Source organism: Panthera onca, chromosome C1 (genome assembly GCF_046562875.1).
Source record: "Panthera onca isolate mPanOnc1 chromosome C1, mPanOnc1 haplotype 2, whole genome shotgun sequence".
NCBI lineage: Eukaryota > Metazoa > Chordata > Mammalia > Carnivora > Felidae > Panthera > Panthera onca.
The window spans coordinates 136727395-136799483 of record NC_138346.1 but is presented as its reverse complement, the minus strand read 5'-3'; the positions used below and the strand labels follow the sequence as shown (position 1 = coordinate 136799483).

At 38.3% G+C, this 72089-nt stretch overlaps 1 long non-coding RNA gene and 1 other non-coding gene across 2 annotated transcripts; both read left to right on the top strand.

Moving 5' to 3' along the window:
• The first annotated feature begins 22104 nt into the window (after positions 1–22104).
• Positions 22105–22181, top strand: TRNAI-UAU (transfer RNA isoleucine (anticodon UAU)). Its single transcript has one exon. It is a non-coding gene; the product is annotated as a tRNA-Ile (tRNA).
• A 14119-nt stretch (positions 22182–36300) lies between these two features.
• On the top strand, positions 36301–44821 carry LOC132673557 (uncharacterized). Its single transcript, XR_009608103.1, has 3 exons — positions 36301–36689; positions 40519–40757; positions 44676–44821. It is a non-coding gene; the product is annotated as an uncharacterized LOC132673557 (long non-coding RNA).
• The last annotated feature ends 27268 nt before the right edge of the window (positions 44822–72089 follow it).

The following is a 72089-nucleotide window of genomic DNA, read 5'->3' as shown; positions in this document are numbered from 1 at the left end:
ATGCCAGGCACTGTGTTAAGTACTTTACAGTTATTCCTTTTACTTCTCACAACAATTGTGAGAGATAGGTATTATTGTTACCATCACTTTACACTGTACTGACCTATTAGTTACATAGTTGTATAGGGAAGGGACCACATCTTTCTTGTGTTCCATTGTGTGCCCAGCACCAGGCACAGTTTCTAACACAACAGATATTTGTGAGCACATTATACTATTGAATAAGGAAGATATGTACCTAGCCCAGGGTTCCATACTTTTTATATAGCAAAGTCAGGACTTAGCATTAGATCACCCAAACTCCAAATTCCATTTGCTTATTGCTCTTTATTTTTTTTAAGTAGGCTCCACACCCAACTTGTGGTTTGAACTCATGAACCTGAGATCAAGAGTCACATGTTCTACCAACTGAGCCAGCCAAGTACCCCTTATTGCTCTTTATTTGTGCCAGTAAAAAGTTAAAAACAACCTAAATGTTCAATGGTATAGGACTAGTTACTTACATTTTGCTCTAGTAACTCTATGCAGTAACATACAGCCATTAACATGTTAATTTAAAAACACTAACTAGCTACATGGGAAAATGCTCATACATTAATGGGGGAAAAGAAAATAAAATTATATCTCTGCTTTCATTACAATTATGTAAAAATGATGCATATATATTAATAAGAACTATAAGGGAGTAAAATATTAAGCCATCTTTTTTACGGCAGTTGGGGATAATGTATTTAATTTTCATTATTGTTATTTAATACAGCCTTCTAAAAACTACTTTAAAGCAGAAGAAAAACAGTAGCATGGAATATGCTTGTATTATGTGGAAACTGCATTTTAACCAGCGTGTTTGCATTTAAACACCACCTCAAACCATTCCCATTTCAAATAAATGTGATATTAGCGTTAAATAAGTAAGAATTCAGTTAAAATCCTGGTAGATGGTTAATGTATAGTTTGGGGCAGGCAGAGACATTATCATACACCTATAGCAGAAAAAAGAAGCTACAAAGCCTTCAGTGCCTTCTCAAGAGGTCACCTTCATAAAAGTCTTCTATTTCTTTGTACAAGATCTAGAAAATCTACAGATCATTAATTATGTTGACAACCCTTTGTAAGATAAGGAATTCTAGTCACCAAATTCCCCGTATGTATCCATCTTCTTCAGCAAATTTAACACCAAAATGATGTTTCCTTCATTAATAATCTTTAGGTAGAAGTATTCAGGCATTCTGGGGGTCATTTCTGCAGCTTTCTTCTACAATTTAAGAGCCTTCACTTCCACTCTAGGCATCAGAGCTGAGATTACCGGATCTTCCAACAGGATAGATCACTGCCAACAGCTACACAGTCGGCATGGGTTACAGCCCCCAATCTAAAGCATTTGAGTCTGAGTTCTACCACTTACCAGCTGGGGACCAGAATTAAGTTGCTTAACTTTTCTGAACTTCAGTGTCCCTGGTTATAAAATGGAAACCATATGGCCCTCAACTCATTGGTTTATAGAAAGGATTAATTGAGATAATATAAATAAGGTGCCTAGTCCATAATTAGTCCTCATTAATATTAAATATTACTATAATAATACCCATTAGTAGTATTGTATTTCCTTAACAAGTACCTGCAGTATTCCTTATCAAATACCTCCAGCAACTTCTGGATGCTTTGCATAGCCCTTCCACTGACTCTTCACCATATCTTCACTGTCTGTCTAACCTCTATTTATATTTTCTGTGTGTGTGTGTGTGTGTGTGTGTGTGTGTGTGTGTTCTAAGGTTACTTCATTTCTCTCTCACCTCTAAGAATCTTGAAATCCTTCACCGAGATTTAATAGGTATACAAAAATTATTTGTTTAATGAATGGATGAATTCAACATCTTTTGCTCAATCTATAAATCTTAATTTAAGATTTCAGTATTTTTCCATTAAATTACAAAGCCTTTCTCTTAGTGTTTGATAACGAAAGCCACTCCAGTTGAGGTAGTAAATCAAAATAACTTCATCTTTTGTGAGGGAGAATGGACTATTGCCACAGTCCAGACTCGAAGGATACAAGAGTGATAGTCCCCCACTTAATTCATTGGTCTGGCCTGTGCATAAACCAGATGGATTTTGATGGATGACAGTGGAATAACACAAACTAACACAAACTAACCAGCACTCGCCCCAGTTACAGCTACTGTCCCAGATCCGGTATCTTTACTAGAGCATATTAATAATGCCCTAGGAATGCCATATGTGCCTTTGATATGGTGAATATGTTCTATTCAACACTCTTCAGGAGATTAGAAGAACTTTGCATTCACTTAACATGAACAATTAAACATTAAAAATCTTGCTGCAGGGCTATGTTAACTCTACTGCCCTCTGTCACAATATAATCTGAAGGGACTTGAACCATCTGAACACTGCAGCACATCACATTAATACCCTATATTGATGACATCACTGTAATCAGACCTGATGAGTAAGAAGTAGCAAGTACTCCAGAAGTCTCAATAGGAAATATGCTCCCCAGAGAGAAAGAGAAACCATACAAAGATATTGGAGCCTACTATGCCCATGAAGTTCTTTGGGGCTCATTGATCTGAGGCATGCCAAAAGATCTTCAAAATAAAGAATGAGTTATTGTATTTCTCATCAACTATTCCTATGAAATTCAGTGTGTAAGAAGGCCTCTTCATGTTTTAGAAGCGGCAAATTCTACATTTGGCAATACTGATCTGTCCCCTTATTAAATGATGAAGAGACTATAATTATTGCAATGAGATGACAGAGGCTAGGTAGCCAGATCATTGTCTTTAAAAAGGAAGTAGGATATAGGAATTAAAAACACACCTTGAAATCACCATATCCATATAGAACACAGCTCTACTGCTCACTAGCAGTGTGACCTTGAGCAAGTTACAATGCCTCTCTGTTCTTCAGCTTTCTCACCTGTGAACTGAGAGTAATAATGGCGCTCACCTCATAGAGCTGTCGTAAGGACTATTATGATTCAATATGTCTGGTGTCTCTAATATAATGGACTGGATAGTCTGAGAAATGGAGGATAAGAAGAAGAAGCCCCAAAAAGGATTATAAACATTTATGATCATGAGCTGTTTTTTTTTTAGTGAATGGGGTAAAGAAAGTTAAGGATTACTTTGACAAAAGAAAAAGTGAAGGGTTAGCTCTTATGCATAATGCACAGAGAAGCAAGGTCAGAGCGTGGTGGGGAAAAAAAAGATGCCTAGAGATGGGGAAGAGGACCCACACAGAGAAGAAGTGAGGGTGACTGGAAGACATGGGATGAGTAACCGCAAAGGACAGACAGAAAGGACAAATTAGACTTTAGAGTTGGAAGGAGTGGGGCACCTGGCTGGCTCAGTCGGTTAAACACCCAACTCGATTTTGACTCAGGTCATGATCTCACGGTTTATGAGTTCGAGCCCCATATTGGGCTCTGTGCTGACAGCATGGAGTCTGCCTGGAATTCTCTCTTCCTCCCCCTCCCCAACTTGTGCTCACTCTCTCTCTCAAAAATAAATAATAAAATAAACTTAAAAAAAATTTAAAGTTGGAAGGAGTTAGGAAATATAATTCAGGTTGTGGAGAGTATGCACCAGTAAAGAATAAATATCAAGGACTTTACAAAAGAGACAGAACAGTTGACAAAAGATTTGAACACTCTCCATGTTGGAAGAATTATAATTGAGAAGAGAAGGTGGGGCATTTCTGTTCTTGCAGATACAACTGTCAGCACTCTGGTAAAATCACCCAAACTGGAGAGGGTGATTAACAAAGAGAGGAGGTAGTCAGAGTTATTGAGAAAATAATTGCAAAAATAGTAGGTGAAATCACACCCATATGATCAAGCAATCAGTGGGAAGCAAATAAAACTAGAGATATTAAAGCCCCAAGCACCTAGTCAATAAATATAATCCTTCTCATGTCATTTGTTTAATGATTCCCACTGGCATGGATTTCATCATCAACAATGTGCCCAAGATTGACAGAGAAGCTTTGAAGGTGCATAGAAAACCGATAGTTGGTTCATATGAACCAGAGAACTGTATCAAAATCTGAGCCCAGCACAATCAAATGAGAGTTTGGGCTCCCTACTAGAAAAAGACTCCTTAGGTTGATATCTCACCTCCAATGATGTGTTGCAAACTTGGACCATGTTTAACTTCTCCAGTCCTCAATTCCTTCATCTATAACATTAGAAGAATAATGTACCTATTTCATATGATTGTTATAAAAATTAGATGAGTAAATACATGTCAAGTTCTTATGCCAGGTACTAACTAAACAGCATGTAAGTGTCCACTAGTATAATCTTTGCAGAGGGTGTCCTTTCCCTTTCAAACTCACTGATAGGATCCATTCTATTAACTCTTTGTTTTGACATAAGATATTTAAAGAAGAAAGATTTAAATTATTTCCAAGTATTTGTTTCTTAAAAACTGTCTTATTTATTTACAAAAATTGGTAAAAATAGGAGAAGAGGAGGCAAAGTACTAAGCCATCATAACTGTCCCCAGCAGTAGCTGGGTGTGGTTGTTACTCCTAAGTCACCAAACAAAAATATTTCAACACACACAGTCATATGCGCCATATTCCCCACGTCAATTATAAAGACCATTAGGTCTCTTCACATAAAAGTCTTTGTTTTGTGTTGGTTCTACAATGGCTAACACATATTAGGGGCAGCTCAGAATTTCATTTTTAATTAGGATGAAATGGGTTTCTGGAAAAGAGAGTCTTGAAAAGCTAAGCTTTCGAACTTTCCAGAAAAGTTATAAACAATGAACTATGGTGTCTCATCAGAGGACCCAACCTCTAGGGCAGTAGAGACTTCCAGAGGCATTTTTTTTTTTCAAAATAGCAAGGACTGTGAAAGCAGAATATACTCTCTGAAAAGGTAGACATGGAGGTCTCTGGGATGGCTGCTCACTTGGGAAAAACCTTCAGCCAAACTTTCTCCCCTGATGAGCACCCACCTCAGGGACATAGCCCTGTGCTACTGCAGCTGAGTAGGGGTTGTGGCTGGAAACATGATATTTCAGTAAAATAAGTTTCTTATCAACAAATACCCTCCAAATCCCAATGGTCATGAGGCAAAGGTACTACATTTCCTCTGAACAAGATAGAAACCCCTGTTCCAAGGATGGAAAATATTCAAGCAAAATTTTCCATGGTTATTTATAACATCAAATGTAAAAAAATTAAAATACTGTTTTGTGTGGCCTAAGTCAGCCTCAATTTTTCTTTCTCTAACATGGCAATTATCATCTCAGAATATTTCTCTGTTAGTTGTATAATCATTAAATAATTAGTGAGGATCTAGCCTTAGAGGAAAAATTCATCTAAATAGATATTTACCCCAAGGACTCAGAAACAATCTAGATGAAGTGCAACAACAGAACTCAATCTAGATGAGACAGGAGCCAGAGTACTGGCTGGTTTCAAAGAAAGTATTTGAAATAGTTTGTGATTGTTGGAGAGACTCTGCTGTTTTCCTTATAGCAAGACCACTTGTCAGAGAAGCACATGATAGGGCAACAAAGCTCCCTGTTAGGTCAAGTAAGTAGTCATTTCATTACATCCTTTTTAAATGTAACACGCCTCAAGAGTTAGAGCCATCCCAGGATAAGAACTACCATGTGTGTCTGCCCACCAATGCTCCACAGCACCCCACCCCCGTCTCTCATCTTTATTCCACCACTTCTCTAATCTCCTGCCTCTCATTTTGCCTCCATACATTGGGTCTGATTCTCCATTAAGTCCCTTGGATTGATGCTCCAGTCACAGACCATCAGTCGATTTCCAGGATGCCACTTCCTGTTTCAGTGCCCTGGCTTCCCACAGCAGCACACCCAGCCAGGCTGTACCTTCCCAGGTTTAGCCTAACACAAGCCTGACCTGCTGGCCAGGAAAGTAAGAAGGAAGTTTCAAACAAACTCCGGAATTACAGCAGGTCAGATATAGTACAGTGCCTGAACAATAGACCCATCTCCAGCCAGATTTTAGACAAATTATCTGTGACCTTCAGCCTTCAGAGATGTTGACCTTTAAACTGCAGCTCACAAGTGTTAGGTAGTGTCAGTCTTTGTGCAGAGGATACTAAGCAATTTGATGAGGGCCAGGGGCAAGGCTTCAGTCTTTTTGGAGAAGGAACAGCCTAGAAAAACAGCCCTAGATCCAAGGAAGTAAGAGACAAGATGATTACAATAACTAACTGGACCACTGGTTTTGAGGCTTTGATCCCAATGAGAATTGAGGCACACAGGCCTGAGGTCATTCGGAGCTAGAGTAAGTCAGCAACCATGGTCCATTACTACATTGAGGAGAGAGCAATCCCGTTGCAGTGGAAGTGATAATAGAGACAGGATGAGCTGTTCCCAAGTCTAACTGTGCCAAGATGCTTTCCCTCCAGCCCCACCCTGCTTCCTCCCACTCTTCATTCTGAGGGTAACATCTAGAGGAGAGAAAGATTTACCGAGCACTGCCATCAAACTCCCACCCAAGCGTAGGCTGCCAGCAGGCAGATAGACTTAGCACTGATACAGTTCCCATGAAAAGAGAAGCCTCTGTCTGTCTTATTGTTTGGTTTATTCAGACAGATAGAAATCTCAGATAATGCTGATATGAGTAATGAAGTAATTTATAAACTGTTTGCCAGCAAATTGATCTTCATGTAATCTGCCACATTACATACATAGACATGCTCTAAGTAATCAGCACACAGATAATAAGCGTCGTGGGGAAAATTCTTCATCTTATATTATCTTTCTTTTTATTTGGTTTTAAACTCTCCATGATGGTGAGTAACACCTCTGGTTTCCCTGGGACCTTCAACTTTGAGCACTGAAAGCCCCACACTCTGGGAGAACGCCCCAGTCTCATGCAGACTGGGATGGTTGGTCACTCTAGTGGGAATTCAAAAAGCCAGACTGGAGCCTTCCCGTACCACAGATTAAATATGTGGTTTGGGGCATATCAGTTGGCATATCCTATCCTCAGATATAATGTAAGGCAACATTAAGACACACACAAAGCATTCCCTTAATCTTTTTATTATATCAGAGGTCCTAAACCAAGGATAGGCATCAACACCAAGTAAAACAAACCCTGAATAGTGTCAAGTTTCCCCTCTCCCTTCTGCCCTTTGTTAAGAACCACAGACAGAAGGTTCCAGATACAGGTGAGTATCTTCAAACATTTCAGTATTTATTAGGCAATGTATTCACTTTTAGTATTAATTTAATATATATTCAAATAATAATCATTTACTTAAAAATATATTTGCCTTCCTGGAGCAAGCATTTCTCTTACTCCAGGCACCTCTAGCCTTTCTGTCTTACTGAAGTGGGGTAAGCAGTAAAAAAGCAAAGGAACACTTAGTAAGTTTACACTTGGTAAGAAACACTTAGCCCAGGAACTCAGGCTCACTAAAAGACTTATATTTATTCATAAAATAATGAAAGATGTCCCTTCCCCGTGCCTTATGTGATGGTTGATTTTATGTGTCAATTTGACCGGGCTCAGGGTCCAGATGGCTGGCAAAACAATACTTCTGAGTATGTCTGTGAGAGTATCTCTGAAAGAGATTAGAATTTAAATCAATTGACTGAATAGCAACTGCTCTCACCAATGTGGTGGGCATCATCCAATTGGTTCAGGTCTTGAACAGAAAAAGGTGAAATTCCTTCTCTCTGCTTGCGTTGAGACATCCAATTGTCTACAATAACCTTGGGACCTGGGTGCTTCTGGTTCTCATGTTTTTGATTCAGAATGGGACTTAAACCAGTGCCCCTTCCCCACGTGACGATGCCTATTTCCTAATAGTCCCTATTTCCAAATAAGATCACATTCACAGGTACCAGGGGTTAGGAGTTGATTTATCTTTTAGAGGAACACAATACAACCCACAAAAGATACTACCAGAAAAAAAAATCCAGTCACAGAGTGAGAACTGTTCTTTTCAACAAAAGTTTACACAAAGTCTCTCCTCTCTCTTTTGCTCCTTTCTCGCTCAGTTCCAGCACTGATAACAGAGTTCTGTTTATCTTGAAAATACATGTTCCAAAAAATAAGTTGCAGTTGTTGAGAAGGACAAAGTTACAGGAACATACAGTTCTGAACATAGCTCTAAAAACTAGCTTAACAGCCGAAAATGTCTGTATTTTCCACTAAAATGTTTTTCAGTTTTTGTAATTTCTGTGATATACTAAAGCAAACTCTTCCCTGCCATCTTATTTACATTGTCATTTTAAAGTATTGTTCTAAAATGTTTTTTTTTCCACCCCCAAAGGGCTGATTTTAAAAATACAGAAAGGGACTGCTCCATTTGGATGTGGCTCACATATGAAGACTAGAGAAAAATAAAAATCAACATATCTGATAAAAATCAAAGCAAGGAAAGGCTGTTGAAGGGGAGGATATCTACCTCAGGGGGAAAAATGTGTGTTATTGTGACAGAGTAATTTTTAAGAAAAAAAAATTATTTATTTGTACTTTCTGTTCTGTGTCTTTTTCTCTTTTTTCCTTCTCTCCTTCTCCTTCTTCTTCCTCTTCCTCCTCCTCCTCCTCTTCTTCTTCTTCATTTTTTTTAATGTTTGTTTAATTTTGAGAGAGAGAAAGAGAGAGCACAAATGGGGTTGGGGCAGAGAGAGAGCGAGCCTGATGCAGGGCTCGAACTCACCAGCTGCAAGATCATGACCTGAGACGAAGTCAGACACTTAGCCAACTGAGCCACCCAGGTGCACCCCCACCGCCTTTTTTTTTGGTGTATTCAACTAGTGAAGATTGTTTAAAGAAAGGGGAAAAGTACCAACTGCCTCTGTTTATACAAAATTTTTTTTTCTGCCTAATATCAAAACTGTGTAAATGTGACTATATAATATAAAATGAGGGACTGTATATTTGAACACTAAAAATATTTATTCATATTATAATTAATAACCATTAAAAATGTGTTGCCTAAATGCTCATACATTACAGAAATTCAAAAACAAAAGTTATTATATGTCAAGGTAAATAGTTAAGTAGTTTAACATAAATAGCTTAAATGTCTTTGACATTTTATGATCTGACTGTTACCTCTAAAAAATCATCTTCTACTTACCATGTTGTTAACTCTATTCCAGCCACATTAGTTCCTTGTTATTTCTCCACTATCACAGACATATTTCTGCTTCAGGACATTTGCATTTTCTGTTTCTGCTATCTGAAAAGCTCAGCCCCAGACATCTACTAACGTTAGGATTTTACTCAAAAGTGGCCTCAGTGAGGCGTTTGCTGTCCTACCTAAAATTCCAGCATCCTATATAATACCTTTGTCCTCTTTTTCTTATTTATTTTTTTAGTTTTAGTTAGAAGTAATGGCTGAAATTTTCTTTCCAGATAATTCTGATCATATTTTTCATATATATAACAGCCAGGCTAGCTTCCCTAAAAGTTTTATATATATGTGTGTGTGTGTATGCACACACACACACACACACACACACACGGTATATATTATGTTTAGTATATATATTTATTTATATTTTTATATATTTATTTATATTATTATGTTATACATAAGTGGAAAAAAATATGAACTATTTTGTGGGAAACTTGCTTACACTGAGCTTTCCCCCATATCATTAAGTTCCTAAAGATATGACATTATGAAAAGTTATCTTTTCACTTAGGCTACTAGGCAACTCAGTGCCAAAATTGTTGTTCAATTATAATTGAATTCATCTATAGGTCCTGAATTTCTTATTAATTTTTCCTAATCTTGATCTCCTATTCAGTCTGTTTCCTTATTCTATTTCTTTTTCATTTTTATTTTAGAGAGAGAAAGAGAGCATGATCAGGTGAGAGGGGCAAAAGGAGAAAGAGAAAATCTCAAGCAGGCTCTACCCTCAGCACAGAGCCCAACCCTGTGCTCCAACAACTCCAGGATCATGACCCGAGCCAAAAGCAAGTCGGTCACTCAACCGACTGGGCCACCCAGGCAGCCCCCTTTATTCTATCTTTGCCTTTTAATCCTATATTACACTATGTATTTTATGTGTTTCCTTAAGTTGTTTCAAATCATTGTGGAGTGTGCTTTGTGTAAGTAAATACCAAATAAGTAAATAACAAATAAAATACTAAGACCTTATATGGAGAGAAGATGAAATAATTCTTAGGTCTTATTCCTTCCAAATAGCATGAGAAAAAGATGGTCTTTGGTAGCTATTGTGGCTTTTTCTCCCCAACAACTCTTCTGCTCCAAAGAGTGTATATAACACGGTGGACCTAGCCTTCACCATGAAAAATAAGAGGGCAGTATGAGTTAGGGGCTTCCATTTGCTTCATTGTTGTTTTCTTTTGAACAGTTAAGGAAAGATACTTCAGGACTAGAATACATACAGTCTAGAACACAGCATATTCCAAACACTTGAAAAATATTTGCTTGGTCAGTAAGTCCATTAATGATTGAATTAATTAGCTGCTAGATGAATATTGTCCTCCTTGATGAACATGTTACTTCCTTTAGGGTAAATTATAATAATTGGTGACAATTCTTTCTTCTTTCTCTGTCATTTCAAGGGTTTGGTGGGCAAATTTTGATAAAGTTATCAAAATTCAAAAACATTTTTATACATATATATGCATTATATTATGCATATATTTAAACAATTAATATACATATTAACTCGATTACACTGTGTGTGTGTGTGTGTGTGTGTGTGTGTGTGTGTGTGTGTGTGTGTGATGAAGCCAGGTTTGCTGCCAAGGGGTTAGAGTCAGGGACAATCTTCAATGACATTAATGCGTGCGTGTGTGTGTGTGTGTGTGTGTGTGTGTGATGAAGCCAGGTTTGCTGCCAAGGGGTTGGAGTCAGGGACAATCTTCAATGACATTAATGCATGGAAGGACCAGACAAACCATGAGGAAAAGACTCTGGAATCTATGAGAATCTACGAGGTTGCTCTCCTCTAAAGAGTTGAACCCTCTTTCTGCATGCTTGTCCCTAAGAACTGAAAACAAAGTGCCCCAAACAACAGAGCCCACTGAGACAGGTCCCTTCATGTCTATCTCTTGGCAGCTGCACCAAGCCCTGAAGGTCTGCATGCTGGGCTCTGTCACAGCTTCCTAAGACCCACTAGGGAAGGAGTGCATGAAGGTAAATTCAGGTAGCAGCCACTCCCTCCACAAATAAGAATTCATGGTGGAGGTCTTTGACTGCTTCCTGGAACTTTCCTACAGTTTAATATCCTGAGCCTGATCCAATTTGTAAAACACGCAGGAACACACAGTTTCTAGGAGCTCTTCAGCTCTGTGTGTGTGTGTGTGGGGGGGGGGGGGGGGGTGCAGGTCCATATAGAAGAATCAAAGGTATCAAGTTCAATGGCACAAAGAGCAGCCAAGCCTGTAGAATGATGCTGTGAGCCCAGCAGTCCTGAGCCAAGACCCTGTTGACCAGCCTGTCTCTCACATAAACCCAGGCATTCCTCTCAGCTGGTGTTACTTCAGATTCCAAGGTTAAAAGAGACTTTAGCAGTCAGCAGTCTGGTCTTGGCATAAATCCATGATATAGACTCCCTGCCAGATGGTCATCTAGTCTCTACTCACTTGCTGTGAAGAAGCACAGCATTCCTATCAAGGGAGTCAATATATAAGTCCTTCCATATGCTAAGTCAGGCTCTATGCTTCCTGTATTTCCTCCTACTGGTTCTGGTTTGTCTTTAGTATGGCCACACTCTTCTTTCCCCAGACAGCCCTGTGCAGATGTGAAGACACTAAGTCAACACCCCCTAAGTCTCATGGGCCTGGTTCCTGTATTTGAAGATTGTCTAGACTGTAACAGTGTTATTCAGTGCATAGCTAAGTTGTAAGCATATGCTCATATTCACAGTAGTGAATCCACCATTTGGAAAATTTATTACCAGGAACCTTACTTCACTGTCCTTCTGGAGTCTGGAATTCTTTGGAAATGAAATTTGGTATCTTCAAAAAAAAATAAAAATAAAAATAAAAACACAAATAAGGAAAAGGGGATAAGAAGTATTGTGTTGGGTGGGGTGATGGAATTTTAGACAGGCCAGGGAAGGCCTCATCTAATGAGACAGACTCATCTCATAGTATGAGGGAGGAGAGAAACAGATGAGTCAACAATGACACCAAGATCTTGACTGAGCAGCTAGAAGAATGAAGAAGACACTGACTAAATGAGGAAGTTTCAGGAGCAACAAGTTTGCAGGAAAATGCCAGGAGCCCTACTTTAGACATCGTAAGTTCAAGGTACCTATTAGATATCCCAGTGAAGCTGCTAGGTAGGCAGCTGGATAGAGGGATTCCCAGTTGCAGGGGGAAAAATTCTTACCTGGAGATATAAATTGGGGTGTCGGTAAGTGTACAGACAGTATTTAAAGCCATTGGTCTGGATGAAATTTCCACCAGGAAGACAATATACTGAAAAGAAAAGAGGACTCTCCTTTGAGTCACCTCCAACATTTAAAGATTGAGAAGATAAGAAGGAACAGCAAAGGGACTAAGAAAGAGAAACAGTAAGGGAGAAAAAGCTGACGAGGGTGGCTTCGTGGTGGTGAAAGGAAATGTTTCAAGGAGAAAGTGGTAAGTTGCCAAATAGTACTATCTGTCAAATAAGATAAAGACAAAGAGATGGAATGACCATGGGGTTTCAGCCAGAGGTTACTGGTGATCACGACACAAACACTCTTTTACTTATATTAGAACTTTGTTTTCAACTTCATTCGTTGTCTTTCAAAGGCACTGAAATAACGATCTGTTTTGAGCTTCCCACAGTGATGTCAGGTAGCAGTATTGTGACCCCATATTGACAAGCGGGCTCAAGATCACACAGTTCTGAAAAGGCTAAACCAGATTCACAACTCCCTGAGTCATGAGGGTCTTTCCACTTCCCCCGCCTGGCACTCTGTGGACATGAAATAATAGAGGGCATTTTCCAAGTTGTCCTCTGTCCTTTGAAAACTATCTCCCAAGAATACATTTATTTAAGCCTCTCTACATTACTAACTTGGCTTATAACACCCATGGAATAACAAATGCCATTAATTTGCTGTCCACTTAGCACTGTGATGGGCCCTTTTTACCTCTGCCTACCCCTTCCCAACTGTGAGGGTTGTCTCCAGTACGGACTGTCTGGGTTGTTTAACGAGACCATGTTGGAATCATATAGTCATATTCTTATTTAATCTGCATTCCTGTTCACCACTTCCCCTTTGCAGACAGCTTTTATGCCGACTTTCTTTTGTCTGTCTCTTAAGGAAGATGTTGAGATGCTGTGGTGGAGAAAAATTCTTAAAAAGGAAAGTGTTTTCCTAAGTTCCAAAATGCTTGCTTCTTTTGATGGTTGTCACACTCAGACAGCTACAGTGCTCTCTTCTGGTGGAGATGCATAATTATTTCGTACATGTTTCGGATGATAATCTCTGTGCTTATTTTCTCATGATGCAAGATGATTTGGGATGTCTTACATTAGAACTCCAATATGAGAAAATTTTAAATAATCTTGATTATTCTGTTCTAAATACATTAAAGAATTATTGCAATATATGGGCCATCTAAAGAAAAAGGTTTGCAAGTAAAAAATAATCCTACTTCAAATTTAATTTTACTCCCCCCCTGCCCTCCATTGATCTCCACCCTTGGAAGTGTTCATCAAAACCTTTTCAATTGAAAAGGTGAGAAACAAATCCAAACTTACTAAAGCAAAAAAAAAAAAAAAAAGATAATTTCTTGGCTCCTTTGATGAAAAATCCAGGGCATACAGGGTTTAGCTCTGGGCATGCTGGGTTTAGGGGCTCAGATAAAGTCATTGAAACCCATACCTTGGCTCTGCTCTCCTCCACAGATTCCATGGTCAGTCTAATCAGAAAGGCAAGTTTCTTTTGGGCTACAGCATCTCATATGCCTGCAGCTTTGGCTGAAAGACCAAATCGGGTCCCTGAAGCAAACACTGTGGCCAGAGGGACTATATATGTGATGTTCTTAGGTCGGGAAGCATTACATGTGGTAATAGTAGGTACAGGTCATCTCCTCAAGAGCAATAATAGTAACTACAGCTGTAAACCAGAACAAGAGTAGAGTTTTGTTACTAAAAAAAAGAGAAAGAGAGGAAAGGGGGAAAATAGGAGTCAACTCCATTTGGGCACCAAATCTAAAGAAATCTTTCTATTGTGAGTGGAGTATTTTGTAAAGGATAGCATGTTTAGCTAACTGATGGGAAAGGGTAGTAGGAGTTAGCATTACTGGGCATCTCATTTAATTTTTTACATCTCTGTGTGGTAGCTGATGCTGTCCTTATTCTACAGATGAGAAAACTGAGGTATGGAGATGTGCAGTAACTTGCCAACAGCCTTGTAACTATTTAGAGACAAAGCCAGCATGGAACCAGAGCTTCAAGCTCAGAAGTCTATGTTACCCCTCACCACGAGGCCCTGCACCCCTGCCGCTGAGAGAAGGTAAATGAATGAGAGTTACATTAGACGCAGTTGACACTGAATGCCAGCCGTGCAGGCAAGGTAGAAAGCCATCTGTGTGAAGGGGCCAGCTGTACTGTCCTTGATGTTTGTCACAGTCTAAACCATGCCTGTTGCCAGAAGCCTGGTCCACAAAATTAAAATTAAAAAAATTTCCTAACACTGAATTGAAGGAAGCCCCTTTTATAATCCAGGGAGTCCACAAAAATTGTATTATTTTAGGATATTTTTGTATGACACAATTTCCCTTTAATGTAAAAAAAAAAGGTCTGTCCATATCAATTCATGTTAGAATCATGTATGTAAAGGAAATAAAGTAGAAATTTTCCAGTTTGAAATTGGAAGAATGATCATGCTGTCTTCTGTCCTTGGCCAGCGTCCTGAAAGCCTTTTCAAGAAGAGTGAACACAGAGGTGCCTGGGTGGCTCAGTCGGTTAAGCATCCAGCTTTTGATTTCAGCTCAGGTCATAATCTCATGGTTTGTAAGATTAAGCCCCACATTGGGCTCTGTGCTGGCATCTCGGAGCCTGCTTGGGATTCTCTCTCTTTCTCCCTCTCTCTCTGCCCCTCTCCCACTCATGCTGTCTCTGTCTCTCTGGAAATAAATAAACTTAAAAAAAATGTTTTTAATAAAAAAAAGAAGAGTGAATGCAGATGTGCATGTAACACTAAATGTTGTTGTTACTTGTTGGGATGAGCACTGGGTGTTGTATGTAAGCCAATTTGACAATAAATTATGTTAAAAAAAAAAGATGCAGACCATTCTTTGCTTCTCAGCGTAAGTACTCTGAAAATACGCAGCCTCCCTTGGTATTTAGAACTCCCTCTTGGCATTAAATAATTTCCTTGGGAACTGGGGCTAAAAAGAACATCTTAGAGTTCATTAAGTATCATGCCACTTAAACAAGATTTTTAATTTCTCTTGTTCTTCCTTTTGTTAGATAATCAATAACTGCCAACACGTATTTCTTAATGATGTAACTCCCAGAACAAGCCTGGAAAATGATGTCTGATGAACTCACAGAGGTTCCTCCTTATATAGAATGCAAGTCTATGCTTTAAAAGGGATGCTTTTCTGCTTGGATAAACAGAAAAGAAAGCTAAATGTTTCCAAAGTAACTCAGCCTTTTAGCCACAAAGGAAAATCCTGTGCCGAGATTCCAGAATTTCTCTTTGTCTTGGTAATTTTCCAGCACATGTTTTTACTCTTCCAAATGCCACATCAGAATCACAGATGGCAGCATGACTCGAGCAGGTTTGAGCTTCTCTGTTCTTGAATCCAAATCCTAAATTAGACAGAAGTTGATATTAACCTCTCAGCCTCCCGCACCTTTGTCTTTCCCTTCTTGTTCCTGGTTGTTTTCATCTCATTGAGCTTTCAATTGTTTGACCCCATTAGTATTTTTTGCCAGCACAATTAAAGCACCAAAGAGTCTTAGTAATGTCAATACCACTTCCTAGCAGCTCAAGCATTTCGTTTCTTGTTTCAATTTGTACTCCCAAATCTAAACTAATTGAGGTTATCAGAAGAATGCTGGGTGGCTGGCTTTGCCCAGCTTTAAAGGTAGATGTAATGTTGATAGTACATTTGAGTTTGGGCTTTAAAAATTAAAATATCACACTTTAGGCTGTTTCTATATAGCACAAAATATTCCTCTAACATCCCAACATTTGGCTTAGGATGTTTTCAATTTTTCACTTTTTATCCAGATGCTGTATATGGTTTAGATGGGACCTTAACTCTTAAAACTACAAATTGCATATATGTTTCATGTACTAAGATTTAAAGACATTAATGTCCCAAATTTCAACAAACTACCCACAGATATGAATCTCATGCATGATACTAAACTGTTAACTTCTTTTTAGAATTCAGTAATTTTTTACTGAATGTCTACTATGTGTAAGACTTTGGTCTGGGAAGACTTTGAGAAATACAATAAGTAAGAAGAGATCTGCTCTCAAGTTAATGTCTGTAACACTCTATTTAACAGGTTAACCCAAACATATGAGAACATATTACTTTGCTGTAAAAAGATTTCTGCTTACAGATGCCACTGATTCTGTTTGTGTTTTGTTACCAATCTCCATGAATTCGTGTGCTGTAGCATGCAATTCTGGGCTAGCTTTAATGAATTCATTAATTCAACAAATATATAAGCACCAACTATGCTCTAGACATCCTACATGGCACTGAGGATAAAAAGAAAGTTATCTCTTGACTCAAGGGGAACATCCAGTGCAATAGATTTGGCTATCCAAATGGATTCCTAAGTATAATGGGCCATGGAGGCATGCCCAGGGTGTTCTGGGAGCACCGAATAGAGGCCACTATGCTTACATTTTTAAGTTCCTCTCTGCCTAGTTTCCAAATTTCAAACCTTCTCCTTGCTAGCCCTTCTTCCTCTAACTCACCTCTCTCAGTACTCTAAAAACAGAGACCACTGGGAGAAACACATAACGAGATAGACTTTAAATCTGGCTCCATCGCTGATAAGCTATGTATCTTTGTACAAATTGTTTTAACTCTCTGAGTCTGAATTTCTCCCTCTCTAACATAGAGATGTTAATGCTTCTGCATAGATTTGATGTCAGTGTGAAGGAGATAACTTGTACAAGGCATCTAGCAGAGAAGCCACATATAATAAATGTGAGTACTCTCTCCCAACAGCCACAACTTCAGTGACCTTATTGGCCATATCTTTTTAAATTTTTTTAATGTTAATTTATTAGTGAGAGAAAGAGAGAGACAGAGCATAAGCATGGGAGGGGTAGACAGAAGGCAAGACACAGAATCTGAAGCAGGCTCCAGGCTCTGAGTTGTCAGCACAGAGCCTGATGCAGGACTGGAACTCACAAACTGCAAGATCATGACCTGAGCCGAAGTCAAACGCTCAACTGACTGAGCCACCGAGGCGCCCCACTTATTGGCCATATTTCATGTCTGGCCTTGTTAACCAGCCTGACATATAATGTCCACAGCCAATGTTTATTGAGTCACAATGAGCCAGTTGTCTCAGTTCATCCTCACAGCCACCCATTGAGTAGATACAGTCCAGCCAAGTGTTCTTACCTTCTCATTCCCACCAAAGCCAGCACAGTGTTCTTCCCATACATTCCTACTACTATCTACGAGTGGTCTATGCTCCCAGCCACCTCTTAGCTTTGTAGGCTCTTTCATATTTGCAATCTGACAGATCCACACTACCTTCTTGGACTGCCCCTTCCTATGCATTACCCCCTATTTGAGGCCTTTTGCTGTACAAGTGTTCAAAGAGTTCCCAGGCACCAGGCCACAAGGAAGACCATATTGCTGGAACAATAGGATTCCTTCTTCATAGTCTTTTCCTATTTCCTTCTCAACACTCCCCACCACCACCACCACCACCTCTGGTCCTGGCCAAATGCCTCCCAATTGTTGTAACCAGCCTTGTGATCAATTTCTGCCAAAGTGATCCTGGCTGGGATAAGCACATAGAAACCCTGTAAGGCTTTCCTGTCTGCTAGTTGCAACGTAGACTTATTTAGAAAGAAGAAAACTTGCCATTTAACTATAGCAAAAGGTAGAGTCTGTTTAATGTTACTAAGAAAAGCACAAGATGCTTCGGGAAACAGATGCCACAGAACCTCGAGGAACTCACCTGGCTCCTCACTATGTCTTTCATAAACCACATGAAGAGAAATTTAAGCCAGGAGGCCTTGATAATCCCAATAATCTCTTACTGGTTATCTCACTATTTTGCTTCCTGAAGCATCTATTCAGTTTCCATTTCCCTTTTCTTTAAGGAAAAGCTTTTTTTATGTGAACAAGCAATCTCTACTGTGATCCCCCACACAAAGGAAAGCAAGGACGGGCTAGAAACTACCTGGATTCTTCAATCTGTGGCAAGCTTTTTGATAAAATTGATGCCAGAAGCCAAACATCTCAGTTTGATAATGATAGCTCTTAATCACTAACATTATAATTTCAAGTTGTAAAGACCCTTCTGACCAACAACCACACATTTTCCACTCGGTTCATGGTTCCTTGGAGGTGAGGCACTTGGAGGGTCACCACTTGAGGTGTGCAGACTAAGCTATCTTCCTAGTGGCTTGATGGCATATCTGCTGTTTATGTTAATGACTGACATTGCCTGACAATCTGAAATTAAAGAAATCAGTATCTCATGCATTTCAAGGGGTGGTGTTAGCCACTTCAGAATATTTCTTCCACCAGCTTCTTGTCATCTGAAAATCTGAGGAAATTTTATTTGGTCTACAATCTATCTTCGGTCAGTATTTTGGTCAAGGTTGTTAACTTCTTCAGTAATTGCTCATCCATTTTAATTCTTTTTTAAATATTTTTAACATATCTAACAACATAAAATCGTTTATTTGTAACTTATTATTATCATAGCACTCATTACAATCACTTTTAGTCTAATAATAAATTACTATTACATTCAGTAATGTGGTTGTTATAACATGTATATAAAAGCTTAGATGTCTTAGATGTCTCCAAAGCCAATCAAACTCATTTTCTCAAACCCAAATCTAAAATGTATTCTTCAACCAGTGTTTGTTAACTCCATAATTTCCCCTCCTCTGTTTTGTTACTCAAGCTGGAAATGTAGGAACTTTTCTCACTCTTGTAACCCTCTACCTCAGGCCCCTACCTCAATATTAGTCATTAGGATCTATTGATTCAATCTCCCAAATCTCCCCAAAATCTCTTTATTTTTAACTTCTCACCATCTTTCCTGCTGCCATCTAGGCCAACGAACTATAATCATGAGGCCTACTCATTGGTCTTCTAAATCCTTTTTGTCACTTTAATTTATTTTCCAATCTGCAGCCAAAGTTAATCTTAGAAAATCTCAAATCTTTTATTTCACTCCCTTACTTAAAATCTTCAGTGGCTTTCCATATCTATTATCTGTGTTTAATACTAGTAGGCCCCAAACAACCTGAAGCCTGTCCCCTTTTTGTTCTTTGCTGCTGACCTTTCTCAGCCTTGTGCTCATTTCTTGGCCACATTGGTTGGTCCAAGCTCTTTTCCACATCAAGATATTTTCAAATATTTTTCACTTCCTGGAACATTCTCCAACATTCTCTTATGTCCCCTTAACCAAGCTAACTCTTATTTGTCTGCAGGATAAATAAAACAGCTAAAATGTTCACTCAAGGTTGGGGGGGGGGGGGGCCTGGGTAGCTCAGTTGGTTAAGCGTCTGACTTTGCCCCAGGTCAAGATCTCATGGTTTGTGTGTTTGAGCCCCCTGTTCAGCTCTGTGCTGAAAGCTCAGTGCCTGGAGCCTGCTTCAGATTCTGTGTCTCCCTCTCTTTCTCTGCCCCTCCCCCACTCGCGCTCTACCTCTCTGTCCCTCAAAAATAAATGAATGTTTAAAAAAAATTTTTAATGTTCATTCATGGAATATTTACGTCCTTCATCCATCCTATTCCACAAACACACTCCCAACTAAGCTTCCAGTTCTGTTTCTACAGTACCCTGCATTTTTCCCTCATAGATCAGTCGAGTCACAATAGTAATCACTTGTTTACACTTGTGTTCTTTGTGGAGTGGTAGCAGGTAGAGACCTTAATCCACAAATCCAGATGTGCAAGCAATAAAGCATTGCTTTGTTTTCTTTAAATTAACTTAAATCCAACACTGCTTAAACAACTTGATTCCAAATCCCACCAATCTGCAGAGCTTTTAGTCCCAATAATTATTACAAGTATCTGTCCTCTTTTCCTTAGTGTCCTATAAAAATCCAGGTGAGGCATCTTATTCTGTCCCAAATCATTGCAGAGGCCTGTCCTGTTTTTGGTATGCACTGAATACCGTACTGCTTTTTTGCCCTTTTGACATTGTCGCACATGGTCTCTACCTGCTTTGTACCTCTCTTGAGACCCAGGAATCTTTACGGAGGAGAGTGAAAAGTCCATGTCTAGGACTTGAGTCTCTGGATACACTTTGAGTCCTGCCATTGCCCAAGGGTGCTGCCAAGGAAAAGGGTTAGGGTCATTCAACTGGCAAACCCAACAGCCATGCTCCCACCCTAGTCTGGGAAATCAGCATTCTTTCTCAGTGACCCTGACAGTGTTCCGCTCTCCCCATTTCTCCACTCTCTATGAACACAGTCTTTCAGAAAGAGGGTAGCTTTCAAAGAATTTCTACTTTCTGCTCTCAAAAAGAAAGCTTGTAGCAAGAAACAAAATCATCTGCTGACAATAAGGAAATGAGCAATGGAGAAGGAAAGAACATACAAAATAATGTGTATAGACAATTCATTAGGGCAACTCTTGCCCATAAAGCATGTTCAACACACATATTTATTGAAAGAATGGATGGATTTGAATTAACACATAACCCTATCATATGTTTCATATGTGTCCAAGTGTGTTGACAGACATGCCTACATGTACAGAGGGAGAGAAATGTGAGGTGATTTTTATGGACAGTAAGGAGACAGCCTTTCTGTTCCCTGTGTTACCCATCATAGCATCACATCCAGCACCACGGCCAGCTATGCACTTACAGACACAACCACAGTCATTGTGGGAAATAAAATAAGAGGAAAATTAATAGGTATCATAGGAGAGTTCTCCATAATACATGAAACCTAGGATGTGTTTTCCATAGGCTAATAGCAGTCTGCCTTCCCCTACAAGGTAGACAAGAAGTATGAATGATTGGAAGATAGAACTGGCTATAAGACATCTTTACCATGTGTGAAGCCGAACTGAGTATTTGGGGTATAATCAGAGTTTAAATCAAGTAGGATCTAACAAATCATGTACTATGGTACTTAGATAACCTTCCTCTCTCTCAAAGACACAGAATATTTCTACTTCCCTCTGCCATAATTGAGATAAGTTCAGAAAGATTTATTACCCTTCTTTATAAACGCCAGACATGGAGGGCGAGGGAGAGATAGAAGCTGATTCTGACATAGTTCCTCAACAGGATTTCTTATTTTTCCAGAAGACACCCAGCAATTGGGCTATGCTGGCAGAAATTTGTTTCAACTCTCTAAAGCACCACATTGTCTAATATGTGGTTGATGCTTAAGAATATCAAATAAAGAACAATCATTTCCTGGGAATTCAGCTCTCTCCCAGCTATGAACAGTTGGATTTTGCAAAATGTGTTTGTTTCTCTAGCACTAAAGCCGATCTGGACTTTGGCAAGGCACCTATCCTATAGGACTGGTTCTTTTAAGAACAAGCCCCAAGCTCCCAGAAGCACATTTGCTCAAATGTGAGTGGGCTGCAATTCAAGTAATTTGCTCCCTAGCGCCTTGTGACAATCTTGTTTCTGTTTCTGTGTTCTTTCTCCAGCTCCCCTCCTGCTTTGCCCCTAAAGATTGATGCACCATTTCATCTGCTTTTTCAGAAATCTAGTTTCCTTTTCATGTCCCACTTCTGGGCTCACATACTGTCTCCTAAGCCCACTATTTCCATGGACTGATAATCTTCTATAGAGTCCCCCATCTTGCAAAAGATTCATATTTGGACCTCCAAGATATCTATGCCCATTTATAGCCCCACTCGATGAGCCCCAGACCCAATCCTAAATTAGGATCCTAATTAGGTTAGGTTACATAATCCTGTCTCGGAATCAAAATCTTATCTTTAGGTTCCATGGTGTAGTGGTTAGTTAGCACATCTGCCTTATACCCAGAAGATCCTGGGTTCAATTGCCAGTGGAACCACAAAGTTGCTTTAGTTTCCATTCAAAAGAAATTTGGTGAACCCTGTCTCAGAATCTGAACCTTTATCAAAGAATTTTAATACTGGATTTCTAGTTTTAAAAGAATCTCAGGATAACAAGGTACAGGGCTAGCCTGATATAGATACCCTGGCTATCAGTCATAGCCAATGTATTTCAATCACTGGTAAAGCCAACTTCTTAAACCAAGATATTCAGCTTTCTTTAAGCAGACTCCATTATTTAATATTTAAGCTAGTGCAGAATCATTCTTTTTTGTGTGTGGCACACACTCTGAACACCAGGCAGAAAAAATTACTGTTATCCTTTTATTCTGAGGATATAGGACACATTTTTCCACAGGATGATTTAGGTGTTAAGAAAAATATATGCATCCGGACACATTAGATTTAGTGACACAGTTGACAAGTAAAGGCACATCTCCATCCTCTGCACCATAAGCTCTTCCTCAACATAATTATGACAAGGAAATGCCCAACTCACACTTACCAGGTGAATAACACATTGCATAATTCATATGATGAATGAGGATAAAATCAAGTCACAGAGCATTACTGGAGAGAAAAATAACATCAAAGTAGAATCCAACCATAAAATTACAGCCAAGGATGCTGTCACAAGTTAGCATGGCTAATGGAAATAGCAAGTCTAACAATTGTTGCTCATGGACCCAACCATCCTTCTTCCACCCCACCCAGACCATCTAATCCACCCTTACCTTCAGCCCTGTTACATCATCAGAAACCAATCCTAGCCTTAGGAATGGGTTTTAAGAAATTATAAACTAATATGTGGATGTGATACTCATACAAGCGCCGACCTTGCTTCCTAGAACACAATCCACAATCGCATCTGGGTAGTTTTTTTCTGCTCACTCAAATTTTACAAAAATATGGCCTTTGAAACCAAATGGGTATAAATTCTAATCTTATTTCCATTAAGGAAGCTTTACTTCTGATCCATTGCCTATGAAATAAAGATAAAATATTTATTTGCAGAGTTTTATAAGCATTCAGTAGGATAATGTGCCTAACAAGAGTCAAGTACATGGTATATGCTTAACTTGTTGCTTTTTAAAATTCTCATAACTACCATTCTTTAGGTTTCCATTAGTTTAGTCTGATACCTTGTTTGTTACAATTTTTAATATCTCATCTCAAAAATTGCAACACTCTAATTAGGCATTTATTCCTCTAGGCCTTCACTGTGCAAATAAAGTATCACTAGTCACATGTGGTATTTAAATATAAATTTTAATTACTAGTTTTAAATAAAATTAAATATTCAATTCCTCAGTTGCACTAACCACATTTCAAGTGCACAATGGCCACATATCGCTAGTGGCTACTGTACTGAACAATACAAATAGCATTGCCATTATGGCAAAAAGTTCTATGGGACAGCACTGACACAGATAATCTAAGCACCTTACAATGTATTCCACTGATTAGCTCTGAAGCATTTCATAACCTTTTCCTCAACATGTCAACAGATGACAAGTGCCCCAGAGACCATCTGCTTCTGTAACACAGTTTTTAAACTTGAAACTTGTTCACACTGTGGTCACTCATTCTTTCTATTAGTTTCTCTTAAAAAGCCTGCTTTCCCAGGGGCACTGGGTGGCTCAGTCAGTTAAGCATCAGACTTCAACTCAGGTCATGATCTCATAGTTTGTGAGTTCAAGCCCCACATTGAACTCTGCGCTGACAGCTCAGAGCCTGGAACCTGGAGCCTGCTTTGGATTTTCTCTCTCTATCTGCCCTTCCCCGGCTCATACTCTGTCTCTATCAAAAATAAACATTTTTTTAAAAAAGCCCTCTTTCTCCTCTAAACTTCCTCCTAACCAAGGCATCTGTTCACATACATATTATCTTGTTTCCATTGTCATTAAACATCACATTCTTTTTTTAAATGTTTATTATTTATTTTTGAGAGAGAGAGAGCGAGCAGGGGAGGGGCAGAGAGAGAGGGGGACAGAAGATCTGAAGTAGGCTCTGTGCTGACAGCAGAGAACCCAGCAATGCAGGGCTTGAACTCATTAACTATGAGATCATGACCTGAGCCAAAGTCAGAGGCCTAACTGACTGAGCCACGCAGGCGCCCCATTAAACATCACATTCTTGGGTACCTAGGTGGCTGCGTTGGTTAAGCACCTAACTTCGGCTTGGATCATAATCTCACGGTTTGTGGGTTCAAGCCCTGGGATGGGTTCTGTGCTGACAGCTCAGAGCCTTAAACCTGCTTCAGATTCTATGTCTCCCTCTCTCTCTGCCCCTCCCCTGCTGGGGCTCTGTTTCTCAAAAATGAATAAATGTTCAAAAAAATTGTTTTTAATTTTAAAAAAATCACATTTTAAAAATTCAACTCTGAATTCAATGAACTCTTCATTTACAGGGATCTAAATTTCAGAATATTTAATAAAATAAAGTTAGTCATGAAATTAGATCACTAATGTAAATTTCTACCCACACTGTTTAGAAGAACTATGTCAAGCTAGCTACATAGAGCTCAGGTCATGTTTTTCTTTATCAAAGTGAAGAAGTATCTAGTATTTAGTGTATTTAGTATTTAGGGCATAAAAGATAGAAAAATAAAGCAAACTAAGCTGTAAAATCCTATTCCCAGAAAATCTTCAATATCTTACTTATATGCAATAAATACCTAAATATTTCCTAAGTTATATTAAAAAAAAAAAACCCACAAAATTTCCTTTTCCCCCTACCAGCCTCTATGTGTGTATGAGGGGTGGGGAGAGGGGAGCCAGGTGGCAGGGGGTTTTGGAGGGGTGCTAAAGATAAAACAGAAGAATAGAAACTAGCTATAAAATTAGCAATGAACAATTTATTGCAATGCTTGGAATATTATTCTTATAACTCTGTAATATGACTTAATGTACCAAAGGGACAAGTTATTTCATGTCTACAATTTGTGTAGTGGAGGTCTGTTCATCTTTTAAAAGACATATACTCTGTTAAAAGGGTAATAGTATGTATAGATTTTAAACTGAATGTCAAATGAAAAAAGAAACTCATACAAAAAATAATGGCCCAAATTAACGCTGTCAAAGAAGAATATTCTGGTGATTCAGAACTTGGAGTCAAAAAACCCCGAATATTTGTCTACCCCTGCCCCCTTGTGGTGGTATGTGCCTCTTAGGTAAAACAAGCAAATTTTTTATAGATTTGAAACCCAACACGTCAGTTTTGAAAACAGAGAAGAGAGAATTAAAGTAGAAAGGAATTATTATATTTAATACATAATAAAATAATGTTATTTCCATTAGCATGCATGTTAGTGTAACATCTGTGGTTAATTTTTAAAAGCTGCTGTACAAGAATAGTTATAAATGCAAAATCTAAATTTGTCTGAGACAGAAAGAAATAGCAAAATTATGGTTAATTTTTATTTTAGGTATTCAAAGTCCTGTAATGGTAATTATACAGAACTGTGTTTTAACCATAGACTACAAAGGATTATATGATATATGCCATTCACCCAAGATGATGGATGTTTACTGAAGATCTACCATATGCCAGGCATAGGCTTATATTTTGGGAAGCAAATAATTGTTTGGAAAAACAATAATAAACAGTCTTTTCCCTCATGGAGTTTATGCCTTGTGGAGAAAAAATACAAGCAACATATAATCATACTAAAAAATTACAATCTCCAAATGACGTTTGAAGAAGACAATATGATCCTATGAGAAGAAATATATCTAGCAGAGGGGAGCCTAAAAAATAGAAGAGCATTTTGGAGGCTGTGCATTTGGAGGCAGGGAGTATATGAGAACTCCCTGAGTTCTCTCTGCTCAGTTTTACTGTGAACCTTAAACTGCTCTAGAAAATAAAGTCTAGTTTAAAAAAAAAAAGGAGAGAGAGAGAGGCATTTCATAACAAAGGACACTGGGGTAGGTATGAAGAGGCATGCACAGGAAAGCAAACAGGCAAAGGTTCTGGGTTGAACAGTGGCGTGGCATATTCTAGAGTCTGAAAAGGCCAGTCAATGCCTGGAGCCCAGAAAAAGAATGAGTCCTCCAAGAAACCCAAAAAGGTATCCAGGGGCCAAAAACTGCATGAGCATATGGGCCATCTTATGAATTTAAGAGTAATAGAAAGCTATTAAAAGTTTGTAAGAGTAATAGAAAGCTATTAAAAGGTTTTAAATAGGGTGGGGCACCTGGGTGGCTCAGTTGGTTAAGTGTCCAACTTCAGCTCAGGTCATGATCTCGTGGTTCAAGAGTTCAAGCCCCATATTGGGCTCTGTGCTGACAGCTCAGAGCATGGAGCCTGCTTCAGAGTCTGTGTCTCCCTCTCTCTCTGCTCCTCCCCCACTCATGTTCTGTCTCCCTAATTTTAAATTTAAAAAGTTTTAAATAGGAGTATGACATAATCTGATTTGTATTTTACAAATATATTAAAATGTTTTAAATAAATGTTAAGAAAAGAGGGGCTAAGAAAATTATATGCTGCCTTTATAGCAGCATAGAGTACACTCCTTAAGGAGGACAAGTATCTATCAGCCAGACAAGAGACAATGAGTTTAAAAAAGAAGAGGAAAATAACCTCTGACCACAGAAGCTTAGAAACCTATGATCAGAGAAGTACCTAGGTTGTGAAAGAATTCATAGACATCACTTAAGAAGGATGCCAGAGGAAGAGACTTGAGTTAACACAAGCAAGTTGGGGAAATTGGAGACAAGATTGACAGCACAGGCAACTTTTGTGGCAAACAAGCAGACAAATTCACCAAAACTCAGTTCACCAAATGGCCAAATCACTGACAACCAATCCATCAAATATATGGATTTGACAAAAGATAATCTTATAAGTTTTAAGAAGAGTATTTGATTTGATGACCAAATGTGAAATAGTTCACATGAACTAAGTAAAATTTTGCTTTTCATATGGGGATTCTCAGTTTACACTGGTTTTTACTTCTTTTTTAAAATGTCATTGGGGGCCCCAGGGTGGCTCAATCTGTTGAGCGTCCAACTTCAGCTAAGGTCAAGATCTCGGGGTTCGTGAGTTTGAGCCCCATGTTGGGCTCTGTGCTGACAGCTCAGAGCCTGGATCCTGCTTTGGATTCTGTGTCTCTGTCTCTCTCTGCCCCTCCCCTGCTCATGCTCTTTCTCTCTCTCTCTCTCAAAAATAAATAAACTTAAATAAATAAATAAAAACAAAAAATAAAATAAAATGTAATTTTGTATTGATCCAATCTTTCAGCTTTCACCTGTTATCGTTTATTATATTTTTAATCAATTTATTTTTTACCCTTCTTCAACATCTTTTTGATTTGATTTATTGTGTTCCTTGTTTTTTTTCCATTGTTTTTTGTGCTTTTCTGAATCATTTTGCTAATTGCTAACCAAGTCGTGATACCCTAACTGTTCTTTGACAGAAATGACATTTTTAGTTTCATGGAGAAGTAATGTTTTTAACTAATTCTGATTCTTTTGGATGACTTTAAATTGTAATTCTAAATTTAAGTTAATTTAAACATTTTATTTCATTAAATTTTAATCTAGTTTAAAATTCTGATTTATTTTAGTGCCTGTGAGTTAAATTTAAAGTTTAATCTTCATTAAAGTTTAATTTAATCTTAAACTTTAAATGCTAGATATATAAAAGGAAAGCTGGATGCCATTTGAGGAATTGGCAAAAGAATTAGAAAAATGCTTAAAATTCACCAAAATAGAAAATGACATTCAAAGATAACTGAAAATATTTCAGAGGTAGACAAGTGATCCCATTACATATAAAATGACGGGGTGGGGGGAGGTTGGAAAATAGCTTTTCCTTTGAAAAAAAATTTTTAAATAAATGCTGATACTGTTTTTGCTATTCTTACCATTCTGCCAAGTTCCCAGGTGATACATCAACCTTAAAAAGTTAGTATCCATAAAATCTTATTTCATCATTGGGAAACACACTTAAACATCCACAGAGCTTTAACTCTTAAGACTGTTAGGAATAAATTGATAAATCTGATGAATCCAGGCATTTGGCAAATGGTCATTCAGTGAACTGGTCCTTTAGCAAAGTGTCTTCAAATTAGGAAGTGTCTGATTCACTGTAACAGAGATAAGCTCTCTTAATTCAAGTCTCTCACAATCTGCAGGAGAGATAAATACTCAAATAATTGCAAACTTTCTGATAAATGTTTAGAAAGGAGGTGGGTGCAAAGTTCTATGGTAGCACAGGAAGCAGGGGAGGGGAGCAGCCAACTCTGCCTCAAGGAAAACTTCACAAGGTTCACAACAGCAGTGACAATATAGCTTATTATTGAAATATTTTTCCAAGCATAAAAGGAAGAAAAAGATAAGTAAGCTTTTTCAAAGTATGAAAGGGCCCACTGTTTTCGGAGAATGGCAAATAATGTAGTTTCAGCATTCAATGTTCCGGAGACATGGATCATGACAAATGGTAGGAAATGGGAAGTGAAAAAATCATTTCAAGTTGAGTTACATTTTAGAAACAGAATTTCTTGTTAATTAACAAGACTAGAGTGTATTATGCTAAACAAAATAAGTCAGAGAAAGACAAATATCATACGGTTTCACTCACATGTGAAATTTAAGAAAAAATAAACAGATGAACATAGGGTAAGGGAAGGAAAAAGAAAATAAAAACAGAGAGGGAGGCAAATCATAAAAGACTCTTAACTACAGAGAACTGAGGGTTGCTGGAGGGGAAGGGGGGGTGGGGAGCTGGGCTAAATGGGTGATGAACATTAAGGAAGACACTTGCTGGGATAAGCACTGAGTATTCCAATGAATCACTGGGTCTGCTCCTGAAATGAATACTACACTGTTGTTAACTAACTTGAATTTAAATAAATAAAAATTTTTAAAAAGACTTAGAAATTGATTGGGGTGTGAGGAATGATGAAGGAGTAGAGCCTCAAATGATGTGCAGTTTCCAACTTGGACAAATGGACAAATTGCTGAGATGGGGAAGTTCAGAGGGAGAAATGTTACAGGGAAAGATATTTGGAGAGAGATTATGAAATCTGTTAGAAATGAGTTCGAGGTGCTTGTGCAGCATTTAAATTGAGAATGTCACATAGAAATTGCTTAAATGGTTATAGAATTGAAGACCAATGTTCATATTCATGTGGATAAAAGACATGGGCATGAGTGGCATATAGTTTATAATAGGAGTGAATGATATCAGCAGAATATTTAGAGTTAAAAAAATGGAATTGGGGGCTAGAACCCCAAGGAGCACCAACATTTAAAGAGGTAAAAGAATACCCAAAATGAGACTGAGAAAGACAAGTAGGGTGGGATGAAAAGGACACTAAAACAGGAAGCTTGGAGAGAAGGAAAAAGAGAAGAGAGTAGTCAACAGAACTAAATATTTCAGAAAGGGTAAGTGATTTAAGAACTAGGCAGTTTCCACTGGATGTATTACTCGAAAAGAGGAGGCAATTTATTTGAGTAGTGAGGACACAAACCGGGTGCTTGGAGAGTGGAGGTGAGGAGGTAGAAACAGTAAATGAAGATCGTGAAGAATGGAGCAGTAAGCTTCAGGGGATAGTTTTCCTTGAGATTGTAGACATTTGAGCATGTTTAAATACAAGTAGAAAGTGAAAATAGAATGAGGGACTTTAAAGGTACATGGTGGTTCAATCACACTTGCTTTGTGAGCAAACTGCTTGATTTTTCTGATCCCAATTCTTTCATCTGCAATATGGGGATATAAAATAGTGCTGACTTCACGAGCTCTAATGACATAACCCATACAGAGCTTCACATATTACCTGGAATATACTAATCACTTCATAAATACTGGTTAATATTAAATAGCTTAAGGAGTGGAGTTGGGATAGGAGGAAAGGATGAAATGGGGATTTGGATCCGTGACTATGTATAGATTTGGCAACAGGAAATTAACAGGTTGAGTCACATAACCACTATTCTTCACCAAGTACAGAGCAGAAAAAAAAATGATAGAAGAATCAGAGGTTTAAGAAGTGAGAAAAAGGACTGCATTCCTTATATCTAAGGGAAGATGGAAGGAAGTAAAGAAATTAAATTTATCAGGTATCTTTTATGAATCATGCATTAAAACAAATGCTTTGTTTATATTATCTCATTCAGTTCTCAAAATAGGTATTATTCCCATTTCCCAGATGAGCAAACTGAAGTTTCTATATTACAGTAGGCTAGGGTAATAATAACATCAACCAATGATTCAATATGGAATAAGTTTATTTCTTGCTGTCAGAACAGTCCAGGAGAGTGACAGGGCTCTACTGTCATAGCCACTTAAGAATTGAGGTCTCTAAAAGCTTTGCCATGTTCAACGGTATGATTTCCAAGTTTGGCATCTCCAGCCAAGTGGAAACTAGCAAGGAGGGGCTTCTACCTGTTTTGGTGGTAGTGGTTGTGGTGGTGGTGGTGGTGGTGACAGTGACGTGGTGGTGGTGGTGGTGGTGACGGTGACAGTGGTGGTTGTGGTGGTGGTGGTGGTAGTGGTGGTGGTTGTAGTGGTGGTGATGACGGTGACAGTGGTGGTGGTGGTGATGACAGTGACAGTAGTGGTTGTGGTGGTGGTGGTGGTGGTGGTGATGGTGACAGTGGTGGTAGTGGTGGTGATGATGGCAACAGTGGTGGTTGTGGTCGTGGTGGTGGTAGCAGTGGTGGTGGTTGTGGTGGTGGTGATGATGGTGACAGTGGTGGTGGTGGTGGTTGTGGTGGTGGTGGTGGTGGTGATGGTGACAGTGGTGGTGTGGTTGTGGTGGTGGTGATGACGGTGACAGTGGTGGTTGTGGTGGTGGTGGTGGTTGTGGTGGTGGTGATGATGGTGTAGTGGTGGTTGTGGTGGTGTGGTTGTGGTGGTAGTGATGACGGTGACAGTGGTGGTTGTGGTGGTGGTGATGACAGTGACAGTGGTGGTTGTGGTGGTGGTGGTTGTGGTGGTGGTGGTCACGGTGACAGTGGTGGTGGTGGCGGTTGTGGTGGTGGTGATGATGGTGACCATGGTGGTGGTGGTGGTGGTGGTGGTGGTGATGGTGATGGCGGTGGTGGTGGTAGTGGTGACAGTGACAGTGGTGGTGGTGATGGTGGTGGTGATGGTGATGATGGTGACAGTGGTGGTGGTGGTGGTGGTGATGACTGTGATGGTGGTGGTGGTGGTGGTGGTGGTGGTGATGACGGTGACAGTGGTGGTGGTGGTGGTAGTGGTGGTGGTGATGACAGTGACGGTGGTGGTGGTGGTGGTGGTGACAGTGACAGTGGTAGTTGTGGTAGTTGTGGTGGTGTGGTGGTGGTGGTGGTGATGATGGAGACAGCGGTGGTGGTGGTTGTGGTGGTGGTGATGACGGTGACAGTGGTGGTTGTGGTGGTTGTGGTGGTTGTGGTGGTGGTTGTGGTGGTTGTGGTGGTGGTGGTGACGGTGACAGTGGTGGTTGTGGTGGTTATGGTGGTGGTGGTGATGGTGACAGTGGTGGTGGTGATGGTGGTGGTGATGGTGATGATGGTGACCGTGGTGGTGGTGGCGGTGGTGGTGGTGGTGATGATGGTGACCGTGGTGGTGGTGGTGGTGGTGGTGATGGTGACAGTGGTGGTGGTGGTGGTGATGATGGTGACAGTGGTGGTGGTGGTGATGGTGGTGGTGGTGACGGTGACAGTGGTGGTGGTGGTGATGGTGGTGGTGATGGTGATGATGGTGACCGTGGTGGTGGTGGTGATGACTGTGATGGTGGTGGTGGTGGTGGTGGTGATGACGGTGACAGTGGTAGTGGTGACAGTGACAGTGGTTGTTGTGGTGGTTGTGGTGGTGTGGTGGTGGTGGTGGTGATGATGGTGACAGCAGTGGTGGTGGTTGTGGTGGTGGTGGTGACGGTGACAGTGGTGGTTGTGGTGGTTGTGGTGGTGGTGGTTGTGGTGGTGGTGGTGACGGTGACAGTGGTGGTTGTGGTGGTTGTGGTGGTGGTGGTTGTGGTGGTGGTGGTGACGGTGACAGTGGTGGTTGTGGTGGTTATGGTGGTGGTGGTGATGGTGACGGTGACAGTGGTGGTGGTGGTGGTTGTGGTGGTGGTGATGACGGTGACCATGGTGGTGGTGGTGGTGGTGATGATGGTGACCGTGGTGGTGGTGGTGGTGGTGGTGATGATGGTGACAGTGGTGGTTGTGGTCGTGGTGGTGGTAGCGGTGGTGGTGGTTGTGGTGGTGGTGATGACGGTGACAGTGGTGGTGGTGGTGGTGATGGTGGTGGTGATGGTGATGATGGTGACAGTGGTGGTGGTGATGGTGGTGGTGATGGTGATGATGGTGACAGTGGTGGTGGTGGTGGTGGTGATGACTGTGACAGTGGTGGTGGTGGTGGTGGTGATGACGGTGACAGCGGTGGTGGTGGTGGTGGTGATGGTGATGATGGTGACAGTGGTGGTGGTGGTGGTGATGACGGTGACAGCAGTGGTGGTGGTGGTGGTGATGGTGATGATGGTGACAGTGGTGGTGGTGGTGGTGGTGATGGTGATGATGGTGACAGTGGTGGTGGTGGTGGTGGTGACTGTGACGGTGGTGGTGGTGATGGTGGTGGTGATGGTGATGATGGTGACAGTGGTAGTGGTGGTGGTGGTGACTGTGACGGTGGTGGTGGTGGTGGTGGTGATGACGGTGACAGTGGTGGTGGTGGTGGTAGTGGTGGTGGTAATGACAGTGACGGTGGTGGTGGTGGTGACAGTGACAGTGGTGGTTGTGGTGGTTGTGGTGGTGTGGTGGTGGTGGTGATGACGGTGACAGCGGTGGTGGTGGTGGTGCCGATGGTGATGATGGTGACAGTGGTGGTGGTGATGGTAGTGGTGGTGGTGATCACGGTGATGGTGGTGGTGGTAGTGGTGGTGGTGGTAGTGGTGACAGTGACAGTGGTGGTTGTGGTGACAGTGGTGGTGGTGGTGGTGATGGTTTGTTGGTTTGCTGTGGGCCTGGAAGATGGTATTGGCCAGACTGGGAAGGGATGCCCATAACCTCTGTACATACCCCATTGACTAGAAATCAGCCACATGCCACAACTAGCAATCTCTATAAATGTTTATTTGTTTGAAGAGGCTTGGGAGAAAGGAAGAAGATCACAAGTTTATTTTAAAAACACTGAGTTTAAGATTAGTTTATATGTTTAAATGGAATTTCCCGTGTAGAAATAGAGTTTGAGAGAATCTCAATGGGGTTTGGAGAACCCTGAAGCTGTCAAGTAAATGAGAACACCAAGCTTTGAAACAAATAAGATTGCCCAAAAAAGATATTACAGTAGTCATAAAATGTAATATTTTCATAGATAAAATAGCACTGAGAGAATCCCTACCTATTAATTTAAAAGTTTGTAAACATAAAATGGGGGTGAGTCCCCAAATTGCTAAGTAAACACTTAGAATTACTATTCCAGAAACTATAGTAAAGAAGTATACGTGATCATTTACAATACCACAGTTCACTTTTCAAATGTCTTTTTTCCCCTGTACCAATAAAAGTATTTGCTATACAATTAAAGACCAAGTAGCAAAGGAGACGTTGTCTACTTAGGAACTGGAAACAGTTATTGATGTTGCCTGGCAACTAACCGATAATCTATTTAAGATTATTCTGTTGCATTTGATTCATTTTCCTGATATATTTCAGGCCATATACTATGTAAACCAAGATTTAAAGCAAGCAACCATCACATGGGTGGCTCAGTAAGTTAAGCATCTGACTTGTGATTACAGCTTGGGTCATAATCTCACAGTTTCATGGGTTCTAACCACAGGTTGGGCTCTATGCTGATGGCGCAGAGCCTACCTGGGATTCTCTCTCTTTCTCCCCTCTCACTTTCTCTCTCCTTCTCTCTCTGCCTTTCCCCAATCTCACTGTCTCTGTCTCTCTCAAAATAAATAACTTAACTTTTGGCACAAAAACAGACACTCAGATCAATGGAACAGAACAGAGAACCCAGAAATGGACCCAAAAACGTATGGCCAACTAATCTTGGACAAAGCAGGAAAGAACATCCAATGGAATAAAGACGGTCTCTTCAGCAAGTGGTGCTGGGAAAACTGAACAGCGGCATGCAGAAGAATGAACCTGGACCATTTTCTTACACCATACACAAAAATAAACTCAAAGTGGATGAAAGACCTCAATGTAAGACAGGAAGCCATCAAAATCCTTGAGGAGAAAGCAGGCAAAAACCTCTTTGATCTTGGCCACAGCAACTTCTTACTCAATACGTCTCTGGACGCAAGGGAAACAAAAGCAAAAATGAACTACTTGGACTTCATCAAAATAAAAAGCTTCTGCACAGCAAAGGAAACAATTAGCAAAACTGAAAGGCAACCGAAAGAATGGGAGAAGATATTTGCAAATGACATATCAGATAAAGGGTTAGTATCCAAAATCTAAAAAGAACTTATCAAACCCAAACACCCAAAAAACAAACAATCCAGTGAAAAAATGGGCAAAAGACATGAATAGACACTTCTCCAAAGGAGATATCCAGATGGTCAACCAACATGAAAAAAATGCTCAACATCACTCATCATCAGGGAAATACAAATCAAAACCACCATGAGATACCACCTTACACCTGTCAGAATGGCTAACATTAACAACCCAGGCAACAACAGATGTTGGTGAGGATGCGGAGAAAGAAGATCTCTTTTGCGCTGCTGGTGGGAATGCAAGCTGGTGCAGCCACTCTGGAAAACAGTAGGGAGGTTCATCAAAAAATTAAAAATAGAGCTACCCTATGACCCAGCAATTGCCCTACTAGGTATTTATCCAAGGGATCCAGGTGTGCTGTTTCAAAGGGACACATGCACCCCAATGTTTATAGCAGCACTATCAACAATAGCCAAAGTATGGAAAGATCCCAAATGTCTATCAATGGATGAATGGATAAAGAAGATGTGGTACATATATACAATGGAGTATTACTCAGCAATCAAAAAAGAATGAAATCTTGCCATTTGCAACAACGTGGATGAAACTAGAGGTTATTATGCTAAGAGAAATTAGTCAGTCAGAGAAAGACAAATATCATATGACTTCACTTATATGAGGACTTTAAGACCCAGAACAGATGAACATAAGGGAAGGGAAGCAAAAAGAATATAAAAACAGGGAGGGGACAAAACATAAGAGACTCTTAAATATGGAGAACAAATAGAGGGTTACTGGAGGGGTTCTGGGAGGGGGATGGGCTAAATGGGTAGGGGGCATTAGGGAATCTACTCCTGAAATCATTGTTGCACTATACGCTAAGTTGGATGTAAATTAAAAAAAATAGAATTAAAAAATTGAAAATTAAAAAATTAAAAAATAAATAAACTTCAAAAGAAAATAAAGCAAGCAAGAAAACAAACAAAAACAAACCTCACAATCTTAATGGACATAATGCTCAACCCAGCAAAACCATATAATTCCTCTAGAATAAATTCCTTCAGGAACAGCAAGTGTAGTAAAAGGAGCAATAAACTTAGATTCTTTTTCCTAGTTCTGTAAATATCTCCTTGACTAATTTGGGGAAACCCTCTTTCCTTGGGGAGGGCTTCAGCTTTTCCATCTGTAAAGTGATGCAAGTTTGAACTAGATTAGATTCAGTTTATGAGACATTATTGGTGTTTATTATCAAATTCTGTGCCAACTATGGGGGGTAGAAAAATGGTTATGACACAATCCATGTACCAAGCTGTTCACCAGTAGTTCTCCCATCTTTCCTGGGCACATGGAAGACTAAACAGCCCAGTTCTGCTATCTAGAACCCTACGATTTGTGATGGCCAGTGAAATATGAACAGCACAGACCAGGATGAGTCAGGATGCCCCTATTAAATTTCAAATCTTTCTCTTCCGCCATGGAAGTCAGAGAAAAATCCCTTTTGCTGAGAAGGTAGAGCCTCAAATTTGAAGTTGCCTGGATCTCTGAATCCCTGAATGGAATGGCAGACAGCCGTCCGTGAGAGCTGCCCTGATTTGCCTCAGACTCTTGCATGAGTGAGATGTAAACTTTTGTTCTGATAATCGTCTGAGTTACCCACAACAGAGCCTACTGTTTCCTCACAAAGGAGACTAGTTATAAGGCAGGCAGGATACAACTATGTACCATGGCATAAATAAAGTGCCCTTGACAGGGAAAGGGAAGAGGAATTAGTTATTTCTAAAGAAGTCGGGGAATATTCAGAAAGTAAAGATGAGTGTGGCAGTCTGAATGAAGCAACTAGAAATTTAACATTGAGATGGCAGTCAAGGATAGGCCCTTAGGGAAATTTTAAGAATTAGACAAAGGCAAGGTAATAGAGAAAACTGAGAAGACAGAGGGGGAAAAGAAAAAACCAAAAGGAAATGGTGAACTCAAACCCAGAAAGGAGAACATTCCAAGTCAGAAACGGTTTATAAAGTTGTTTCCTGGGAGATCATGAGATGTCATCTGAGAAGAGGCCATTTGATTTGAAATTATGGAAGTCTTGAAGACTATCTAGATTATAGTCATTTGAGAGATGAAAAGGAGGTAAGATATGCTTATGATAAAATATTAGAATAGCATTTATCACAGTTGGGAAATACTTGCTGCACAAAATGCTCCCCCAAAATGCGGAGAGGCTTAAGGTCAAATACATTTTGGACATGCTGCATACTTTATACCTACAAGGACATTTCTTAAAGATCTATTCAGAATTTTCTCATGAGAAAATGGGGGGGGGGGTGGTGTGTGTGCAGGGGTGGTTATCATTTACTTACAAACTGATAATACCAAAGCAAGAAAGCAAAAATAGCATCCTAAAACAAGTCCACAAGTGTTGATCAATAATATTTAGCTTCTACTGTCACTAACTTTTGTGTCAGTAAGCAAAATAAAATACATGACTAAGGAACAATTTGGATAAAATTTTAATTGAGTACGTTCTGAAAATAAAAGAACCAATAAAATATGTCACTTCTGATGTAACACATTTGTAGAGAAGTCAGATTGGCAGCCTGATCACAATGATGAGATGTCTGATTTTGGCCAATTTTCTGTTTTTTCTTAACATAATTTATTGTCAAATTGGCTAACATACAGTGTGTGAAGTGTGCTCTTGGTTTGGGGCATAGATTCCTGTGGTTCATCGCTTACATACAACACCCAGTACTCATCCCAAGTGCCCTCCTCAATGTGATTTTGGCCAATTTTCACAAGTTCCCTTCCTCTGATCTGTAAAACAGAAATAAGAATAATATCTACTCCAGGAGGTTTTGGGGGGAGTCAAAATAAAACATGGAAAGCACTTAGAATATTGCCTGGCACATAGACAATGCTCAGTAAATATTAATGATTATTATTACCATTACTATGAAACTTTTCATATCTCCAGCATTAAGCTGACATCTGGCAGAACTCAAAACCTGGGCTCCCTGATGAAGTGATGTTAGCGACTCTGGAAAGCGTTAAGACATAATTTACACACTAATAATCAAGAGCTGACAGAGAAACGATTATGTTTGGTTACTTCGATTTCATGTAGAGAAATCTGTACTTGAAAATGAACTGCCAATAGCCAGGATTCTTGCAGGAGAACAATACTTGTGGGATTTGCTTATTGTCCATGTGATTGCATGAAAATGGAATAATTTAATGCATATTCCTATCTGGGCTTCACACTTAAACACACATATGTTCCTAGCTGAGTGCATAACAAGTCTGTGCTTTTCTATCACCACCCTAATCATTGGATTAAATCATTCCTCAAGGAATATGTTTTCTGAAAGGATACTAGATAAAAATGTTTAGCCATTTTTATAATTAAAGGCAATTCTTTAAACCTTAACATGAATTAAAAACTTGAACATAAAGCCTGCTCTGAGGAAAATGCGATTATGTATGTTGCTACTGCCAAAGAATTCCCTCCCCGAGAACTTACACCCTGTGATTGTGTGGGCTGTGAACATCGTGAGAGCTTTCCTCTCAAACCTCCCAGACTGAGCATTGCCTCCCACACAGCTTTTTTTTAAAAAAACATAGGATTTTTAACTCATTTTTGCCTTTAATGCCAGACTTATTCTGAGGTGATTTATGGAATCTAGCATTAAGCACAGAAAAAGTTGTTGAAGTCACCTCTCCCCCATGTTGCAGTAAAAATAAATAGCTGAAGCTATGGGCAAAACAATGGTCCTAGGTTGTGTAGATTTAAAACTCATGCTCTGAGAGCAGCACTGAATTCCCCTTAGAATGCCTTTGGAGATGGGATTTTTATATCAGCCATCTGGGCTTTTTATATCTGCCAACCTCAGAAGGCATTTTACACATTCCCTGTCTGTCCAGAGAGAGGTCCCTGAAAGCCCATAATAATTGCGCTATGGTGAGAAGAGCAACCCAATGGTTCCTGGTTGCTATCTTCCACCTCTACTGAGACCATGCAGACTCTTCTTTCCCTCTTCTGGCATCATCAAAGCCAAAAGGAAGGCAACCTGTTCACCTACATTTCAATAATTCTACCACAGGTCTCTGCTTTCCAAGGTGGAGAGGAGTGTTTTAGGAGAAAGGGGTGTCACTCCAGTGTCCTGTTGTTATTATGTGAGCTTTCCAAATTTCATCACATTCCCTTCAATCAGCCCCACCAGAAATAGTCAACTGGCTGACTTTGAAGTTACAAAACCCTTTTAATATAAAGAATAGAGTAAGATCTGTCATGTGCACTTGACTCTTTCCACCACCAGCTTCACCTGGCCAATTCCTATTTATTCTTCAAGTCTTACGTGTAACGTATGCAGGGACACTTTCTGTCAACCCTCTCCCCCCACACACACCTGTCTATAATAGGTCCCTCTATACAGTGTTCTCAGAATTAGAAATTTTCTTCATTGCATTTAACACAACTCTAAGTATGGGGTGATCTGTAATTCTGTTTTAGTGTTTTTCTCCCCCACTGGACTGTTTGCCCACCAATGGTTACTGTTGAATGAGTGTTGATCAAATGGATCATTGAGGGTAGTGTCTTTCATTAAAGAAGCAAGGCTGATGAGATTATGGCTGTGCTTAGATTTCAGTTGTCAAACAGAGGCATGATGAGGGAGAAATCGGGATGAGCCACTGCATCACTTTGGCATTTAGAAAAGCATTTAATCTAACTATAATTCATTTCTGGAGCCTGGCCCTTTAAATTTTAAATGCAGCAAATAAACACACAGATATCATCATATCCTTGGGAATACTATTTCTCCCCTGTTATTGTTTTCTATAACTGACCCAAAACATTAAAATGCAGTGCCTGCTTTTGTAGCCAAACACATAGGATCCAAAGTACCATTACAAAATAGCCCATTGAGGAGAATAAAAATTTACTACCATCTTCTATTTGTTTCCCTGATCAATTGCCTCTAATGGCTACTCTGTGCTATTCCCCTGCCTTCTCTGCTGTTGATGTCTTTCCGGCTGCCTCGTTTTCTACTTGGTGTCCTCTCTGTACTTCACATACTTTATCGTAGGCACACTCTCCACTGGTGAATTTTCCACTGTGTGGAAGATTCAGAGCACATCATTAACCCCAGACTGACCTCCTGCTCCTGACATTTACAGAACTGCCCAGAAGTGCCCTTCTCCCCTTACAGCTGGTCTGTGCTCAGAAAATGCAAGCAATTATAATACTGTCCTGAGGTAAAAACATAATTAGGAAATCAAATCACTGGAGGCAAAAATATCCAGAATAATGCTTTCCAAAGCCAAACATAAGTGATTTATTAAAAATTATCTGTTCTCATTTGTTAGGCCGTTTTCCAGAATTCAAAATCTCATTTAACACTTCTATCCTTACCTATGATGGCACATAAAAGGTTATTTGAAATGTTGTTTATAATTATGAATTCGTGTGGTCTTACAGAAATCAAAATACCAAGAACAAATATATGCAAGGATAACAAAGCAGTTGCAAGCAAATGTTTTTTCCTCTAAATAGATTCTCAAAACTTCCTCTTACTGAATAAAATCAATGATGTGAGTGGGTTCTGCTAGAAAATATTAACAGGCCTACAAGCAAATTGATTCAATAAATACTTACCAGGTGCCTGGCATGTATCTGACACTGATGAAATACAAAACTAAGTCAATCTGTAACTTCTTTATTCCTCAGTATCTTCATCTGCAAAAGCATAATAATAATAGCACCTAAATCAAATATTTGTTGTATTGCATGAGTTAATACATGTGAAGGACTCGGGGAGGGCCTGGCATCTAGTAAAGGCTCAAGAATGACAGTTATAGTTATTTTTATATTATTGTTTTAATAATAATTATAATGGTAATTAATTGTAATTACTAATTTTTTTAAAAAAAATTTTTTAACGTTTATTTATTTTTGGGACAGAGAGAGACAGAGCATGAACGGGGAAGGGGCAGAGAGAGAGGGAGACACAGAATCGGAAGCAGGCTCCAGGCTCTGAGCCATCAGCCCAGAGCCTGACGCGGGGCTCGAACTCACGCTCCGCGAGATCGTGACCTGAGCTGAAGCCGGACACTTAATCGACTGAGCCACCCAGGAGCCCCAATGTAATTACAAATTATTGTAATAATGAAGAAGACTCAGTCTAATGGCAAGACTTAAATGTAAGCATATAAATATGGACTTCCTGTGGTTGTTTTGGAAGTTTCTAGTGTTTTTTCAAACCTCATTTGCCTCTATAATATCACTACATGAGTAACAAGTCTGGTACAGATCTGACCGAGCATTGGACATCTCAGAGACTTTAAACCAAACCAGTAAAATAAGATCTTGCCTGACCTCTTCTTCCCCTTCACTCATTTCCAGAGAAAGCTTGGAAATACTTCTTTCTGGAGAAGGCCCAAGTTTCCAGCTGAGTCTATCCTGGATCACTTTTTGACTACATTAAAGTGAGCCTGATTATCAGGTTAAACTCTGAACATAATTTGTTTATCTGTTCCTTTTATTTATTTTTTATTTTTTATTTTTTTGGTGGGGAGAGAAGTGTAATCTATGAAATGGATAATTATAAAACTAACAAGCATTTCCATAATCCTTTGAACCAGACACTCTTGCAAGCACTTTCCATGTATTGTTGTTTAATTCTCACAATAACAGTTATTATCCCCAATTTACTGATGAGGAAGTTGAGGCACAGAGACATTAAGCAATTCACCCAAAGTCACACAGTTAACCAGGATTTGAAACCAGTCAATGCTCTTAAGCACAACAATATACTGGTGCTTATACTACTCTATTCCCACCTACATAATAAATTTTGCATTAGCCAAAACTTCTAGTGTTTTAAGGCCAGAAGCCTTAGGAGCTCCTGAGTAGAAAAAAAAAAGCATTTGTTTTGTCCTATTCAACAAAGTTTAACTGTGCAGTTCCTACAACTAAGGTTACCATACATCTAACTTACCCAGGACAGTCCCAGTTTGCACCTGTTGTCCTGGTGACAATTATAAACAGCACTCCCTTTCACTTTCAGTGGCATCCTTCTGAATAATTTAAATTATATGTCTGGTCTCTAACTTAATATGTCTGAAAATGGGAAATGAATCTGTGTGTATATGTGTGTCTATGTTTCCCTTCAGATTTTGAATTATTTTGCTTTTTTTTATTTTGCTTTTGTTTTGTTTTTTGAGAGAGAAAGAGTGAGCATGAGCAGAAGAGAGGCAGAGGGAGAGGGGAAGAGAGAATCTCCATACCCAGTGGAGAACCCAACACAGGGCTAGATCTCACCACTGTAAGATCATGACCTGACCCAAAATCAAGAGTCAGATCTTTAACCAACCGAGCCACCCAGGAGCCCCTCGAATTCTTTACATTTAAAATGCTTTTTTAACATTTTTTTGAACTTTTTTTCATGAATTTGTCTTGCACAGATTTCTTCATTTAAAACTAAAGCATCCATCTTCGTTGTCCCCTGGCAATAGGGGTAGGGGGTATGAGGAGTAATGGGCCTTTCCACCCATGACACAAAGTGTTGACAATATGTCTAATTAGAACTCAGTTACTTTCCTATTTTTCTGCTTAGTTCATGAATTGTTGTTGAAGTTACTTTTATAAAAGTATTTGAATGCATCCTTTACCAAACACTATTAATCACTTTCAATTTGTCTCAATCTCCACATTGACGTATTCACTCATCTGATTATTAAGTAAGAGAAAAGCATCCTCTTCTGATGCATGAAATTTTCAGGGGTGGCTTCAAAGTTTTCATGCATTTTGGGGGTATATATAAAGTAACAAGTAATGGGTTTTATTTCCCCCAGTGAATTTTCATTGCTTCTTGTTCTGGTTTAGTTGTCCTTGATGCTGCTTTGTTTTATGACTTCCTCTCATCCTCTCTTAATCCAAAAATAAATAAATAATATTCACAATTATACCTCTTTTATATGCCTTCTGGGTATCTACCCGCCACTTCTCATTGTTTTAAAAACAGAGTGAGTCTCCTGTTACAGATTAGAAGGAGATATCTGACTAGAACGCCCTTCTTGTCTTCTCCCTCTGGTAAAATCTTACCTATCCTTCCAAGCCCAAATTAAATATCTTCTCTTCTGTGAACCCTCTAGCCAGAATTAATTGCTACCCCTTCTGTGATACTGCAGTTTTGTTCATTCTGTATTATGATTTTATCCTCATCTGTCACCTCCATCAGTTGCAAGCTTACTCAGAGCAAGGACTATATCTTACTCGTTTTTATATCTCTCCCTTGGCCTTAACACAAGGTCCGGAATATATATATTAAAAAATGCTTGATAATGAATAATACTTTATAGCACACAAAATTATCTCACATATATTATCTCATCTTAGGTCTATAGCAATATTATATAGTATAAGATTATGAATTTCTGCACTTCATAGATGAAGAAACTGAGATCGATAAAGGATATGGAGAGAGGCTGTAAACCAGTCTATATGTTTCTAACTAATTAGATTTATACAAATTATACATGACCTAGTTTTCCAGGGCTTCAAAATCAATAACTTCGATTTAAGAACTATTTGATTTGACAACTTTTTCTAGTGTCCAGAGAAGACTTCTGAATTTTTTTTTCTGTTTTGAGTTTATAGTAACAAAGTTATCAGATTTGCTATAAAGTTCACCATGGCAGCTTCACTTGACACAAACTATAAGGACACACTATATACACAAGTCAAGAAAGACAGGTCTTGAAATTATATTTCCCAAGTAGATTTCCATGAATTTTAGAATGGCCTCCAGAATTGAATGGCTTCCGCAGAGCAGACCTTGGCCAATGTTCATGATGCCAGCCTACCAAGAAAATTTCCATGCAACAACAGACCACAGACAGCTAAGGCAACATGGGTAAGACTGCTCTCAGACCACTGAAAAGTTGTCTAAGCTCCCTTTGCAGTGGTCCCATCCTTTTCCTCTTAAATCACTCATTTACTTTTCTCTCTAAGGAGGTGGGGATGCAAGAAAAGACATTGACATAATTTACACTTGACTCCTGAACAAGAAATAATGTGAGCTTACCAAATTTTCTGAATTTAATTACTAAATTTACTAAATATATATAACATACATATTAGATATGTATTAGATACATATAATTAGATATAAAGATAGTATATATATTTCCTTCTCCATTCATTACTAAAATCATTTTTAGTCCAGAAACACAAAATAAATTAAGTATATAAGCAAAGGGAACAGAATCAGCAAGTTGAGCCTAAGCTACAGTGTACCATGGTCAGACTGAAATAAGACAAGTCAGGAGGGTTTGTTCTTTTAGCCAGTATTTACTGAGCACCTGCTATGTACCAGGCATGGTGCTACATGTTAGAGAGTTAGTACGAGATGAAATTGACATGGTTCCTGACTTCACAGAGCTTCTACTCTCACAGGAAAGCAGACTTTGAACACTTACCTGCAGTAAAGTCTAAGTGCTACTATTCAAAATGTCCACAGAAGCCTGAGGAAGAGATATTTAAGCTCAGACTAGTGGATAGATATGTTACATAGATAAGGGAGGGTCAGGAAGATAGGGAAATGAGAATGTGCTTTTCAGGTGGAGAAAGATAAGGACACTAATGAGAGCCTACTGCCACATACTCTCTCTGATTAAGAAACACTAAATCTGGCTGTTTGAGTAACCACAAGAAATTAAGAATATAGGGAGAGAGTCAAAGCTCGAAGGGGTAGATAGAATATAAATCCTGGAGTACCTTAAGTCATGTTAAGGAGTTAGGGCTTTAGAACATTCAAAACAATGGTATACCAGTGAAGTGAGAGGAGTGCTGACATGATAGACCATTCATTGACTGCTGGATGAAAAAAGGATTGGAGGAGGCAAGATTGGTGGTAAGGAAACCATTAGGGAGCTATTACAAAGTCCCAGTGTAATAGATTGCAAAAATGGCTATGAAATATTCCTCTCCCTCTATCCACAACCTTTGGCAGTGTCTTGCCACAGTGAGTCAGGGGCTCTGGATGACATTAACAAATACAGCTCAAAGGCCTGAAAAATACTTGTACATCGGGGCTTCTTGTCTTTTACCGCACTTAGAATACTGAGACCACCACGTGGATGAGCTAGCCTGCTGAAGAATGAAAAGCCACATATGGAAAAGAATCCAGCACCCTGGTCAAAAGCCATACAGCCATGAGCTGACAGCCTGTCCATCACCATATATGTAAGTAAGGCCATGGTAGGTCATTAAGCCACCAGCGATCTCAGCAGATCACAGACACAAGAGTAAGCCCAGCAGAGCTTAGCCAAACTTGTCCAGACCTAAAAAACTACACAGCTGGCACACATAATTGTGAGTAAAGTAAAATGATTTCTATTTTAAGTCACTATGTTATGGGAAATTTTGTATTGTGCAGCAAACACTAACTTATACACTTGGCAAGAGATGATTCTGGCCTGAACTAGAAGGTTAGTGGTGAGGACCAGCAGAAGATCATCGGATCAGGAGATATTTGGGTGTTTTGATCAAAAGAACCCCATTATGTATGGCTTGACCAATAGGTAGATAGTGGGTCCTACTAGCTGAACTAGAGGACAGTAAAGGAGAAAAAAAATATAGGGAGGAAGATGGCAAGTACAGTTGAGAATGTGTAGAACTTCAGGTGATTCCAACAGGCCAACAGATAGATGGTTGGAGAACACTCAAGAGAGATCCAGGCTGCAGATACAGATTTAAGATTTGTTGGTATAGAGATTCTGGTATAGAAGTCATGATAAACTTTCCTGAGCAGAATGAGGATAGTGAGAAGCCTAAGGGGCTCTGGTAATTACTATGTCATTTTGGACAAGTTACTCAACATTTCTGAGCATGTTTTACTACCTGTAAAATGATGTAATGTTAACTGACTTACTGAGCTATAATAAAGGTTATATAAAATTTATTCGGTTTCAATCATCTGACACACAGTAAGGAATTAAAAACTGCTGATTACCATCCCCATCACTTACAACTAAACTGCACAACAATGTATTCGAGTCAGTTTTGTTCCCTGCTTTTAGTTCTTGAATATTTGAGGATTAGTGGTGAGTTTCAATCATGGGCAATAAGAATACTAAATCCTCCACTCTTCTTTTGAAATCTTTAACAATGTTTCTTAAGTTACATGCATCAGAATTACCTGTGATTATTAAATATGCAAATTCCTTAGCTCCACCCTTGACCTTCTGAACCAGAAAGTCTAGAGGATGCAAACAGGATCCTACATTTTTAATAAGCTCCCAAAGTGATTCTATACACACACTCCAAAGGTTCACAACCCAACCCTTCCCTGTGGCCCTTTATGAATAATTAAAAGACAAGCAGAACTGGCTGAAGTTTATTCGATATCCTATGAAATTTACACACAAATGGCTACTTCCTTTTTTTTAATATGAAATTTATTGTCAAATGGTTTCCATAAACACCCAGTGCTCATCCCAACAGGTCCCCTCCTCAATGCCCATCACCCACCTTCCCCTCCCTCCCACCCCCATCAACCCTCAGTTTATTCTCAGTTTTTAAGAGTCTCTTGTGGTTTGCCTCCCTCCCTCTCTAATCGTCTCCCACAACTCTACCCCCACTACTACCACCATCACAGGTAAAACTCTGCAAATACTCCCCCTGCCCGTGAGTTTGACTGGTCTTTCTTGAAATGGAAATCCTTGGCTTCTTCCTGAACCATTTTGTTGTATTTCTGAAGTACAGTCTGACCCATCCCACCATCCCAAAGCATCCCTTTCAGAGCAGCATACTTGATCTCCTATTGAAGTTCCAACTCATCACTCAGGCAGCTCTGCATGGTTTAATACGCAGTTACATACATTACATGGTTTTAGACTCATGAAATCGGTTGCTGACTAAGAATAAATATTGTCTCACAGCTGTTAGAAAGGTTCAAATACTTTAAACTGAATGCAGGAAGAAAATAGGTCCAATCTGTTCTGTTCTGCAAAATGTCAATAGAGACTGTTAAGCAGGCACGTCTGATACTTTTCTTTTTGCACAAATTACAGGGTAGAATAGAAACCAGAATAGCATGAATAGAAAGTCATATTTCAGGAGAATAAAGGCAGTGGCAAATCAATGAGCTGAACCTGCACAGGTAGCTACTTGTCATGAGTGTCTGAAGCTAAGTCCATCTGAAGAGAGGAGGAAGCACTTCAAGACAGAGGTCTCTAATCACAGGGCACTGTTCTAGGCACATGTTTTTCTTTTTTTTTTTAATATGAAATTTATTGTCAAATTGGTTTCCATACAACATCCAGTGCTCATCCCAACAGTCTAGGCACATGTTTCTATGAACTTGCTCGTTCATAACACTTGGAATCAAAAATGCAGGGCCCAAAAATAAACTGTATTCGTCTTTCTGAGAGCAATTTGCCTATTTCTTAGCAGCTGCAGCAGAAGGGAGAAGATAAGCTAGGGAGCCACACACATGTTCTAAAATAGCATTAAAGGCCTATGATTAAAATACCTTTAAATCTGTTCAATAACACATTCCAGCTCAAAGCACTTCTCCTTCCCAGCTCTCTCTCTGTCTCAACCCCCGCCTGCAGAGAGCCTGTGTAATTGCCGAATCACTGATGTTTGAAACAAAGAAAAGATAATCCTTCTCTGAATAAAATCATTAAGAGAGTGAAGAAAGCCCAATCTCCGTGCTCCTATCATGAGATTGGGTTTTAATATTTCTGCTGGTACATTGTGAAATACTTATTTTTAAATAATACGTTAGCAGCAGGCTGTTGATTTATTCCCGTTTGAATATTCAGCCCCCACACACCCATGTTAAAGCACATCCTGTGTCCTTAACATACTTCAGCCCAAATAATAATCACAGATGGAGTGTGCTGCTCACCCCAAGAGCACTGTGCACCACTCTGTTTCTACCTTCATGTGTAGAAAGTCTTTGGTCTTAAATTTTTTTTTATTCCAGAAGAAATCAATGAATATGCATATTGTTCTCAATCAGAAGAGGGTGCTCCTCAAAATGAAAAGATAGCGTGTGTCTCCCTATGCCTGTGGTCTGCTTTGATTCCACAAGCGCTAAACGTCATGGTCACTGATGGTAAGTCCCGTTGTGCACAATTGCTGGTAGCAGTTGACACTAGGCAACTCAAGGAATCTATTGAGAGCCACAGTTTCAATCTCAAGAGAACTTTGATAGGCCAGGTGAGGAAAGGGGGATTGCTTATGTCACTCCTTCTTTTTTTAAATTTTTTTTAACGTTTATTTATTTTTGAGACAGAGAGAGACAGCGTGAATGGGGAAGGGTCAGAGAGAGAGGGAGACACAGAATCCGAAACAGGCTCCAGGCTCTGAGCAGTCAGCACAGAGCCTGACATGGGGCTCGAACTCACGGACTGCGAGATCGTGACCTGAGCTGAAGTCAGACGCCCAGCCCACTGAGCCACCCAGGCGCCCCGTATGTCACTTCTTCTTTTGATAATTTCCTTCTCCTTCATGCCTAACTAGATCTAGTTGAAATGAAGTTTTCAGGAGTTTCTGATGGCTGGGGATCTCAAAATCTGAGGATTAAAGAGGAAAAATTATTCTCTAATCACTGTAAATTAAATTAAACTCATTCCAATATAATTCAATTAACCCTTTCTCTGATCAAGACACTACTCAGTGAATGATTCAAATACAATATATTCTACAAGCTTTTTTCATTAAGCCTTACTAATAATTGCTTTACAATGAAGTAAAAAAAATATTAACCCCATTTTAAATACTATAGGAATTCTGAGGCTCAGAAACTTTAAGTAAACTTACATAAAATCAAGAAGCTAGTAACAAAATAATTCTGAAACCACTATTCTTATTACTGTAAAGGTGTGTTGGAAGAAAGACTAGTTCTAGGGCAATGTCTTAGTCCGTTTGGCAGCTATAACAAAATGCCATAGACTAGCTGGCTTACAAATGACAGAAATTTATTTCTCACAATTCTGGAAATTGGGAAATCCAAGATAAAGGTGTCAGCAGATTCGGTGTCTGGCGAGAACCCAGTTTCTGGTTCATTTCTGGTTGGTAGCCATGACCTCACATGGAGGGGAGATGAGGGATCTTGTCTCTTTTTTTATACAGGCACTAATGTCATTCACTTGGGATCTGCTCTCATAACCTAATTATCTCCTAAAGTCTCCACCTCTTAATGCCTTAATACCTTGTGGGGTTGAGGTTTTAACATATGGATTTTGGGAGGACATAAACATTCAGTCCATTACAGGCAAGATGTATAGATTAAATGAGATACTTGATGCTATAGCTAGAGGTGAAGGTTCACTGGATTCTTAAGTAGCAGGTATACCTAGAAATAATCTAAGTAGAAAAAAAAATTGCTAAGCCTTCAAATAACCTCTATCTCTATATTCAACTAGAAGTTGAAACTGTACCAATTCTTGAGAATCCAAATTGTAATGATTTTAGTGCAAAATTGTATGTCATTTCTAGATTTTACAGATATTACAGTAAATGTAGCTGAACATATAGCTGGAGGTTTGTACTGCAAATTTGAGCAGTATTGTGGAGGTATCCAAGTACCTACCACGCCCTTCCCCCCACCCCACTACCCTGTGAGGAAAGCAATAGCAGGTAATGTCTTCTATTAAAGTTGTCATGTTTTTACCATGTGACCTTGCTATACTGGTCATAACTCAACCAGGATGCCCACAGCTAGAATTCACAGATGCCCTTTTCTCAGTGGATGACAAAATACATCACAAGAATTGCTATTGGGTCCTGGAATAGTTGTTGAATCTTGGGAAATGTTCCAATTTTCCATAAAGCTAACTTAATTGTAAAATTTGTAAAGCAGTTTTCTATGCTTCCTCATTTCTCCATGAATTCTCAAACTAAATCCCAACTACCTGAAGAAGATAATTCACCAGAGCCTAACTAGCAATATTCATCAATATTACCATAGTTTTTAGCCACAAATAGGGAGAACTATTTTACTTGCTTTTAAAGTCATTGCAGACACATCCACTAACCATCAAAAAAATGCAAAATTAAAACCACAACAAAGTATCATCTTATACCTGTCAGAATGGCTATTATCAAAAAGACAAGTGTTGGTGAGAATGTGCAAAAAAGAGAACCCTCTTGATGGATTGGAATGTAAATTGGGCAGTCACCATAGAAAACAACATAGAGGGTCCTCAAAAATTAAAAATAGAACTACCATACAATCTAGCAATTCCACTGAATGTTTATCCAAAAAAATGAACACCAATCAAAAAGATATATGTACCCATATGTTCACTGCAGCATTATTTACAATAGCCAGGATATAAAAGCAACCTAAATGGGGTGCCAGGGTGGCTCAGTTGGTTAAACTTCCAACTTCAGCTCAGGTAATGATCTCAAGGCTCGTGCGTTCGAGCCCCACGTCGGGCTCTGTGCTGAGAGCTCAGAGCCTGGAGACTGGTCAGATTCTCTCTCTCTCTCTCTCTCTCTCTCTCTCTCTCTCTCTCTCCCTCCCTCCCTCCCTCCCTCCCCTGCTCATGCTCTCTCTCTCTCCTTCAAAAGTAAACATTAAAAATATTTTTTTTAATAAGTAAATAAATAAAAGCAACCTAAGTGTCCCTCAATAGATGGACATCCATCAGTGGATGAATGGATAAAGATGTGGTATATATATAATAGGACTATTACTCTGTCATCAAAATAATGAAATCTTGCCATTCGTGACAACATGGATAAACCCAGAGAGTATTATACTAAGTGAAATAAATCAAATAGAGAAAGACAAATATCATATGATTCTACTTGCATGTGGAATCTAAAAAACAAAACAAATAAACAAAATAGAAACAGACTCATAAATACAGAGAACAAACTGGTGGTTACCAGAAGAAAAGGGAGTGGAATGATGAGCTAAAAAGATAAAGGGGATTAAGCAGTACGAACTTCTAGTTATAAAATACATAAGTCAAGGGGATATAAAGTGCAGCATAAGGAATATAGTAAATAGCATTGTAATAACTTTGTATGGTGACAGATGGTAACTAGACTTATCCAGGTGATTTTTTTGTAATGTATGTAAATGTTGAATCACTGTGTTGTACACCTGAAAGAAATATAATGTTGTATGTCAATTATACTTTAATAAAACAAAACAAAAAAGAGTTTCTTGAATTCTCTAATAAAAAAATAACAAAGAAAGAAATCCAGCTAGCCTTGACCAAAACAAACAAACAAACAAACAAACAAACAAAAAACCCTCCTTAAAAATAGCTTAGCAACTTTATATGCTCTATAAATCTATCATAAATGATCAATAAAATAAAATTTTCCATAACATAGTAAAGTCCTTAGAACAAGTGGGCTTTTAATTTGCTCGCTGTGTGACCTATAATAAATCAACTTATATTTAATTTTGTTTCTGATTCCAGACATGTTACCTTGGACAAGTTACTTTGCCTGACCTGTCTGATCCTAAATGTTCTCACCTTTTAAATGGGCATAAAATTAAAAATAAATAGTAAATAAATGGGCATAAAATTGGTTCTTATTTCATAGAATTATTGTGGAATAAAAAGAGACAATACCTGCCAAGCATTAAATACAATTCTTAGAACATAGTTAATTTTTTTTTTCCTTTTGTTCTTCTTAGTCTCCAGTCCTGGCTACTTAACAAGTATAACCACTGCAATAACAAATATATCTCACTGAAGTTTGCAGTCTAAGACATAATAAAAAGGTCCCCTTTCCCTGAATTCTTCAATACTCAGCCCCGCCCCAGGTCTCCACATTTCTAGAGTTGCAGGCCCTCACATGAGGAAAGGTGTGCATGTAAAGGCACAGTCTTAAAGAAAGTTCCTTCCCAATTCCCCCCACAGGGGCAGGGGCTTATCTACTCAAGAGTTGAGGCAAGAAGAAGCAAGGTTATGGTCTTCCCACAACGTGTACAAAATGTCCTAACAATAAATAAAAACCCAGATGCTCTTGGCTGCCATTTCCACCCAAGGGACATGGTCAGACATAGCTAATAAAACTCTGGCTGACAGGCTGTCAGAGGATCATTTATTTTCATTCTCTGCACATAAAAGAAAGCACTTTTGAACCTATGAAACATGCCAATATGCACATTAAAATACATTCTTCCCCATTAGAAGTTTGACTTTCAAAGCAACGTAAAGGTCGTGTATCAAAATTAAGCAGGTGCAAAGAATCTCAAGACATCAACAATTCAATGTTAGAAACTTGAAATGGTTCAATGAAATGAAATATCCATATTTTATTCACCAGGTGAAAAATATTTTTGACTCATCACAGAAAATAGATGACTGACAAGCTAACAAGTTAAGCCTGAGACTTCAAGAAGCAACTCAAATTACATTGAATTATAAGTGATATGAAATAAAAAGCCACAAGTGCTAGAAAGCAGATGGAGGGGGGGAAATTTAGCCAATTCCTCAATGCGATAGAAACATCTTCCTGGTGATGCTTAAATAAGGTGCAGAGTAAGAAAATCTGTACAGACTTCTGAGTTAGAAATTGGGCAAATTTTTTTTGGCCTGTTAAAATGTGATAGGGTGATTTAAAATTAGTAATCTAATACCAAAGGAAATGAAAGATACTTCTCCACACACTCTTCCTCCCTAAAAATAAAAGTCCATTAGACCTTTTTGTTTACTGCCAAGAAGATAATTAAACATTTTTTGTTCTGTTAAAGGCCAAAAATATTGATAGGCTATGGTGGAGTATAGAACTACTTTGAAGAAATAGTTCAATAGTTGGAAGCCATTATGGCCTTTATGTTAAAAGATCTAGTCTACTGATCTCACTCAAATACCTATAAGAGCCAGGTCAGTAATAATATAACAATAAGTAATAAGCAATGATAAATAAAGTAATAACACCTACAAAGTACTTATTATGTACTAGTGATGGTTCTAAGTGCAACACATACACTTATGAGATAGGTGTCTTTTATTTATGTTCAATTTAAAGATGAAAACCTGAAATGTAGAAAGGTTACATGATTTGACCAAGCCACATAGTTAGTGAGTGGTGGAGCTTAGATTCAAACTCGAACAAACTTGTTCTAGAGGTTGTGCACTTAAACCAAAAATATAAGAGAAGGAATAGGGAAAGAATGAGAACACAGATGTTCAGTTTTATTGTTGGGAACAAAAAGGCAGGATGGAGACTTTAGATAATTGGAGAACAAACCTATCTGTGAGTCAAATTCAATCCTTGTCTCGCTGGTTTGCAGAATTAGGCCTGAAGAAGATAAGGACTACATTGCCCAGAGTAGGACACGGTGGAAGCTATAGCCTTCAGCATTGATCAGCGTAGTCTTTCAAAGCCTCATAGTAGCTTGATTCCTAGAGACTGGGCAGTTGGATGAAGGTGGGGTTCTGTGGAGTGTCATACACTGGCTTACTTGTTCATAACACCTCAAAAAGGACAGGATCTGAGTCATTGACAGCTACTTGAGTTCCGATGGAAATGGAGGAGGCAAATAGAGCCATGGCCAAAGTTCCTGGAACACTTAGCTCTTGAGAGGAGATGTTACCTGCAGAGCCAGACACTTTCAAAAATATATTATGGAATCAGAAAAAAAGCAATAGCAATCTGTGATAGATCAGAGAGCCAGGGATTGCTCTTATTTTTCCTGGACTGTGCAAATCACAAGGTTTGGAATAGCCCAAGAGATAGGGCAGGACCTGAAAAAAATGAGTGACATTAGAATTAATCCTTGGAAAATGAGAGCAAGAAAAAGTTCCAGGAGGGCAAGACTTGTCTGCCTTCTTTTCCAAGACTATCCCCAGAATTGAGCACATGTCTGGCATATGCAGAATAAATAAACCAGATTTTCATTTTATCCAGAAAAAAAAAAAAGGCTCCATGGTATTTCTTCCATCTCAGGTTTTGGAGCAACTCTTACTCTATTCATTGTTGATTTATAGATTCTTTTTAAGCTGAAAGGGACTTCCACAATCATTCTTATATTTTATAGATGACGAAACTATGACCCAAGAAACCAGCCAATTAGTGGGAGAGCTAGGACTAAGGACTCATCCAATCCTTCCTCACTCTAACAATATATCTACTTACTTACCTTCCAAAAATTCTTATAGTCTCAAAATAAAACTTCTGTTAAGAATAAAACATTTCAGACAATTACTATCTTTTGCATTATAGGTTTTGCACTCAGTCATGCTATTGTGCTCATGCAAAAGTAATTTCTGCTTCATATAGATGGCCTTTGTGGCCTCACCACCAACTTTCACACACCCAATTTACTTCTATCCAGAACACGTCCTACTTGGAGCTCAACCTCTCCTCTCCACAGAGACTTTCTTAACAATTCCTTTATTGAAACTTTATCCATTTACAACTGGGAGCCACTATTTGGCAATGGGCCCTTCCCACATTCAAAGAGGCAATTAGGGTCATTCACACTAAATTGGGTCAAGTGAAACATCTTCTCTATAATAGATAATTCATCCAGTCACTTTTATTTGCCTCTGAATCATTAAAGCAGACATTTCGAAGCGCAAGTCTCTTACCAATAATTTCTAGTGAGTCAGTGTTTTGTTTATTTTTAATTCAAGTTGGAAGAGCTAATCTTTCTTTTCTTTATTACCCTCTTAGGGTTTTGTCCTATTCTTACTCAGAGGTATGAGAAATAATCCTTCCCCAGTTAGTTTTGAAGAAAACCACTGGAGATGAGAAGGAAGTCACAGAATGCTAAACAGGCTAAAGCCACAGGATGCCAAACACAAGATTACAGTTAGAAGGGATGTCAACATCATTGAGACATAAGGTATCCCTCATTTTTTCTACACACTCCCAACAATAAATATCTGGCATCCATCCACAGACAAAAGTGCCTTTGAGGGAGCTGTGGGATCCAGCACCATACACCAAGGGACTCGGAAGGAATCTCATCCATCCATGCATCAGGCAATAGGCAGACAGACCTTGGTCCCATGTGTGGACACTCAGTAGCAAGGAACTTGTTCTAGTCTCTCTTGGCCCACAGTCTGGGAGGCCCAGAGAAAAATGACTTTTAGACAATTACTCATGGATGAGAGAGCATTTCTGGAAGTCCAGATTTCCAGAGAAGTTCCAGCACTTTGTCAGAGCAAAAAGACACAAGTTTGGATGCAGTGGAGTGGGTAAGAAAAACAATTTTACTTTACTTGTGTCACCTATGTCCCAAGGTGGTATGGCTTAGGGCCAAGAAATATCTTCATCAGCCTGTCATTTATCTTGCAATGGAAAGGGAGAGTATGTGAGAACCCAACTTCCCCAGCAATGTGGGAGGCTATAAAAGGAGCTCATTTCTCTCTTGCCCCATCCTCAGAACTAAATCAGGTGCTCCATAACCAGGGAGCAGAAAGAGTCTGGTAGATGAGAATATCAAAGTAACTTCAGCTATCATTTAGAGTAAAAATGGGGAGCTACTGGCAGGTTCTGAGCACAGTAATGGCATAAATGCTAAGAAGAAACAAAGAGCAGGCAAGAGAACAAGAAGAGAGGACAGTTAAGAAGCTACTGAAATAATCTCCAGGTAATAGCTATAAACAGCTGTTTATAATGACAGTGGTGGAGATGGTAAGAAATGGTAGATTCTGGGTATTCTTTGGAGGTAATCCCAAGAGGTAATGCTGAATGATTACATGTGGAATATAAGAGAAGACAATTTCAAAAAACCAACTCCAAGTCTTTGGGATGCAGCAACTGCAATGATGAATAAATCATTGATCAAGGTCAAGAAAACTAGGGAAGAAGCTTTGAGGCAAAGATCAGGTGCTCAGCTTTGGATATGTTACATTTAAAATGACTATTAGATTTTATAAATTGAAAACTCAAGTAGGTAGTTAGAAATATGAGCCTAGATTTAGAGCAAATGTCCAGGATACAGTTCTATATCATTTATTCATCAGTACACAGATTGTGCTTAAAACCATGAGATTTGAGAAGACCACGAGTGCCTAGAGACAGGAACATTCACATGTAAGCTCTAGGGCACTTCTGTGTGAAGGGTTTGGGAAGATGAGGAAAAACTAGCAAAAGAAACTGAGATAAGGGAAAAACCAAAAGAGTACAGCATCCTGTAGGTCAAGAGAAAAAGGAGCTTCCAGAAGGAGAGAGTAATCAATGGTATCAATGTTATAGATACATTAATAAGATGAATGCTATGAAGTTACCATTGATTATAGAAACCTAAAAATCATTGATAGAGTTTGAGTAGAATGATGGAGAAAAAAAATCTAATTGAATTGGACTCAAGAGAGAGTGGGAGGAGAGTAATTGAGGATATAAAATACAGAGTACTATTTCAAAGAGTTTTTCCCTAAGGGAAAAAAGAAAAAATAGTCAGTAGTTTGAGACTGAAGGGGGTTAGGAGAAAGGTTTTTATAATCTAACAAACTAACTATGTGTATATTGGTAAAGGCATTGGACTGCACTTATATGGAAATTACAATTTTCCTTGAAAATTGCAGGCTAATTTTTATCTCATTCCTCTTGAATAGCTATGTTTAAAACTGGCATGTATTTTGTTAACAAGAAGACAAAGTTGTAGAATCAAACAATTCAACTTGGGGATACAGAGTAGTGTTAATAATTCTAATTGGATCCAATCCTCAATTAGATATTTCCTTCAATATTTTGAGTGTGAAAAATTCTTATCGATGCCCTTCATTATTACAGATTCCTGAATATTTTTAACTTTTAGTACTAGAGTGGATGTAAACACCATACCACATAAAACTGGGAAGACAAGCATGGGATGAAAGGTTAATACATCTAACAGCACGAACACATGTACTGAAACTGTTACAGAATTCACTGAGACATTAATGTATTGCTAGTCAGTAACTTCTATATTTTTCATGTTCACTTTTATAAGTAAATAATTTGGGACTTGTATCAAAAATGGCTATGAATTAATTTTAATTATATTGAGGTGTAAGAATAGAATTGAATTTAAAACCATTATGGTACACAGGTTTTCCCAGCACATGAATGGTATGCAACTGAATTTATGAATCATCTTGGTAAAAATAAATGGGATTCTCAGTTTCGAATTTGACTGGCTCCTGTGAAATGTTTCTTAGAAATGTGCATATCAATGTGGTATGTGGCATACACCAATGGTTGTTTGCCAAAATTATCTTCCCTTTGCCTTTACTGCCAGAAACCTCAAATTTTAGCTACCAAAATACATACAGCATCTCAGAACATAGACATTCCTTAACTTTATTTGCACCTAAGTGTGGCTGTGTGACTGGGTACAAGCCTGTGTGAATGTGAAAGTAATAGAAGGCATCTTCCAGGAAATACTCTAAAGGAGAGGGTACTTGCCCTGATTTATCCCTTTCTACTATCTGACTGGAATGGAGTTTTATTGGAGCATCCAGTAAACATGGGAATAGTGACTGTACAGAAGAAAGGTAGGAAAGGAGACAGAAGCCTAGATTTTTTCCTGACCCTATGTAATACCACTTCAGCTTTATGCTGTCTGCTCCAAACTTCTCAAATGCAAGGGGAAAAAAGTGTCTCGGGGCACCTGGGTGGCTCAGTTGGTTAAGCGTCCAGCTCTTGATTGTGGCTCAGGTCATGATCTCATGGTCATGGGTTCGAGCCCCACATCAGACTCTGCACTGACAGCTCAGAGCCTGCTTTGGATTATTTCTCTCCCACTCTCTCCCTGACACTCCCTCAGTTGCTCTCTCTCTGTTAAAATAAATATTTTTTAAAATGACTCTACCGTTTAAGCCACTATTAGTTGATGCTTCTCTCTTGACCCTGATACATGGGATAATACATAGAGGCCCAGAAAGTAAAAACTTTGAATGATGTAAGATAAAAATAGGGGACAGAAGTCCCAGGAATAATGCTTGAAATATTTTTTAGAAAGGGAAATTGTGAATGCACAGATCCATATGCAGAATAACTAATTGTCCAGGAAAATCTCTTTATCTCTAACTTCATCTAAGATATTTATTTATTTATTAAAGCAAGGATTAGAAAGGCATCTATGGTATCTTAAGGCCCATTCTTGACCACCCTTCTCCAAACAAGAAAAAATGCTTTATGACTATCTTTGTACTCTGGGTACAAAACATGAAATTCTTCCTTACTAATATAGTTCAGATGCCCAAGCAAAAATGAAACCATGAATTTTGGTTAAACAAGGGGACAGTTGCCTCTACTGATAACTGCCTTGAATGAAATTTATTCAAAGGATATTAGAGATTGCTATCAGACTGCCTTAAGGAGAAAGAAGGAGATAATAGCCCTTACTAATAAAAATGCCTTGATAAAAGAGACAAAAGATAGGAAATATGATCAAAGAAGGAAATTGATGGTGAGGTTCAGAAAAGAAAAACTACTTGTCATACAATATACTTTGAACCACATGAATAAAAAAGTACACCAAATCAAGATTTTACTACAACTTCCAAAACCAATACTTTTCTTCTTTGATTGTTTTTATTCAAAAGTAAAGGTGTTTCTCTTTGGTAGTGAGCACTGTGGGTAGAATAGTGTTAATTCTGGCATCTCTCTGTGAACATGAGAACGTAATAGGAAACTGGACAATTGCTCACATTTGACTCTATTAGACATTGACACTGGAAATGGCCAACGCTTTGTTTCAGAACAAAGGACATCAGGATGCTTGCTTAATCTCTCAATATTGGAAGAGGGCATTTATATCACTACCTACCTAACTAATTTCTATTTTCAGAAATACATGAAACTTTAAAATATTGCACTACTAGCTATTCTTATAGGGAAAATAGATTAAATAAATTCTTGAAAAGAGGAAGTATATTTGGTCTTTGGTAAATGGAAAGGGTGTACAAGTTCTGGAAAATAGAATGACTTTTTAAAAATGTGTCCACACTGGAGAGTGTGATGCTAAGTGAAATAAGCCATACAGAGAAAGACAGATACCATATGGTTTCACTCTTATGTGGATCCTGAGAAACTTAACAGAAACCCATGGGGGAGGGGAAGGAAAAAAAAACGAGGTTAGAGTGGAAGAGAGCAAAAGCATAAGAGACTCTCAAAAACTGAGAACAAACTGAGGGTTGATGGGGGGTGGGAGGGAGGGGAGGGTGGGTGATGGGTATTGAGGAGGGCACCTTTTGGGATGAGCACTGGGTGTTGTATGGAAACCAACTGGACAATAAACTTCATATATTAAAAAAAAAAAAAAGAAAAGAAAAATAAAAATGTGTCCACAAGGAGGAGCAATCAGGCTACAAAATAGGAAGGAAACAAAGGCGTTCTGCTACCTAGGTTGAGATGAAAAAGCCAAGAAGAAACCAACATGACTATGAACCAAAAAGGAAAAGCATATGGTAAAAGTGCCTATGGTTCTGCAGGAATGATAAAAAAGGAAGGAGGGGTTAGGGTATGTAAACAAATTTCTGCTTCTGCATTTCAGGCATAGCTCTCTAGAATTTAGTTTTGTTTCCATCAGTTAGGAAAAAAAAATGCACAAGTACATACTCAGTCTAGTACTACCACAGGTACAGACCTAATACAATTAAATAAGATCTATTATTAAATACAGTTGAGCACAGTAAAATGAGTAGTGAGGCTACTGGAGGATGATTACTGGTAGGAAGACTCTATAACAGGAATATGCAAATGCCCTATGAAATATACACACATGGTAACTCTAATAACAACAAAGGCCAAACCCAACTCAATCTCTAATTAGATTGACTCAACTCCCATGCAAAAGACTGAGCAATGTGAACGATGTAACAATTTCCAGGCACCTATCCCCAGATTCTGTTTACCACAGTCACTGCATTCCTACATAAGATTAAGATTATGCATGCAAAAATCTGTAAGACACATAAAGAAGCAATTTTTAAAAACTGTCCAGGGAAAACCAAATTCAGATATGACCCAGATGTCTAAGTGTTAGACAGGGAATTTAAAATAAATATGCTTAAAATGTTAATGACTCTAATGAGAAAGGTGAACAACATGCATTAATACATGGGAATTTCAGCAGCCATAAAATCTGTAAGAAAAAATTAAAAGGAAATTATATAAATGAAAAATATAGTAACAGATAAGAATTCCTTCTACTAATCATTGGTAAATTCAACATGGCTGAGGAAAGAAGCAGTGAAGTTTACAGGTCAATAGACAAATAAATAAAGATCAGTATAAATCAGCCAAACTAAAACAGAAAGAGGAAAAATGAGTGGAAAAAAAAGGAACAGAACATCCAAAAGCAGTGAGACAAAATCAATCCAGCATACACATAATTGGAAACCCAAAAGGAAGAGAGAGAAGGAAGAGAGAATTATATGAAAGGTTAATGTTTGTGAATTTTCCAAAGCTACTGACATACACAAAACCACACACACAGACACATACAGACATACACATACGCACACGGAAATATCATATTAAAACTATAGAAAACCAATTATAAAGAGAAAATTTTGAAGTAATGCAAAGCAAAAAGATGTATTACATACAGAAGAATAAAGGTAAGAATTACAGCAAACTTCATGTCAGAAACCATGCAAGCCAGAAAGCAATGGAATGCTATCTTTAAACTATTAAAAGGAAACAAAAAAACCCCTGTCAACCTCAGATCCTATATCCCATTAAATGCCTCTCAAAACTGAAGAAGAAATAGATTTTTTCAGAAAAGCAAAAACAGATAAATTATCACTAGCAGACTAGTGGTAGGTTATACTATGACAAAATGCTAAAGAAAATTCTTCAGGAAAAATGAACACAATGCCACACAAAACCTGCAATTATACAAAGAAATGGAGAATACTGAAAATGGTATAAATTAAGATGAACAAAAAATTCTTTTTATTTTTAATAGCTCTAAAATTGGCTGCCTAAGGGGGCACCTGGGTGACCCAGTAGGTTAGGCATCCGACACTCAATTTTGGCTCAAGTCATGAGCTCACAGTTTGTTAGTTCAAGCCCCATGTCGGGCTCTGCACTAACAGCACAGAGCTTGCTTTGGTTTCTCTCTCTCTCCCTTTCTCTCTCTCTCCCCCTCTCTGTCTCTAAAAATAAATAAACTTAAAAAAATAATCTAAAATAAAATAAAATTAGCTGCCTAAGGCAAAAATTATAGCAGTGAATTGTGTATTTATAGTATACGGAAAGTACTATGTATGTCAACAATAGCACAAAGAATGGGAGAAAGGAATTGGGAATATATTGTTGCAGGGTCCTTACACTGTATTAAGCTGTGTAACATAATTTGAACATAGGGTAACTAATTAAATATATATAGTAAACTCCATACTAATCAAAATAGACAAAATTCAGGGCCATAATACAAATCCTAACAAAATAAAAAAATTAAAATCTTGTAAAATATATTCTCTGACCATAATTAAGTAAGCTGTAAATCAATGACAGATACCTGGAAAAATCCCAAAATACTAACAAAGAAACAATATGCTCCCAAGCCCATGGGAGAAAGAGGAAGTCATAAAGGAAATTAAAGAAGATTTAAAATTAAATGAAAATGAAAACACAGCATATCAAAATGTGTGGGATGAGCCTAAATTAGTACTTAAGAGAAAATCATAGTACTAAATACTCTTATTAGAAAAGAAGAAAAATTTCAAGTCAATGATCCAAGCTTCCAATTTAAGAACTAAAAAAAGAAGAGTAAAATAATCCCAAACCAAGCATAAGGAAAGAAATAATAAAGGAACGAGCAGAAATCAAACAAGTTGAGAACAACTGGTAGTCTACTATTCTTATATCCCTTATATACATTCTTATATTCCTTATATTCCTTAGAACTATCTTCCTTTTATATTAATTAATCTTTCATTATGCTTATTTCCTGTTATAGTCAACAATCCTTTTTATTTAATTTTTCCAATTCAAATTACTAATTATTATGTGGTTTTTCTTTCTTGATTAGACACAGACTAATACAATTACACTTCATTCTTCCTCAAAACCAGTGGTTTGAATAACATATGGAAGGCTTTGTACTACCTCTCTCTGAGGACTTTCAAACCACCCCACTGCAGAGCCTATAAGCCCCACTCTAAAAAAGGAGGGGAGTCTATTTTTTTTCTTGTCCTGCAAGAAAATGCCAATATGGCACCTGCATAAAATATGTGAATCAAAAACCCAAAGAAGCTTGCAATTTTCTTTTACCCCTTGAATAGAAGGGGTATTAAAATCCCTCCCCCATTAAATCCCTCCCTTGGGACATGTAGGCTGGGGAAAAGAATTGTTCAATACATGATTAAAGCTTCCCTTTGAGAGGAAAGCACAAGATTTTTCCTCTCATGTGCCACGTAAAACTTCATTACAAGACTATATTTTTCTCTAAGCTTAAAAAAAAAGTGAAATTCTGTGCATAGTCTTCCAAAATCCCATATGATTTTTATATGCTGAATATTTTAATACCATATACTTTTCTACTTGGAGGCTTATTCTTCCATATCCCTAACTGGTAGAAGTTAAAAGATAAGACCAGAGTCTACAATAATAATGAGAGTAGGAATGGGAAAAAGGAAAGGGAAAAAAATTCATTTTTTATGCTGATTGATTTGAATTTGACATGCTCGAAAAATTCTGACTGGCTAATCAATAGATTTGGGAAAAGAAATGGCAGAATTGAAAAAACTATAGACTATAGATAAGGAGAGTTAGAATTAATTTATTCATATTCATTGACCCTTGAACACCCTACAGAATTCCCACTATGTGAATATCTCACATCATGGGAAACACAGTATCAACACAACACTCCATTCCATATATGGACAACAGATTGTTAGAAAGTTTTATTTACTTTGAACTGAAGTCCATTATCATTGTTCTTCATTTTATTCCTTGGGTTTATACAGAATAAGTCTAAGTCATTTTTTATACAATAGTCTTTCAAACAGCTACAGATTTATGCCATTTTCTCCCTTACCACATTTTCTTTGTACCTTTGGTAATGACAAGCTTTGGTTTGCTCCCAGAACGAGGCTCACAAAATGACTAAGATAGTGATTCTCATCAGTAATGAGATAAGACAGAGTTCTCACCTTACTACCTCAAGTGATGAAAGACCGAACATCCAGTTCTAACTTCACTAGAGTCTGAGAGAAGTGAAAACAAACCATCTGTCCATAATTGCTCCTGAGCAGAAGCCACCTCAGCTCAGAAATGCTTCTTTCTTCCCAGACCACCTGTTAAGAGTCCCAGAACTTTTAAGGTTCCTCTACTGGATACTGAGCCTGTGATCCCAGGATCTGTCATGAAGGACCTCATGAGAAAAGGCTAACATATTGAATATGAAGATGTGAAGAAAGACATTTTACATTTTCTCTAATGATCTTCTCAATTTATTTTAAGTAGTTCATTTCCTGATGTGTCCTACTAAAAAATTATTTGTCTCTTAGAATGTCAAGGTAAACATTGACAGTATACTGTTTGCAGGAGCTGGTTAGAATATAGATGCAAGGTTAATTTTAAGTTCAAAGACCAGTATTTTTCATGTAATCCACAAGATATGCATTGCATGCTAAAACCTGAATTAGATTCCACACCTGCAAAGAAAGGATTAAATGATTCCAGCTCCCACAGAAAATGACCGAACAATTTCTTCAATGGAACCTGGGGCATTCCAGACTCATCTCAGTTCTGGGAGGTTCCAGTCACTTTTCTCCAAGTCTTATTTCTTAAATGTTGATTGATATTACATTATATACACTATTTAAGTTAATGTATACATCTCTCAGATTAAGTTCAAAATAGAAGATACCCACCAGTTGTGTTTATTTAGTGAAATAGAATAACTGGAACTCCAAGCACAAATGTACAGATGACAGCAAAATCTAAATCTGGTCTAGATCACAGAAATAAGTATCAGCTCCATGAAAGAGCTCCTCATTTACATAGGGAGGAGGGGCAATATATTACAATACAAGACAGCAGATGCTACGTGCCAAAATAGCTACACACACAAGAAGGGAGGAATCCTTGTGGGATCCAATAGATGGGGAAGGCTTTCTGAAAATGTAGGCTTATCCTGAGCCCATAAAGGAAAAGTAAGATCTAGATAAAAGAAAAGAAGAGAACAAGTCATTCCAAGTGGTGGGAACTGTATAAATCAAAATGTGGAGGCAGGAATGTGCAGAGTATCTCCACTGGACAGTTAGTCCAATTGGACTGGAAGGAATAAGTCAGTGAGAGATAAGTATAGAAGGCAGGCAGGTCAAGGCCAAAAGGTAAAGGGTCATTTAAAAAATTCAATTTATAGGAGTTTCTATAAGAAAGAGTATTTTAGACTCAAATCAACAACACGAGAAACAGGTGCTGGAGAGGGTGTGGAGAAAGGAAACCTTCTTACACTGTTGGTGGGAATGCAAACTGGTGCAGCTACTCTGGAAAACAGTATGGAGGTCCTCAAAAAGTTAAAAGTAGAACTACCCTATGATCCAGCAATTGTACTACTAGGTATTTACCCAAATAATACAAAAATTCTAAATCAAAGGTATATATGCACCTCGATGTTTATAGCAGCATTATCTACAATAGCCAAACTATGGAAATAGCCCAAGTATCCATCTACTGATGAATGGATAAAGAAGAAGTGGTATTGATTTGGGACTTGCATGAAAGAGATATTCCAGGATTAAACCATCAATTATTTCAATGCAGATGTAATTTGTCATTTTATTGAAGTTAACTTTAGTCAAACTGTGTTGGCCTATGTGAGAATACATCCAGATAGATAAGAAATCAATGGAACTATATTGAAATTACAAATCTGGTAACTTTTAAATGTTATATTATGTTCCCATTTCTTGTCCTAAAATAAGAAAAGTTGTATCTTTAAAAAAAAGAAGCAGCTGTGATAAATACACACACACACACACACACACACACACACAAGAATATTACTCAGCCATTAAAAAAAAGAATGAAATCTTGCTATTTGCAACAAGGATGGAGCTAGAGTATATTATGCTAAGTGAAATAAGTCAGAGAACAACAAATACAATATGATTTCCCTCATATATGGAATTTAAAAAACAAAACAAACAAACAAAGGGGAAAAAAGAGAAAAAGAGAGGCAAACCAAGAAACAGATTCTTAACCATAGAAAGCAAACTGGTGGTTACCAGAGGGGAGGTAGGCAGGGGGAGGAGTAAAGTAGGTGATGGGGATTAAGGAGGGCACTTGTGATGAGCACTAGGTGATGTATGGAAGTATTGAACCCTATATTGTACACCTGCAACTAATATTACACTGAATGTTAACTGGAATTTAAGTAAAACCTAAAAAAAAAAAAAAAAAAAAAAAAAAAACTAAGGCATTCCTTTTAGAGCAAAAAAAAAAAAAAAGCATTTTATCACTGGCATGATTTAGAATCACTGGTGCATAGTGATTTTTAAAAAGTAGACCATTTTTCACTGGTGTTGTTATTCTCTTTAAACTCTCCACATGAGGAGCACAGAGTAATGTAGAGAATTACTGAATTACTATATTGTATACCTGAAACTAATACAACACTGTATGTTAGCCACACTGGAATTAAAATGTAAAACTTAGACAGGAGGTGCCTGGGTGGTTTAGTCGGTTGAGACACTTCAGCTCAGGTCATGATCTCACAGTCTGTGGGTTCAAGCCCCATGTTGGGCTCTGTGCTGACAGCTCAGAGCTTGGAGCCTGCCTCGGATTCTGTGTCCTCCTATCCCTCTGTTCCTCCCCCCACTCGTGCTCTGTCTCTTTCTGTCTCAAAAATGAATAAACAGGGGCACCTGGGTGGCGCAGTCGGTTAAGCGTCCGACTTCAGCCAGGTCACGATCTCGCGGTCCGTGAGTTCGAGCCCCGCGTCGGGCTCTGGGCTGATGGCTCGGAGCCTGGAGCCTGTTTCCGATTCTGTGTCTCCCTCTCTCTGCCCCTCCCCTGTTCATGCTCTGTCTGTCTCTCTCTGTCCCAAAAATAAATAAAAAACGTTGAAAAAAAAAAAAAATGAATAAACATTTAAAAAATTAAGAAAAAATAAAATGTAGATAGATGATAGATAGATAGATAGATAGATAGATAGATAGATAGACAGATGATAGATAAATACTCTCTGCAGGCAATGCATCTCCTTTTTGCCTGTACCCAAGAGTTGACTGCTTTCATTTTCCCTATAGTACCACACTGATTTAGAATATGTTATAGAAACTTCATTATGAAATACATGCTCATTTTTTACATAATTCTCCCGCCCCCTTCCCTCATGTCTCTTTCTCTCTTTTTCTAAGCACTTACAGTTTTCTAGGCGTAGGCTAAACCTTTTATATACATTATCTCTCTTAATCCCAAAGCAATCCTGTAACTATTATTATCCCTACTTTACAAATGAGGAAACAAGAGCTGGAAGAGTTAATTGGCTTGCCCAAATTTACAATGCCAATGAGTCATACGCAGGCATCTCTGGTACTGAAGTACAGTTCCTTAGCCAGTTTCCCTATTTTAATTGCCAATCAATAATTAGTAGCTTTGCAACTATCTGCAACATATTCGAATCATACTTTTAAGCCATTATTGCTCCTGAGTTTTTCTCACATTCTCTGCTGCCACCATCTGGACTCTTGTAAAACTTTCAAGCTTTTCTTCTCAAGTCCTTTTCAGCCTTATCTGAGTTTTGCATTCCCTTAAAAAAGGGCTGAAATTTGTGTAGACTGGTTCTATATTACTTAAAAATTTCTGTTCTTATCAATAGGCTCTCCTTTACTTCTCTGCAACGTGTTAGGGTCATAAAGAGATTAAAATGGAAATTAATTGGCTAATAAATTGTACTGGCAAAAGAGAAATCCATAACAAATCAGCCACTGTGCCAAATGCTGCAGAGGGGATGTGTCGGTTCTAGATTCAGGGAGCAAAGTGAGTTTGATGCATTTTCCCTTGGTTGACTGTGGGAGCCATGAATTAATTAGTAAGGGAAGGTAGGGAAATACCAGCAAATCAATACGGCCATTAAGAAGAGGTTCAAAGGGCAAGGGAGGGACCAGCAGAGATTTAGCACACAAGTCATCAACTTCCAAAAGGCTATGACCCTAATCCTATGAAACATAAAACATGTTCACATTTGTAAAAACAGGAAAAACAGTAACACCCTTGCCAAGCCTTACCATGATATGGTTTCCCCATTCAATCTCTACCTGACTATTTATTAAAACCACTGATTGTGGGTGTGCTGTTTCAAAGGGACACATGCACCCCAATGTTTATAGAAGCACTATCAACAATAGCCAAAGTATGGAAAGAGCCCAAATGTCCATCGATGGATGAATGCATAAAGAAGATGTGGTATATATACACAATGGAGTATTACTTGGCAATCAAAAAGAATGAAATCTTGCCATTTGCAGCTACGCGGATGGAACTGGAGGGTATTATGCTAAGCGAAATTAGAGAAAGACAAAAATCCTATGACTTCACTCATATCAGGACTTTAAGAGACAAAACAGATGAACATAAGGGAAGGGAACCAAAAATAATATAAAAACAGGGAGGGGGACAAAACAGAAGAGACTCATAAATATGGAGACCAAACTGAGGGTTACTGGAGGGGTTGTGGGAGGAGGGATGGGCTAAATGGGTAAGGGGCACTAAGGAATCTACTCCTGAAATCATTGTTGCACTATATGCTAACTGATTTGGATGTAAATTTTAAAAAATAAAAAATCAAATAAAAAAACCCCACTGATTGTGCATTAAATGCTATTAGGTCTCATATGGGAAGGAGAGAGAGTCAGAAGCGTGTATATTAGGAGGACAACTTACTGATGTGGAAGAGTGGGAGACAGAATTTTCAGTCCTCTCTTGGATCTGGCCCCACTGTCCCCCGTGTGTTCGCGAGCGGTTCAGTTTCATCTCTAAGTGCCTTCCTACTTCTCACACCTTGATTCCCTTCTTACAGTGTATAACCTTAATATCATATTGAAATTTAGGGAATACGAAGAATGAAAAAGAAGGCAACAATTTAGCACCTACTACTTTCCAGGACCATGTATGGTTCTTCGAATCCATTGCTTCATTTCATTAATCCTCACAATAATTCTGTAAAATAGAGATTGCTACCCTTATTTTATCGTTGAGATAAACAAATCTTATGAGCTCAGAGGTCAGGTAAACTGACCAAATTATGCAAGCTGCTGGCTGAGGAGAGCAAGATTCAAATAAAGCTTTATTTAAATGTATGAATGAATGAATGAATGAATGAAGTCAAGAAAGAAGTGCATTCTTCCCTTATTTAACAAAATAGACATTTCAAGCTACTACGTATTTCATTTCTCACCAATCATTGGGACTAAAATTCTGTTCCACTTGAAGCCGCCTGCAAAAATGCATGCAATAACAGTTAACATGTACCCAGCATTTACTAGGTGTCAGGTACTATTCTAAATACTCAAACCAGTTAATGCTCACAATGACTCTATGAGGGAGGAACTATCCCTGGACCCATTTAACAGATAAGGAATGTAAAGACTTGAGAGGTTAAATAACTTGCCTAAGATCACAGTTAGTACATGTAGAGCAGAAAATTTGCCTCCCCCTGCTTCTAGAGTCTGTGCTCTTAACCAGTCCACTATAGCACCTCTTCAATACACATACCTACACACACATCCTTCATATACATGTACACACATACATGTGCACAGTCTCACTTATTCATTACACAAACACATGGAACTATAAAGACAATAGATTCAGTGCTCAGATGTTCTGGAACACATCAAATTCTCACCATCCATTGTAACACTCCCTGTCTATCCACCAAACTGGAAGTCAGAGGAATAGAAAATTATAATTAAGGACAGATGAAAAGAATCATATCTCCTAAAACACCAAAAACTTCACCCTACCACCAATGTGTTGTGGTTGATAAAATTTATAACCACCAGCACTGGAATTCATAAAACCTCTCAGAAAAGTGAAGACATTTTTCTGAGAATTTCCATAGTTATAGCTGTATTGTATTAGCTTGCTCGGCTGCCATAACAAAGTACAAAAGACTGAGTGGCTTAAACAACAGAAATTTATTTTCTCACAGATCTGGAAGCTGAAAGTTCAAAATCAAGGTGCTGGCAGGGTTGGTTTCTTTGGAAGCCTCTCTCTTTGGCCATTTCCTCCATGGGTCTCCACATAGCCTTTTCTCTGTGCTTGTTTATGTCTTAATTTCCTCTTACTACAAGGATACCAGTCATATTGGATTAGGGCCCACCCTAAAGACCCTATTTTAATTATTTCTTTAAAAACACTATCTCTGGGGCACCTGGGTGGCTCAGTCGGTTAAGTGTCTGACTCTTGATTTTGGCTCAGGTCATGATCTCACGGTTCATGGGTTTGAGCCCTGCATCGGGCTCCGTGCTGATAGTGCGTAGCCTGCTTGGAATTTTCTGTCTCCCTCTCACTCTCTCTGCACCTCCCACACTCTGTCTCTGTCTCCCTCTCTCTCAATAAACAAACAAACAAACATTTTAAAAAAAGATCCTATCTCCAAATACATTCACATTCTGAGGCACTATAAGGGTTAGGACTCCAATATATAAATATGGGGGTTAGCAGGAAGAGACATAATTTAGCCCATAACAAGTACTAAATAAAGAAGAACATTCTAACAGTTTAGAAATTGATTATGTTCAGAAGTGGATGCTTAATGTTTAGTGATGTCAACATAAGTTGTCTAGGTCAAGTGAATATTGCCATCAATCACGTTTAAAATTTCTCTTTTATCTCTATAACAAAGTGAATGAGAAGCAATTTTAATACATGAACAAAATAAGACACAGAAATTCTTAAATATTAATTATGAGAATTTAATTTGTATTGAGAAACTTAATTTTGAGATATTTTACTCTGCTGTCTTTCAAAAAAAAGGTACTATATCTGATATTTTCAGAAACAAGGTTCTACTTCCTTCTAAGATAATTCTCATAATATTTTAAAATCTGGAGTTTAAACTTTAAAATAAAAAACAAACTTGGACTTGATGACCTATAATTTTTTCATTCCTTTTCTATTGAAGTATAATTGACATACAATGTTATATTTGTTTTAGGTGTACAATATATTGTTTGACAATTCTATACATTACTCACTGCTTACCAGGATAAGTATAGTCTTGGTGACTTATAATTTAATATTAGTTGGAACAATAGAAGACTTAATTCAATACAAGATGATTCTAAATATTTTATTTCCTCTGGCAATTGTGTTTGATTGCTCTCATAGCAAGAACAAGATTTTTCAAGCAAGTAGCAAAATTATTTTGTCTGCAATATCCTAGCAACGGCCTGAGAAGATTCATGTTTCAACATATTTAAATACTTGGAATAAGTTTTTGTTTTCCAAAATAAATAGGAAAGCCTCAGTATTCACCTTTTTAATTAATTAAATAACCATGCATAGAATTATCCGTTTCATACATTTAATACAAATGAAACTGTCTCGGTATGAGAGAAATTGCTATTAGGTAGTAATTCTTTTTTTTTTTTTTTTTTTACGTTTACTTATTTTTGAGACAGAGAGACAGAGCATGAACGGGGGAGGGTCAGAGAGAGGGAGACACAGAATCTGAAACAGGCTCCAGGCTCTGAGCTGTCAGCACAGAGCCTGATGCGGGGCTTGAACTTACGGACTGCGAGATCATGACCTGAGCCGAAGTCGGCCACTTAACCAACTGAGCCACCCAGGCGCCCCTATTAGGTAGTAATTCTAAGTCAACTATATTTATATTCTAAGTTTTTGTGACTAATCCTAGAAAGATCAATAGATTCATAAAAAGTAAATCTGACCCTAAGAATTGAAATAAAGTAACAGAAATACTTTCTTATTCCAGGGATGTACATAGGACGGGCTGTAAGTCTTAGAGTTTGTTTAATTTCATTTCTTTACATGAAACCATAAGAATAACAAGCATCTTAATAAAATACTGGGTGATTTGCTCACTTCTACAATCAATCTCAATGTCAACAAGCAAAGTAGGCAAATACCTAAGTGCAACTAATAAGCAGCATAGGAATCTTGGTTGTCTATAAAATTGTGTCAAACCAGATTTAACTTGAAAAAAAAAAGAAATTAAAGCCAAAAAAAGAAAAAAGGTTATTCAAAAGAATACAAATACAAAATCATTTACTAGGTACCTAGTAGGTACCTACATACCTACTACCTACTAGGTACCTACTGCTAGAGTTAGCAGTAGAACTAGTTAAAGGTCTTTTGAATTCAAAACTGAATAATTATTGTAAAGATAAATAAAAGGAATAGAAACATGAATAATTATACTCCGATTAGTTCATAATGAATTATGATTTCCTACAATATTGAAAAAGGGTTTCTTAATTCCTTTTTCTTTTTTTTTTTGAAGTTTATTTATTTATTTTGAGAAAGAGAGAGAGTGCAAGCAGGGGAGGGGAAGAGAGAGGGAGACAGAGAATCCCAAGCAGGCTCCACACTGTCAGCACACAGCCCAATGCTGGGCTCAAACTCACAAACCATGAAATCATGACCTGAGCCAAATCAAGAGTCAGTGGCTTAACCCATTGAGCCACCCAGGTGTCCCCACTTTTTAAAGATTAATTAATAGAAAAGTAAGTACAAGAAAAATTATAATTAAGGGCAGGTGAAAAGAATCATATTTCCTAAAATATTCAAAACTGCACACTACCACCAGTATGTTCATTAAATAATTAAATTACATTACATGTCATTTAAGCCAAGCCTCAATTACACAACTTAGTGAAAAAAATTATTCAGATCTTTTGCCCTATCTCCTTGCTTCTAATAATAATTCTTTAAGCAAGTCACAAATCACCATTGTCAAATTGAAAAAATACATTTTTCTTTTCTCTTTCTTTTTTTTTTTTTTAGAGAGAGAGAGAGAGCTGGCAAGCATAAGCAAGGGAGGGAGCAGAGGCAAAGACAGAAAGAGAGAGAGAGAGAGAGAGAGAGAGAGAGAGAATCTTAAGGAGGCTCCACGCTCATCATGGAGACTGACCCAGGGTTTGATCCCACAACCTGGGATCATGACCTGAGCCGAACTCTTGACTTAAGAGTCAGATGCTTAACCGACTAAGCCACCCAGGTGCCCCCCCAAAATAAAATTTTAATATGTGTAATTATGTCAATTTGCAATTTATGAGCCACTCTGATAAAATATTTGCTTTTCTTGTAAACTAAACCTTGTATAATGGCTAATTAAGGTTTGAGATTGATTATTGGTTAATGCCCATTATTCATGATACGACTAAGGTTAATATGGATAATCCATAGTTTCCTCTGTTTTCAAAGTACCATTTTTAAACATCTCTAAATGTCATAGAAGAACTTTGACCTTCACTCAAATTTCCATATTGGATCACCGAAGATATTTATGTATTTAATCTTAAAGTATTCCACATGATGATTCTTTTAAAATTCAAACGAGTTGTTTTTAGTTTGGCATTATAGACAATCTGTTTTGAAAGCAATTGTTCAGTTTA